This window comes from Mesocricetus auratus, unplaced genomic scaffold, assembly GCF_017639785.1.
Source record: "Mesocricetus auratus isolate SY011 unplaced genomic scaffold, BCM_Maur_2.0 Super-Scaffold_100014, whole genome shotgun sequence".
NCBI lineage: Eukaryota > Metazoa > Chordata > Mammalia > Rodentia > Cricetidae > Mesocricetus > Mesocricetus auratus.
In genome coordinates, this window is record NW_024429197.1 from 22801260 (window position 1) to 22873105 (window position 71846).

Genomic DNA, 71846 nt, shown 5'->3' on the forward strand with positions numbered 1-71846 from the left:
CACTGGAGAGCTAGCTGAGAGCTTTATATTCTGATCTGCAGGCAGAAGAGAGAGGGGACTAGGGAAGGAGAGAGATAGGGAGGGAGAGGGAGAAATAGAGGTAGAGAGGGAAGGAGAGGGATAGAGATATAGAGGGAGGGAATGAGGGAGATAGAGAGAGACTGGGTGTGACTTGGGCTTTTGAAAATCTCAAAGGCTACTCCTAGTGACACACCTCTTCCAATAACAAGGCTACATTTCCTAATCTTTCTCCAGTCAATGTCTTAGTTAGGGTTTCTATTGCTGTGAAGACACCATGACTATGGCAACTTCACCCCTGTCCCCGAGACAGAGTCCTGCAACTTGCAGTCAACAAGACAAAACAGCAGTCCACAGAATGGGAAAAGATATTCACCAACCCCACATCTGACAGAGGGCTGATCTCCAAAATATAAAAAGAATTCAAGAAGCAAGTCTCCAAAACCCCAAAGGATCCAATTAAAAAGTGGGGTACAGAACTAAATAGAGAATTCTCAATAAAGGAATCTAAAATTGTTTAAAGACACTTAAAGTGTTCAACATCTTTAGCCATCCAGGAAATGCAAATCAAAACAACTCTGCGATACCATCTCACTCCTGTCAGAATGGCTAAAATCAAAAACACCAACGACAATTTATGCTGGAGAGGATGTGGTAAAAGGGGGACACTCCTCCATTGCTGGTGGGAGTGCCAACTGGTTCAGCCACTTTGGAAATCAGTATGGAGATTCCTCAGAAAAATGGGAATAAACCTACCACAAGACCCAGCAACTCCACTCTTAGGCATATATCCAAAAGATGCCCATTCATACAACAAAGATGTCTGTTCCACTATGTTCATAGCAGCATTATTTATAATAGCCAGAACTTGGAAGCAACCTAGATGTCCCTCAACCTAAGAGTGGATAGAGAAAATGTGGTACATTTACCCAATGGAGTACTATTCAGCAGAAAAAAACAACGGAATCCTGAGATTCGCAGGCAAATGGATGACACTAGAAGAAACCATCCTGAGTGAGGTAACCCAGTCACAAAAAGAGAAACATGGCATGTACTCTCTCATATATGGATTTTAGACATAGATCTGGGGAGTGCCAGCCTACAATCCCATGGCCAGAGAGTCTGGTAAACAGAAACTTCATTTAGTGGCTGATCGAAGAAGAGGCAGACTTCCTCGGTTAAGTACTGAGCTGAACTCAAGAAAGCCAGTAACAGAGAGGGAGGACTGATGACCAAAGGGATTAAGACTGGGCTGGTTTAACCCCCAGAAACAGCTGACCTGACAAAGGTTAACTCTTGAATCCCAGGCATCAGCCTGGGAATCCAGCATGGGAGTGATCAAGACCCCCTGAATGTGGGTGTCAGTGAGGAGGCCTAGGTAATCTATTGAGCCTTGGGCAGCAGATCAGTACCCATCCCGAGTATACACACGGACTTTGGACTCCCACCCAACAATGTGAGGTGCACTTTCACCCTGAACTCTTGGGGAAAGGTCTAGGCCCTGCCCTGGATGAAATGACAGACTATGGACACCCCCATGGAGGGCCTCACCCTCCCTGGGGAAATGAGGGGATAATGGGGGGGTTTGGGGGGAGGGCACGGGAGGAGGGGAGGGAAAGGGAGAGGGCCCTGGAACTGACTTGTGAAGCAACCTTGTTTCTTATCTAAATTTAAACTGAATAATAAATAAATAAATAAATAAAGAAAGAAACAAGCAAGGCCAACAGCTTCATAATTAATATAGCCTCCTGTGTGTTATTTGGGACTGATGCGGCTCTGGAACCAGGCTGGCGGGAAGGCTTTCTCTCAAGGAAAAGGCTTCCCTTTACATAATGGTTGTTATCGATGTCTAAATCTCTCTATTTTGTTATTATAATGTCTACTTCTTCCACTTCTTAATATGCCTGAGTCCCAATTTATCTAATTAATGCTGGCTTTGGAGTTGGATTGGCTCTCCTGCTTTAAACCCAAGCATATTGTTAAAATGCAATTCAATTCAGACTTTCTGTATTATATCAAAGAGCCATTGATATAAAACAGAAACAACAACAACAACAAAGATATATATATATGTGTATATATATATATGGGGACTGTCATCTGTATATATTTGATTCTTTTCTAAAACTCGAATCTCCTTCATGTGTATTATCTTCCTTAGGGTCGCCTTTCCCAGTATTCATACACATAAAAGTTAAGAATTTCTGTGCTAACATTAATATTTCAGTTTTCCAGAGACAAAGGGATTTCTTGACAGCGATCTTCAACTGCTTCGGAAAGAGAATGTGGATTCACTTCCCCCGACTTCGCCTGATTCGACTGGATACATCTAAACTGCTCCACATCATCGACCCCACCTGACAGGCACCATCCTGAAACCAGCTTGGAACTGCATCACTCGACACATCGTCAGGCCAAGGAACTGATACAGTGCATCTTCTACAATCTGATCAGAGCTTCAGACAAGAGCTTCAATCAAAATCAGAAATCTAATCCGGAACTTCAGTCGAGCCTCTCCTGCAAAACAGAGACTAACTGACCTACTTAAGACTCTTGTTACACCAACAATTTCTTCCCACAGGTCCCCATGATTGTCATCGTCCCACTTCAGCAGGAAGTAAATTTGAGAATTCCACGTCCCTTCTCCCTACTATTGACATTAGAGGATAGTTTACACCTGTTAGTGTTAATTTGCAATTATTTTAGGTTTGGGATTGGAAGGAGGTGTTCAGACTTAGGCATCCCTAGGTGGAATGGATATGTTTAGTTTAGGATAAGTAGATTATAACTTAATTATCACCCTCTACGTATATATGTTGTAGATGTTTGAGTTTGTATCGAATTTAAATCTTCTACTTAGACTAAAAGAGGAATTGTAGGAGTGAACCCCACAAAGCTATCCGCCCAACAGGGTGGGGTCAAAGTAGAGATAAAAGGAAGTGAAAGGAAAAGGGGCTTCCCTTTTTCTCCTGGAAGCCAGCCACGCTTCTAACTCCTGGTCTGTGCGACTCTCTCTCTCTGATAAATAAATATATTGTTTTCCCTATATAGTATCTAATATCGTTATACAGAAGGACATCCCACATCATGGTCCCTTGTCCAGGTTCCCATGTGACGGTAGGGAGAGACCTGGTCTCTCATCTGGACCTTCTAGCCTTTCACAGTCTGGCCCCTCAATGCATCCACAAGGACCCTTTTGCCATCCATCTTCTTCCCATCTGTGTGGCTGTAAGTGGAGTGTGCACAGGGAAGGCAAAATAGTTCCCAGGTCACACCCTCCCTTCGCTCATTCCAGTAGACAGCTGCACCAGGGGAGGGGGAGATGGTTCCTCCAGATGTGCGGGGGCTGGGGGGAAGAGGTAGTTTTTCCTACCTTGGGTTCCCTCTCCCCTCCTTACATGCACACACACAGAGTGGCTGTAGTTATGGGAGCTCTGGGAGGAACTTCCCTGGGCCAGAGGCAGTCCCCATTCACCGAAGGGAGTTGTCTCCCAAGGGCCCAAGACCTAGAGGTTAACCTCCATCCCCTCCATGGTTTATGTCTCCTTCTCAACCAGTGACCTATACAATTGGAATACACAGAACCCATCATTCTCTAAAAACTGTTATGCTGTCACCAGTCAGTTTAAGACAGTCTTTCACACCCACCAGGAAAACTGGGAAAATTGTCAAAAGCTCTTGGCTATCTCTTCATGGCCAAGGAGTGGGACAGAATCCAGCTTGAGAATAGGAAAGCTGTCCTGGGGCTGGGTAGGGGATTCTAGCCCAACAGTGCAGCCCAGATAGAGTGGATATTCCCCTTTGCCCAACCTGACTGGGACTCCCAACACTGACCAAGGTAAGGAGGCTCTGGATAGTTTTCATCAGGCCCTTTTAGGAGGATTGAAGGCAGCTGGTAGAAAGCCTACCAGTTATCTAAGATGAGTGAGATAATACAAGAATCTCAAGAATCACCTTCTGGTTGGCTCCTGGAGCACCTTTGTGAGGCTTACCCAGTGTCTATCCGTGCACACTCAGACACACCAAAAAAAAATCCTAAGAAGTAACTGACATTGCTTTCGTTATGCAGTCAGAACTAAATATTAGAAAGAAACTCCAGGGGGCTGGAGAAATGGCTCAGCTACTAAAAGAATTGACTGTTCTTCCAGAGGACCTGGGTTCAATTCCTAGCACCCACATGCTAGTTCACAACTGTCTGTAACTCCAGCTCCAGGGAACCCAACACCCCCACACAGATATAAATGCAGGCAAAATATCAATGCACATGAAATAAAAATAAAAAGAAAGAAACCTCAGAAGTTAGAAGGGGTTGAAGGTATGAATATATCCCAATTATCGGAGATTTCTCAGAAAGTTCACAATAATTGTGGCTCTGTAGGAGAAAAAACAAAAGATTGATCTGTGCAGCAATGGAAGCAGTCAGGGAGACAGTAAAAATGATCCCATAGGGGGAAGCCTGAAACACCGTGGAGGGAGAGGAGAACATGCCCTCTCCTATGTGAGTGATTGCAAAGGGGGTCCTTGCTCAGGTACTGGGACTATGGATGAGGCCAGTGGCCTACTTATCCAAAAGACTCCATCTTGTTTCTGCAGGTTGGTTGCTAGCACCATGCTAGTAAGATGCTGACAGATGGACTTTGGGTTAGGAACTGTTCCTAACCACCTTGTACTCTGTAGAGGCAGCACTCTTTTTTGTTTGTTTGTTTGTTTTTACGAGACAGGGTTTCTCTGTATTGTTTTGGAGGCTGTCGGTCCAGCCTGGCCTCGAACTCACAGAGATCCGCCTGCCTCTGCCTCCTGAGTGCTGGGATTAAAGGTGTGCGCCACCACCGCCCGGCTGTAGAGGCACTCTTGAGGGAGACCCTAGAGAGGTGGATGTCCAATGCCCAAATAACACATTATCAAGCACTTCTTGTAGACCAGCCTAGTATCCAATTCTTTAAAACTTCAGCCATCAACCCAGCCAGCCCACTGCCAGGTGATAACTCAGTACAGTCCCTTCATGATAGCATAGGGGCAGCTGATATGGTCCAATCCAGACCTGAACAAACAGATGCCCCTTGCAAAAGCCAAAGAGGTACTGTATACCAATGGGAACAGTTTTGTGCAAAATGGAATCATGTCCCGCGCTACCGTCTCGCCAGCAAGAACGACGCAGAACACTCGGATCCTTCTGCAGTAAAGCTTTAATGCATCTTGAGAGATAGATGATCAGCTTCTTAGAGGGAGACCCCAAGCTAAGAAACCCAGCCCCTTATATAAGCCTAGGAGCTCCGAGTGAGACGTGTAGAGCCGGGATTGGTGGTTTGCACATCACCCCAGATGACGCCACGGGAGAGGCACAGCTTAAACGGTTAACTCCAACTGACAGCAGATGTCAGCGCCATCTTCTAACGGCAATAGCGATAGCGAGGGCGGCTCCTCACATCTCCCCCTATTCATTTATTTTTGAAGCAATAGGACACCCACAACTTTGGAGTGGAGATAGAGGTCAAATCCCCATGTGCAAATTCGGAACATGTACAAAGCTCCTCTCCAGGGTCTTATCCCCAGAGGGAGCCCTGACCAGTCCGATGTCGTTTTTCTGGGGGAAGGAGATCATGACATAGAACCTTCATGCAAGATGACTTATCTCCCAGGAGAAAGTCGTTATACCGCAGACCTCTCCTGTGCAGTGCTTAGCCTTGCAACTCCTTGGGCTGCTGAAGCCTACCCACTCTATCCCGTGCAATGAGACTAGCCTCGTGGGGTGCAAGAGCTGGGAGGCCAGCGACCTATTGCTTTAACATGGTTAACCAAATGTCAGGGGAGGCTCCGTGTTCTAAGGCAGCAAGTGCTTGTGCCACCACCACTTTGTCTCTTTTGTTTGGGCTCTGAGCTTACACACCATCCAAAGCATCAACACTATTCCACAGCAGAGAACTAGGCTAAATGATCCTACCCCCACCCATTCCTTAAAATAAGAAAATGCAGATGAAATCCAGGAGGAGAGGCCTTCCATCAGAGAAAGATCCAGATGCGTCGAATTCACTTGCAGGATCGCCATTCTCAACTCACGGAGTGTCTGCTCAAACTCAAAAGTCCAATTCTGTAATAAATGTTGAGACAGAGCTTGTGACAGGTTAGCTGCTCTTGTAAAATTCTCATATTGTACTGAAGTGACACAAAGGCCAGGCAACTTTTGTTCACATCCCAATTGGGCCATCTGCCACAATATATCCAATTGTTCCTGAACCAAATTAATCTGTTGGTTTACCAACATCAGGCCTCCTTGTATCTGAGAATTGGCAGTGGCCTGTTTATCTAGGACCATGGTCACAGTGGCCTATAGTTCATTAATGGTTTGAGTTGTCTGCACAGTGGCAGAAAGTGCAAGGGCCGAGGCGGTAACCGAAGCAGTAACCGCGGCGGTGGCTATCAGGCCCACAATAATAGCAGAGATCCCAAAAATCTCGCTTTTCCCTAAACAAACTCAAATTACTTGGCGTCTCAACAGGAACTGGAACAAATCGAGGCATGCGCATTACCAAAGCAAAAGGGTGCTTAATAGCATCCCAGCATAATGCATAAAAACAATTCTAAGCAGAGCAATTTATTTCTTTCTGATTCTTACCTAAGGTATCATTACTCACAACCCAAATAAAGGGCAGCCAAACACAAATTGGAGCAGCTGAATAATTAGTTCTCTTAAAAGGGGTATACTTAACATTGGAGGAGGACCAATCAGATGATCCATAGCTCTGTCCCTCACTCAGACTGTTGCCTAATGCCCCTTTCCAATCAAAAGTAATCTGTCCCTTCTCACTATCATAGGAGAAAGATCAGTACAGCTTCCATTAATTCAAAAGGATTAGCATTAGATCTTTCTGGATCCATATGAATAAAATTATCCTTTAATGAAGAAATCACAGTAAAGCACAAGCTTCCTACTAATGACAAGGTTCTCTCATCCTGAAAACTCTGTATCTGAGGATCTAAAGGCAAAAAGGCAAGCCCCAACTCTCTATTAGTTGTGAAAAATCTAGGGAACACCTGGGCATTCTGCATCACTGGCATCGGTAGGGGAAGGTAGACATGATGGCCCACCGTAACTCTCCCATCATACTAGGAACCATCATCCCGAGTAGGAGAGTCTTCATCACCCACTTGGCCTCCATCCTTCTTATTCTGGAGTTGTGAAGGAGCTCTTCGAGTGAGTCTTTCAGGGATCCACAGGGGGTTTTCTTCCTCCTGTGGAAAAACACACACAGCTCCCCTGGATCTTATAAGAATAGGATCCGGGCCTTTCCAGAGATCAGTCAAGACATCTTTCCATTTTACCATTTCTTTTGGCCTATCAGGCTCTAAACTGTGGCGATCGGCCGCAGTGTGGCCTTGGGCATCAGAGTTCAAGAAATTAAGGGTAAAAAGTGCCATGGATACAGCAACTCTTGGTACCGAGGGTAGAACATCCTCAATACTCCCCTTTTGTTTAATCAGATATGATTTGAGTGTACGATGGGCACGTTCCACAATGCCCTGTCCTTGAGGGTTATAAGGTAGGCCAGTTAGATGGGTAACATCCATTTGCCGACAAAACTGTCGGAATTTTTGAGAGGTATATGCTGGTCCATTGTCTGTTTTTAAAATTCTGGGTTTTCCCCAAGCACTCCAGGCCTCAAGGCAATGTTGAATCACATATGAGGCCTTTTCCCCTGTTAGGGGTGTGGCGAACATTACGCCAGAACAGGTGTCAACAGAAACATGAACATATTGAAGCCTTCCAAAAGAGGGAATATGAGTAACATCCATCTGCCACATCTGCAATGGTCTAATGCCACGTGGGTTTATTCCCATGTGGGGAGTAGGTAAGAATTCGCAGCAATTCTGGCATTGAGTAACAATTTCCCTAGCCTCTTTCCTGGATAGAGCAAAACGACGGCGCAAGGTCTCAGCCGTCACATGAAAGCGCTTATGGAATTCTTTTGCTGCTTGTGCATGGGTAGACAAGGCAGCGGCCACCAGCTTTGTAGCCTTGTCCGCTAAGTCATTCCCTAAGGACATGGGACCTGGGAGTCCAGAATGTGCTCGGACATGGGTAATGAAAACAGGAAATCTCCTATTTAACAAGGCAGCTTGTATCTTTTGAAAGATGTTAGCAACTCTGCTGGAGGATCTTATTATTCCAGCTATCTCAAGGAGATTAACTGCATTAACCACATAAGAGGAATCTGATACAATATTGAGGGGTCCTGGAAAAGCCTCAAGAACCTCCAGTACTATCAGACATTCTACAACTTGAGGTGAAGTTTCATTATATTGTTTAGATATAACCCTATCCTTGACCACATAAGCTCCCATACCAGTTTTTGATCCATCAGTGTACACCACAGTCCCATCTGGGAGTGGGTCTTTAGCTGTCACTTGTGGAAACACTATAGCCTGGTTTAGGGCAAACTGTAAAATTGGATGCTTTGGAAAATGATTATCAATTTGTCCTGAAAAGGAAGTAACTAAAACTGCCCAATCACTAGATGTGGCTGCCAAGGTCTGAACTTGTGCAGCAGTATAAGGCACAATCAAGGAATCAGGATCCCTGCCAAAATGTGTAACAGCTGCTTTTATTCCGCGAAGCGCAGGCTGTGCAACAGCATCAGGGTACCAGTCAATAATCTTAGCAGGGGAAGCATTTGGATGAATCCAAAGTAATGGTCCATGTTGCCACAGGACTGCAGTTGGCAATTGAGCTGTCTTAAAAACACACAGATTAAAAGGTAGTGACTCCTCAATACGTTGTAATTGTGCTTCCTGTAAGGCCTCTTCCACCATCTGTAAGGCTCGGTGGGCGGCAGGGGTAAATTTTCTGGGTGAGGAGATATGAGGCTCACCCTCCAGGAGATCGAAGAGGGGTTTTAGATCAGCAGATGGAATTTTTAAAAAGGGCCTCAACCAATTTATATCTCCCAGAAGTTTCTGAAAATCATTTAATGTTTGTAAGTGGTCTTTGCGAATTTCTATTTTCTGAGGAACTATATTTTTGGGAGTAATCATTGAGCCCAAAAAGAGGCCTGTATCTGCAATTTGAACCTTTTCTGAGGCAATCTCTAATCCCCACTGTTTTAATTCAGCCACCAGCATGGGGAAAGCCTTTGTAAAACATCTAACTCTTTGTGACAAATAAGAATATCGTCCATATAATGGATAACGATTAAAGATGTAAATTGCTTCCTAATTGGCTCCAAAGCCTCCTGCACATACAGCTGACATATTGTTGGGCTATTGGCCATGCCTTGCGGCAGTACCTTCCACTGAAATCTCTTGTCTGGTTCCATATGATTAAGAGAAGGGATAGTGAAGGCAAACCTTGGTCTATCCCGTGGGTAAAGTGGAATAGAGAAGAAACAATCCTTAATATCTATAATAATAAGCTTCCAATCTTGAGGAAGTGCAGAAAGCAAAGGAAGGCCTCTTTGAACAGGGCCAAAAAGATGCATCTGATTGTTAATGGCCCGCAGGTCATGGAGTAATCTCCACTTCCCAGATTTCTTCTTAATAACAAAAATTGGTGTATTCCATGGGGAGGTAGAAGGCTCTAGATGCCCCAGCCGTTCCTGTTCTTGCACTAATCTTGTGACAGCCTCTAATTTTTCAGAGGATAGAGGCCATTGAGAGACCCATAACGGCTCCTCTGTTTTCCATGGTATGGGTCGTGAAGCCTCAACGGCCCCTAAATAAAACCCAGTCCTTTTCTACCCCGATTTCCGTGTTGCGTAATGGGTGTTATTCTGCCTTGTTCTTGCCTACCCAAGCCTCTACCGTTTGTATACCCCATCTTTGCCATAATGGCTGATGCCTGGGGGAGTATTCATTAGTTAGGGTCATGCCCATGGCTTGTAACACATCCCGTCCCCATAAATTTACAGGGAGTGGCAACACATAGGGGGTAAAACATCCCTGTTTGCCCTCAGCATTCCGCCAGGTTAAGGCTGAGGCACTGATGGCAGGAGAGGACTGGTATCCAAGACCTTGTAGAGAATGAGATGAAACAACAGTGGGCCAAGACTTCGGCCACCAATGGAGTGAAATAATGCTTTTGTCTGCTCCCGTATCCATTATCCCTTCAAATTCTTTTCCATTAATTAACAATTTTATTGTAGGTCTCTCATTTAGGGGTATAGCCAGATAGGCTGAATCACTTCCAGAAGATCCCATAGCCCTTTTTTGTAAAGTGTAGGTTTCTCCATCCCCGAGGGAGGGCAGCAACACCAGTTGTGCAATTCTATCTCCCTGCTTTATAGAAAATACACCCCGAGGGCTAGAACAGAGAACTTGAATCTCCTCTTTATGATACGGGTCAACAATTCCAGGATATATAATGAGTCCCTGTAAAGTTAAGGAGCCACGGCCCAGAATAAGCCCAATGGTGGCAGGGGGCAAAGGTCCAGGGCAATGGACTGGGACCGGTTGAACATTCATTTGGGGCATGAGTAAGAAGTCGGAGGCGGCACGCAAGTCCATTCCGGGGGTTCCTCGGAAGCCTCTACTTCCTCTTGATTGCTTTTCTGAAATTGGTTCCCATATTTCTGAGGGCCCTGGGACCATGGGCCCCGTGACCCGTTTTTTGATTGGGGTACCTTGGGTTCTTCAATAGGGGGCAGAAGCCTCCCTTTTACATCCCGGACTGACCTGCATTCGCTAGCCCTATGATAACCTTTACCACAACGATGGCAAAGCTTCAGTTCTCTTGTTCTTTCAGGGGCTTGACAATCTTTCTTAAGGTGCCCCATTCTCCCACAATTAAAACAAGCTTTTCGACTAGATAAATCTCTATACCTGTGCGTTTGTAAAATGGCGGCAGCTAGTCCTGCATTGGTTAGGGGTCCCCCAGCTCCCTGCACACTCTGAGCCAATCTTGTAAACCTTTGCTTTTGCGAGGGCGATAGCCGCTCGACATTCCTGGGTTGCTTGTTCATAGACAAGTTGCTCAATCAGGGGCATAGCTTGTTCTGAATCACCAAAGATGCGACTGGCGGCCTCTGTCATTCTGGCCACAAAGTCTGAAAATGGCTCTTGGGGTCCTTGGACAATCTTTGTAAGGTGTCCACTGGACTCTCCCCTTTTTGTGAGGGCCTTCCATGCTTTAATAGCGGCGGCCGACACCTGACCATAGACACCCCAGATGTAGTTGGTTTGATTAAGGGCATGTTGACCCTGACCTGTCAGCATTTCAAATGTCCACTGCCTCTGATTCTCATCTTCAGCCGTGGCATTAACTCTAGCTTGTGCCTGGGCTGCATCATACCAGAGAGCCTTCCATTCCATGTATTGTCCCATGTTGGGAAGCACTGCTTTCACTGTCGTCTGCCAGTCAGTGGGAGTCATGGCAAAATTAGCAAGCCTTTCCACCTGTAATGTGGTAAAGTTAGCATTGACCCCATAATTACGAACGGATTCGGCCAATTCTTTGATTTGATTGTAATCTACGGGAGTATGTACTCTTCCGCCTTCCACATTCTCGAATACTGGAAAAGCTACTTGTATTTTTCTCCGTTCCTCTAAAGGTAAAAAGGAGTCAGTACCAGTATTCAGCCGAAGCTCATACTGCGGAGGCGCTGAGGGGCGTGAGCCCGCCGGATTTATAGGCGGTGGCCTCACATTCATTTTTGTTTTCAGTGGCCGGTGTCTATCAGGGTGATATCTTTCTTCCTCATACCGTGCCACCTCCTCCTCTAGACCACCTTCTTCGCTAGAATACAGAGTGTCAGAATCAGAATTATCTAGCTCCAAGGCTTCTAGCTCTACTGTAGGGTATAGACTAGATTCTGGCCTTTTCTTTTTCTTAGATTTGTTAGGGGGTGAATGATCACTCCCTTCTTTCTCTCCCCCTTTCTTAACTTCTTGGGGAGGGCCTTTTTTCTTAGACATGTCTTTCCTTTTGCGAGCTCCCATTCTCTCACTCCGTTCAGTTTCTGACATGCTATCCTGAACTTCCTCTAAGGTTCCCTGACTTTCTATTATAGCAGGGTGACAGGCCTCATCCTCCAAGCAGTTTTTAACTAGCTTCCAAATGGCTTTGGTACCTAAGTGGAGATCTCCTTCTGCATGCTTCCTGTCTAGTTCTTTACCTAGCTTGTTCCATGAGGCCACAGTGAGGGACCCGGAACAAGCATACCATGGTGCCACTCTATCTACCTCCTTCACAAAATTTTGAAGTGTTCGTGGTGCAATTTTGAGATCTCTTTGTTTTAGCACAGTCTGTAGGGCAGTAACCACTGACTGTGACAACCCCATCGCGCTAGCGGCTTATCTAAAAACGGCGCTCAACTCCGTTACCAGACTGACAGCACCAGACTGACAGCACCAGACTGACAGCACCAGACTGACAGCACCAGACTGACAGCACCGTTCTGTCAGCACCAGCCACGATGAAGGAGAAGGACAAACAGGACTAGCACCAAAGCCTCCACTGACCCGTCCCACGGTGATGACAAACTAAGGCCAAAGTCGAGAAAGGGGGTATTCAGGATAAAGCATACCTCTCTGAACTTACGTCCCTGCAGTTCTGAATCCGCCCCGTCTTCCGAGGGGTCTCCCGCGGCGCCGGCGATGTTGAAGAGTTCCCGGGTTTCGGCACCAGATGTCCCGCGCTACCGTCTCGCCAGCAAGAACGACGCAGAACACTCGGATCCTTCTGCAGTAAAGCTTTAATGCATCTTGAGAGATAGATGATCAGCTTCTTAGAGGGAGACCCCAAGCTAAGAAACCCAGCCCCTTATATAAGCCTAGGAGCTCCGAGTGAGACGTGTAGAGCCGGGATTGGTGGTTTGCACATCACCCCAGATGACGCCACGGGAGAGGCACAGCTTAAACGGTTAACTCCAACTGACAGCAGATGTCAGCGCCATCTTCTAACGGCAATAGCGATAGCGAGGGCGGCTCCTCACAGAATCAGGTATGCTGGCTGCAGTTTTCACCTTAGACAGGACAGCATGGGCCCAGTCTCTCAGTTGAGGGACATCAGCACAAAGGGCCGGGCTCTAGGCATTAACCCAGGTGCTTCCCTGGGGGAAGGGCAAAGCCATCATGGGGCACATGATCTGTATGCATTTGCCATAGCTACCTGGGTACACGGTCTGAATGCATTTGCCATAGCCCATGTCTGTAGTTCCCTCTGTAGGGAGAGGGCACCCCTCACCTTTGTAGGGAAGGAAATTAAAAACAAAGAAGAAATGCTGACCCTATTAGAGGCCCCAAGCTGCCAAAAGAGGTCAATGCTGCCCATTGCCAAGGGCATCAAAATCGGGAAGCCAGGAGGCCAAGGAAACAGGGCAGCAAACTTAGTCACCTAGAAAGTGGCCCTAGAACCAGTTGGGCCTCTCCAGATCTTGATCACCCTGCCTGAACCTAATTGTTCCAATGCTGAAATTATACACAGGAAGAGACCAGATGTCAGAAAAGGAAGATGTCAAGCAGGACACAAATAAGTGGTGATTCTTACAGAATGGGAGGCCTCAACTCCCTGCTGTTTTCAGAAGACAAGTGGTCATTAAACTCTAACAGGCCACCCACCAGGAGCCATGAAAAACTGCTGAGTTACTCAGACCATATATTATATCCCTCAACTAGACAATCTTGTCAAAGACATGGTGTCTTGATGGACCATTTGTGTGCAAGTGAACCTCAAAGAAGGAAAAAAAAGGCCCTGGAAGGAATCCATTCCCAGAGAACACTAGGAAGTGGAATTTACCCATGGTTCTTAGGTATAAGTATTTCTTAGTTGTCATAGATACCTTCTCGGGATGGGTGGAAGCCTATCCCATCTGAATGGAAACATCGTCAGTGGTCACCAAGAAACTCCTCCAAGAGTTAATTTCTAGATTTTGATTGCCCTTCTCCCTGGGGTCCAGCAATGGCCTGGTCTTCATGACCAGTTTTCCCAAATCTGGCAAAGGTCCTAAATGTTGATTTGAAACTAAGCCCAGGGCAGGTACAAAGGATGACTAGAACCTTAAAAGAGACTTTAACTAAATGTGTCCTGGAGACCAGCTAAAATTGGGCCAATCTCCTGCCCTATACCCTTCTAAGGCCCCCCATCATCCTATTTGAAATCTTTTGGGTGATCACCCCTCCCTCCTTAATCTGTTTATAAGGCGGACATTATCATCACCTCTTCAAGTTCTTACATGTCCTGCAACATACCCAGAGGACTATTCATCAGACCGTTCAAAAGGTTGAACCTTTGCCGGAATCTGAGCCTGCCCACAAGTTCCAGCCTGGAGACCTTGTGTGAGTAGAGGATCCCAACCCAGAGCCTGGAGCCAGTGTAGAAAGACCTATGTCCTGTGGTCCTCATCACCCCCACAGTGGTGAAGGCCGCTGGTCACCCCATGGATACACCAGACCCAGCTAAAGGAGGCTACAGAAGATAACCACAGACGGGTCACTACATTCTCTGACCCCCTAATGATATGACTGACATGGAACCTATAATCATGGTTGTCCTATTTTTCTTCTTTGTTTTCCTGTGGGAAAGGCTCCACCTCCCCATAAGCCGGGACTGACCAGGACTGGGGAGCTCATAGCCAATCTATCCACCGAGACCCAACCCACCTTCCAGGTAGATTTCTGTAAACTATTCAACCAGAGGCTCCCGGGGGCTATGGTTCCACTGGTAAAGAGAAGGAGAGCCGATCTCTCCAGTACCATGCCTGCCTGGCTGATGCCCCACCCCCAGCTGCCAGAAGCCAGGAGAATAAATACTATTGTACTCAGTGAGGTTGCAAAACGGAGTCCTGTTCGGGCACGCTGATCCTTTCATAGATCAGTGAGAAAACCATCATCACCTATCTGTGGCCACAGGCAATGCAATCCTATATCCATATAGGTTAGGGCCTGGCAGGAAGCCCAATAATGGGAAACTAGTAGAACCTGCGGAGTCAGGTTATACCTGAATGGTTCAAACCAAGGTAGAACTTTTCTATTCAAAAGAAACCTCCTCCTAGGGTCATCTGGCCCATTGGGCTGAACGGGCCTATTGTCCTGAACTAGCCCATGTTGGCATTACTGAGATATGACCTCCTCCAAGGTGGTAAGTGTAAGCCCTAAACCTCCACTTTGCCCAGGAACTCCCTCAGTATCCTTAAGGATAAGTCAAGAGGCAGCTGAAGCCAGCTTCTTGGAGTTTGGTATCTGTTTCTTCACCATTCTCAGCCAGACACAGAGACTGCTAGCTATGCCTAGATCCAAATCCCCATATCATTTTGGGATTAGAACTAATCAAACAATACTTCCAACCCTAACAGCTGTAAAAGAGACCAGTTTAAGCTCTCCCTGGGGGACCTCCAAATGAAAGATGACTGCTTAATGTCACCAAGATACCCCCTAGATAGCTCCCTTGTGCAGATTACTACAGCCAGGTACAGCAGCTTAACTCCGGAATGGTGGTTGAGTGTATTTCCAGGATCCAGAAAATACCTGGTTTGCTTGCTGTAATGGCTTAACCAAGTGTGCATCTTCTGACTGTTTGCAATGGAGGAGAGCCCACTATTATGTGTCTTTGTATGTGTCATACCACAGGTGTTTGTCAGCAATGGAGAAGTGGGCAGGGCCACCTAGATCTAGACCCTGGGTCTTTAACACTATTTTTTCAGTCTGGAGTATAGTTGCTCTGATAAAAGCAGCTTCCTCCTGGACATGGGGCCCCGCCCCCGAAAGCCCCAGTTTGATTTCTATCACTTGGAACTAAAAATGCCCTGACTGTCATTGGATATCTGAGAAGAGATGTCTAGATTTAACAATGGGCCATGTTACAGTAGAAAATGGGCATTTTCTTTCCCTCCTCTTCCCTCCCATATCACATGCCAGTCTTCCACAAAACACCAACCTGTACTTCATCATGCTTGTGTTTGTCAAATGAGGAGTGCTTGTGACTCAGTTTACCTTTCTTTTTTACCAGGTCGAGCCCCCAAGACTCAGGAATAACTCTTGGCTTCTAAGAATTTGGAACAAAAATTGAGTCAGATTTGGGAACTGATCTTTGACCACATAGGGAGGCAGGTGAAGGGGGTTGATTCTCACTGTTTCATACTCTCTGTGTTTCTGCTTCTTAGCCAAGTGCCATATGATGACAGGCATATGGCATGTTTAGTAAGTCATGGCAGGCACGCGCGCGCGACACACACACACACACACACACACACACACACACACCATAAAATATGTGATCTTAGCCCTGAGGGGGGTCTCCTGGTCTGGTTGGGGGCATGATCTCAGTAAGGTCTTCAGTCAATTGCATTCTAGAGAGGGAAAATTGTGGCTCAGAGGAGAGAGGACCTTGGGTTGGGGAAGAGTCAAGGGAGGATTTGAGGAAGGATAATGTAGGCTGGTTTTGTAAAGACCGGAGGGTTTTAGTAAGGGAAAGAGTGGAGAAGGAGCATGGTGTCCCCTCAGGACTGTGTATAGACTATGGTAGCAATGGCTAGGGGTTTGGCTGGTGTGTGGGAGAGAGTCTTTCAGGGTAGCTGAGATCCCACTAATGCACCAAAGAAAAAAAGCAGCTAAGACCCCCCCTCCTTTTCCACCCACATTGGGCCAAGATGAGAGGCTCTTGGCTAAGGCACACAGCGATGGAGCTTGTGTGTATTGTGGGTGTGAGTGACTGTGTTAGTCTGCCGGTACCTTGGGGTTTGTCTGCTTGTTTTGGAACTTCTAGTTGTAAGTGACACTGACCAGGCTCAGAATCTTTTCTTTTTTTGTTTGTTATTGTTTTGCAGCAGGAGACATGCTAAAGGCTGATTCTAGGATTCTTCAGCCTTGACTCCCACCCATGCCTCCATGCACCCCAACTCTGTTGTTTCCTGTAGAGAGCTAGGCAGCGAGTGAGACAGGAAAGGCATGATGTCACTTGCCAGCTTCCCAGCTGGGTTCCTGCTTGAAGACCAAAGGACCGGTGGTAACCTCTCTCCTGGGGGGTCTTTGTCTCCTTTCATCTCCGGGCCTACTCTGCCAGATTCTCCTAGAGACTGTTCTTGGGAAAGAAACCACCCCAGTTGTTTGTAAAAGACCTCTAGAGAGGCCTCTGTCCCTGAGTAGCCTCCTTGTCCACCATGGCCTGAATGTTCTTGGCAGCCCGGATGCCAGACTTGATGGCAGTGTCTATCCAGCCATGGGGCAGGCTGGTATGCTCTCCAGCAAAGTGGATGCGGTCCTCTGGCTGGAAGAGCTTCTTTGAATAGTCCACAAATTGGTAGGGTGTGAATTCAGCAAAGGCGCCAATGGTGAGGGGGTCTAGGGACCAATGCTTGACCACTGATTTTGGGCACATGCGTTTTAGCTCTTCCTTGGGTATGTGGTGCACTGCAGCCAGGTCATCCAGGATAATATTCACCACCTGGTTGGGCTTCATGGCCGCAAAGAAGAAGGAATCATCGCCCACAGTGTAAGAGGCCAGCAGGACGCCCTTGCCACCTGGCAGTCTGTGGCTGGGATAGTAAATGTAGCGTGAGGGCCGGTCTGTGATGGAGTGGCCTCCCCGGATGCCATCCTGTTCCCAGAAGCGTTTGTTGCACACCAAAACCACCTTGGTGGCACTGGTATAATGCACAGAGCGCAGGGCGTGTGTTTTGTCTGAGGACAGGGGTGGCTGGAAGGTTATGAGCCGTGTGGCCTTGGCTGAGGCTGAGCTGATGACATAGTCAGCAGTGAGTTTGCGCAGTGGGGAGGTGGGGCCAGCGGTGTGGTACAAAACCTCAACCTTAGTCCCGTTTCTCACCACTGCTTCTACTCTGGACCTCAAATGGATGGTGCTAGGCTTCAGGCTGGCACTGATGCCATTGGGGAGTTGGTCAAAGCCACCGATGATCTCTGAAAATCTGCCGGGGTGGAGAGAGGAAGATGAGGCGGGAGATGCTACCAGACCTGTGTGTCCCAGTACTGGCCATTCCTCTGGTCTGAACAGGGAAGAACCTATCTCCCTGCACTCTTGTGTGAGACACTTAATAAGCATTACCTTCATGAATACACAGCCCCGTGTCAGGCAGGTATTGACTTGAGTGCCCCTTGTATAGTAAATACCCAATAAACCAGTGCTGGGGACCGGGTTCTTCCTGGCCCCACATCAGCCTTACTCATCATTTCTGGAGAAGATGCTAGCAATCCTCAGGGACTCCAGGAGGGACTTGTAGTATCCAGCGTTCTCGTTCATCACATCCCCGATCATCTCAATAGCTCCTTTGCTCAGCATTCCTTCCTTTGTCAGATAAGACTGTGGGAAGGAGGCACCATAGATGCAAGGATGGGCCACAGTGTCTAGTATACAGGAAAGCTTTAGCGGGGCCTCAGCCCAGCAAGGTTAGATCTGGGCTTGAGGGAGGCAAACGCTTTGGCAGTATGCAGAGGGCACTCTGTAGGCAGGACAATGACTCAGGGCCTTGGCCTAGCACGGAGTCCATCACTCCACCTCCATCCTGGGGCCTTTGGTTTCACTTACCTTGGTAGAGTAAGAGTCATAAATGGACATCAGTTGGCTGCAGTTGAATGCCTTCAAATGTTGTTTGATCTGCAGGAGGGGAGGAGCGATATTAACACACTGGGCCTCCAGGTGCCCAGGACACCTACACTGTCATAGACAAGGTCACCGGGCGAAAGGTGCCTCACATGCCTTTAGATTAGAGATTCTTTGGATGTCCCTTGGAGAGGCTGGAAAAATGCAGCAAAGGGCAGCTCCCAGAGCACCTTTAAAGACACTCTTTTGTTGACAGGGTCTCATGTAGCCTAGATTGGCTTCAAACTCACTGTGTAGCTGAGGCTGCTCTTCAATTCTGGATCCTCCTACCTCCACTTCCCAAGTACTGGGATTAAAAGCTCATAATACCACACATGACTTGTAACAAAAGATCCGTTCAAGACAAAAATTAAAGGTGAATATTCAGATGGTAGAACATTTGCTGTATAAGACTGAGGACTTGAGCTCTAACCCCAGCATCCATCTAAAAGTAGGGTATGTTGGAGCTGGAGAGGTGGCTCAGGGGTTAAGAGCACTGGCTGTTCTTCCAGAGGACCCGAGTTCAGTTCCCACATAGCACCCACACAGCAAGCAGTTCACAACTGTAACTCCAGTTCCAGGGGATCTGACACCTTTGCACAGACATACATGCAGGCAAAACACCAATGCACATCAAGTGTTTTTTTAAAAAAATCAGAGTATGATATTACATGACTTCAGTGGCAACATTGGGAAGGTAGAAACAGTAGGATTCCTGGGGTTTGTTGACCAGCCAGTCTAGTAGAATTAGTAAGCTTGGTTCAGTAAAAACCCTGCCAAAAATAAAATAAAAATAAAATAAAAAGTCGGAAGCAATTGAAGAAGATAGCTGATGTTGGCTTCTACACAGATATGCACATGCACCCACATTCACCTAAACACATATGCACACACGCACACATGTGCGTGCACACACACATGCACACACACGGACACGTTAAGGTAAAGATCTTCACGGTCATCTAGGATGACCAACTCACTTCCAAGGACTGCCTAATCTAGTTAATCCTTTCTTTACACTGCTGCTGACCAAATCATGTTCTCTAGATTGCAGGAAGACAGAAGAGAAGGGTTGAGGGTGGTGACATCATTAACAGGTGTTATAAGGCAGGTGGACCAATCATAACAATGTTGGGTGGGGTCAAGTGATCTGAATTCATGTACTGATTTGCTGTGTGACCTTAGGTACCACCCCTTTCCTACTTGATCCCAGCTGGGAAAGGCAGCAGGCACCTTAGTGATGGCTTGGTGGAAGAGGTCTTGGGCAGTTTTGCTCTTCTCTGTGGGGCTCACAGGGTAGCCCAAGATCCCTGGGTTAGCCTTGACTTCCCAGGCACGATAACGCCGCCCATTGAGTAGGTACCAGGTGTTGTTATCATACTGGATGAATTTATTCAGCTTCAGACCAAGCTTCTTGACATAGGTGTGGGTTAGCCTGGAGAGGAAGCAGGAAGAATAATATCCTTGTTCCTTCTCGTTCCATATTAGAAACTATTTCTGGTGAAACCAGAGTAACCTTGTGCCTAGGAAGCTCAAACTAACCACTTGTTCAGTTGTAGTCTCATTGAATGTTGTGGGCATTAGCTCCCCGCCTCCTATGGCTACAGAGGACTAGAAGTTCATTGAATTCAGGCCCTTTACAAAGTCCCAGCTAATAGGACACAAAAGTGTAGACAGATGTCCTTTGTTTCAGCAGCATTTGAGATCCCTTCATGCATTTCTAGTTACTTTGAGGCTGCATTTAATGACTCCACTTTGGGCCGGTGCAGTTGTTTATGTTTTTGGTAGTTTGGAGGGTGAGTGAGAGTTCAATTTATATTAAAGGCAAAAGAGAAAAAAGAAAAAAGAAACTTCTGTGGAGATAGGATCTAGAGCAAAGTTAGTGCTCAACAAATGGTAGACATTATTAATAATGATGTGCTATAATTTCTCAGCTTGTTTTGACGTAACTGGCAAACATGAAACTGCCCATATTTGCATTCCACAGTTTGATGAGTTGGCAACAACGACTGCAATTGTCAGTTTGGGATCTGTCACTTCCTGTGACATCAGCCTTCTCTCTGAAGTGGGAGTTGAGTATCAGCCCTGACTTACTGGGTTGGATCACATGACACAGTGAGTCTGAAAGATCTTAGAAACGATGGCACCGGGGTCCCTCCTGCCTTTTCCTCATCCCCACTATGTTCCTTTTGCTCTTTCTCTTGTACAGGACTCACTTGTGGCTTGCTGGGATTCGCATCGGTCCTAATTCAAAGTACCAGCCTTCCTTTTTGTTTCTGACTGTGAGTACCCGGCCTCCAATGTAGTCCCTGGCCTCCAAGATGGTTACCTGGAGTTCAGAGAATCTGCTGTCATTCTTAGGGACTGTCATTCTCCCCATCCCACTTCTCACCCCCCAGTAGCCATAGGCTCTGGCTTGGGGGCCATGAACATGTAGGGTGACTTCACTGGGGCTGTTTGCTCCAGAGGGTCCTGAGTTATTCGAGGCCCTTGCCTGGTAGCATGTGTCTCCATTCTTGTCTCCATAAGAACACAGATGGCGGTTAGCAATGATTAAGGGCCACAGGCTACAGAGACTGGTGGGAGCCTGCAGTTATGCACTGCTCCCTGTCAGGACACTCACTCCTTTTCCACGCAAACTGGGGACTGATGCTCGAGGCCTTTCAAGACCTTCTTACCTTGTGACCAGCATCCTGCAGGGTCTTAGCTGCCACTAGGCCTGCTATGCCAGCTCCCACTACCACCACTCTCTTGGGCAGTGGGGAGGTATGGAGCCCATTCTGGGCTGTGAGAAGGAAGCTGTTATAATCCGGGTCCTGGAAACACTTGACAAGGTCCTCATAGAAGGCAAGGCAGCTGGAGATGGATAGCAGGATCCCCAAAATAAAGATGCCTGGTGGCAAAGAAAGCAAGGGAGTGGCTTTCTGGAGCCGCTGGGACCTGTTTATCCAGGATGAGCTTGACTGTGGGAGCTGGCGCTGGGCAAGCAGGTGAGGGCAGTGTCTGACAAGCGTGTGGCTGTAGATACGAATATTTGGCATTATGTCTATATGAGGGCAATTGTGTTGTGCAGGCTATTGTGAACTGTAGTGCTGTTTGTGTGATTAACACAGCTTGCACCCTGGAAGCTCATGGATGGGGGCGGGGGATTCGTAGCTGAGTATACATGTGTCTGCTCCTCATGTGGAGTGTGCATGTGTGCTCACCTGTGAGTGTATAAAGGACTGTGGTTGTGTATAACTGTCAGTTTGTGGGTGGGACTGTGGTTGTAGTTTGCTCTTGCTTCGGATGACTGCGTAGTTCGTGACTGCATGTGAGGGATGCATCGTGGCTGTCTCAGTGTGCATGTGAGGGATGTATCCGTGGCGCAGTGTGGCTGTCTCAGTGTGTATGGATCTATGGGACAGACTTAGAACTGGATCTTACAGTGAGTGAGGGTGAGATGTATGAGAAGGTGGGTGCTTGTGGGGTTCTGTGGATGCTTCTGGGAAGTGAAGCTGTGTGGGGAAAAGAGTTGTCGAATGTGTGAGAGGGAGACAGGGGTGTGTGTACTTGTGGAAAGGTGAGTGTGCAAGTGAGGAAGGCTCAGTTCTCTGAGTGGAGTGAGAAGTGGCCTGTGGGAAACAGGCAGCCCCTGTGTTTTCTCCAGCCTCATCTATGGTTTCTCCAAGCTTCCCAGGTATTTAATGTGATGTCAGCATTGGAACTCATCACTCAGATAGTTAACAGCTACCATACAACAAGCCTTGGGTGACTTGATTCTCTTTTTCATAGTTAGCTAGTCTTGTCTGACATGAAGGGCTGTATGGTCTCCTCAGTGTCACCTCTCACAAGTGGACCAGGCAAGGACCAGAACTCTGAGCTTTGTCCAGAAGCTGAGTTTTTGGCTGGTGAGAACCCCCTTACTTTGATCTTTGTAATGTCAAGGCAACTGAAGCTCCTCTAAGAAGAGGACTTTTAGGGACCACCAGCTGAGGAGGTGCACCAGAACCTTCCTAATGCCAAAACAGCCTGCTGCTGGAACAGCTCACTAGAAAAGAGAAGAGACATCACGAGGCCCAAGGGAGAGAACCTCTAAGACTCCACCCCTCTCCTCACCCCACAGATCTACCTTAACCTTCTTATCCAGTCCCCAGCCCTTACGGTTTCCCCTAAGCTTTCAACATTTGTTTCTTGGTCCTTTTGTACTCTCCCCAGAATGTATCCAACCCCCTCCTCCAGATCCCTCTCCATTGACCTCACTTGCAACACCCTGACCTATCCCCAGGTCCTGGTGAAGCTAAGTCCCTGTCCCAGTTTTTATTCTCTTCACTCTTATATGACCCTCGGCCGAGACGTCCTCAGACCCATGCCTAACCTGTTTACGTATGTCCTTACCCATCCAGCACCTATGCCTAAATCAGTGTCTAGCACTCCCTTGCTCAGCCTTTTCCAGACCTGGAGGAGGACCCCACTTACCACTCCTCTTGGCCATGGCCCTGCAGCTCGTGCTGAACTCTGAGCAGCTCGTCCTCTCTTTATGAAGGAGCAGCACCACTCTGGCAATATTTGGCCCTTATCCCACCAATCCGCCTCTGGCCTGATTGACTCAGCCAAGCATAAGGCCTGACCTGCCAGGTGAGATGACAATGATAACTGACTCTACCCTCCCTCATCTTCATCTCACCTCCCCCCTAGAGAGTCTTCTGTCCTAGGAAAAGCCCCTGCTCCCAGCCTAGCCCTCCTTTTGCTAAGGAGCAGAAAGGGGCAATGGGAACAGGTAGGCCATTCTAAACTTGCTGTGATCACCCTGGGAAGGAGTGAGGTTAGACATCCAGACTTCGAACTTGCAGGGCAAGCCAGAGCTCCTGACTGCCCCACTACAGAATGCCTGCTTTTCCACTGCTATTTCCCTATGGTCCTTTGTTCTGATGTCTGTTTGGGTTAGGATCTGGCCATGAGCTCCTGTGCAAGGATCATGTTTTTCTTGATTCCTCCCTCTAAGGGTCCCTGGTAAACAGGCAGGTAGGCAGACGTCTCTGGCCTGACCCATTTGCAGAGGAGAGTATTTTCTGTCCCTTCCCTTGGGACCTCCAGGGCTTCCTTAGACACAGTGTGTTTCTCTGGCTATGGATTTCCTTCCCATAAGGAATGAAGCCAGGTAGCTGTTCTGCCAAGATTACCTTTTGTCCACAGACTGGCTGGCAAGGGAAATGAACAGAAAGTCTGAACCCAACCAGCAGCATGGGGCTTGGGAGAGGGCAGGAGTGGGGGTAGGTAGGGTACACAGTGTCCAGGGCCCAAGCCTGGGATCCTGGCATCAGGACTGGTATGGGGGAAGGGCAGTAGCAATAGAATTGACAGAACTGGGTTTGAGTCCTGATTTGTCCGGACAGAGTTGTGTATTTTGAGATATGGAACCGATACCTTTCTGACAGCCCGATAATACCTTTTCCTAGGAATTTAATTAGAAGGTATTGTTTTTGTTTTGTTTTTTTCAAGACATAATTTTTCTGTGTAGCCTTGTTTTTGTTTTTGTTTTGTTTTGTTTTTTCAAGACAGATTTTTTCTGTGTAGCCTTGGCTGTCCTGGAATTTGCTCTATAGACCAGACTAGCCTCAAACTCAGAGACCCACCTGTCTCTGCCTCCCGAGTGTTGGGATTAAAAGGTGTGTGCCACCACTGCCCAACATTTTTTAAAGAAGTGTTTTGTTGTATTGATTAGGATGACTTTGAACTCCAAGTCCTTCTGCCTCAGCTTTCTGATTGCTTGGATTACATCACCACATGCTTCCTACCGTCTCCAGGCTTACCTGAGGTGATAATGTGTAGTGTAGCTGTTTTCTTTAGGTTTGACATGAGCATTGCCATCTTGAAGCAGAACAGGTATGGTGACTCAGGAAGAAAGGCCTTGGCCACAGGCAAGACAATAGGATAAACAGACAGTGCTAATTCTAGGATAGCCTAAATACCCTATTACAGCCATATTATACTATTATTATCCTATTGTAACTATTATATAGTTATTAGCTGAGCCCACGATAATGAGGCTGTTAACACTCCCTGTGGAAAGAGGTGGGAGGTTCTCCAGTCACCACATCTGAGATTCCAGTCACCATTCCCTCCTGATCCAGCTGCCCAGGATCTTGAGAGTGACAGGATATATAAGAGGCAGAAGGTTGAGTTGGGGTGGGACTTTGGTGGTAGAACGTGAGTTACCCATTTTCCTGTAAGTAAACCAATAGTACATTATTTCATCAGTGCATGAAGAATCTAGCATAGTACCTTGGGAGTGTAAAATGGTATCTCTCTATGGTTTTGATTTCTGTTTCCCCAAAGGCTATTGATGAGGAATATTGTATTAGGGTTTCTACTGCTGTAAAGAGACACCATGACCACAGCAGCTCTTTTTTAAAAACTCATCATCATCATTTATTTTTATTATTTTAAAAATTATTTATTTTACAAACAGACGATAGCATCCCTTCCCACTCCCTCCCCCCACCTCCTCCAGTCCAGCCCTCTTCCATATACAGCTAGCCATTTCACCATTTCTGTGGGTTTTCCTCTGGTGTCCCTGACCCTGCTGGCTCCTACAATCACTCCTCCCTGTCCTCAGTAGGACTCCCTGAGCTCTGCCCAATGTTTGGCTGGACCATGGCAGCTCTTATAAAGAAAAACATTTAATTGGGGTGGCTTACAATTTCAGAGGGTTACTCCATTATCTTCAGGGCTAGGCATGGTGTGTGCAGGCAGGCATGGTGCTGGAGAAGGAGCTGAGATTTCTATATCTTGTTCCACAGGCAGCAGGAGCAACTATGTATCACACTTAGCATAGCTTGAGCAAAGGAGACCTCAAAGTCCACCCCCAAAGTGACACACTTCCTCCAACACCTCCAACAAGGCCACACCTGTTCCAACAAAATCAGACCTCCTAATAGTGTCACTCCCTATGGGGGCCATTTTCTTTCAAACCACCACAAATTTCTTTTACATGCTTTTGTTCAGTCACATATGCCCTTCAGAGAAATATTTATTCAAATCGTTTATTCATCTTACCAACGAGTTATCTATCGCTAAATTATTGAGTTTTAAGGTTTTATTTTTAACATTTATTTTATAATATGTGTATACCGATTTTGCCTGCATATATGTCTATGCACCACACGTGTGCAGTGCCATTGGAGGCCAGAAGAGGGTCTGATCCCTCAGAACCACAGTTACAGGTGTTTGTGAGTACCCGTGTAGATGCTGGGAACTGAACCTGTGTCCTCTGGGAGAGCAGCAAGTGCTCCTAATGACTGAACCATTTCTGCTGCTCTGAGCTTTAAGGCTGTGAAAGGTATATTATAGACACAAGTAGTTAATCAGATATTTAATGCGCAAATATTTTTATGTGCATTCGTATTATCTCTTTCTTTTCTCTTTTCTGATATTTTATTTTTGTAGTGACTCTCTTAATATTTCATACAATGTATTTTGATCATATTCACCCTCACCCTCTCCCCTTTTAGCTCTTCCTAGATCCATCCCAGTCTCTCTAGCTCCCTAACTTTACATCCTCTTTTAAACACTTTTATTTAATAACCCATTGACTCCACGGCATGCTGTTAGTATAGTTGGAGCTATCAGACTATTCACTGAAGCATGATCAAACTGCCAGGCCCAGGCTGACTTTGTAGATGAGGTTGGAACTGAACTCCTGATTTTCCTGTCTCCATTTCCCAGGTGCTGGAATTACAGGCTTGTGACACCACACCTGGTTGAATTTTCTTGGCGGCATTCTTTGTTTTTATGATAAAGTTCAATTAATTTTTTTCTCTTCATACTTTTGTAGTAGATTTAAGAAATGGTTACCTGATCCAAGAACATGAAAATTTACTCCTATGTTTTGTCTTAAAAGTGTCATTTAGGTCTTTGGTTCATTTTGAAGTAATTTTATGTATTATATATGGCAGGGCCCAATTTTATTCTTTGGCACATGGGTGTCCATTTGTCTCAGCACTAATTTTGAAAACTGTTCTTTACTCTTTGAACAATCTCTGTGATCTCGATGAAAATTAATTGACAATAAATTTTTTATTTTTATTTTTTTTATTTTTAAGTTTAAATTTAGATTAGAAACAAGGTTGCTTCACAAGTCAGTTCCAGGTCCCTCTCCCTTTCCCTCCCCTCCTCCCGCGCCCCTCCCCCAAGCTCCCCATTATCCCCTCATTTCCCCAGGGAGCATAACGCCCTCCATGGGGGTGTCCATAGTCTGTCATTTCATCCAGGGCAGGGCCTAGACCCTCCCCCAAGAGTTCAGGGTGAGAGTGCATCTCACATTGTTGGATGGGAGTCCAAAGTCCGTGTGTATACTTGGGATGGGTACTGATCTACTGCCCAAGGCTCAATTAATTACCTAGGCCTCCTCACTGACAACCACATTCAGGGGGTCTTGATCAGTCCCATGCTGGATTCCCAGGCTGATGCCTGGGATTCAAAGGTTAACCTTTGTCAGGTCAGCTGTTTCTGGGGGTTAAACCAGCCCAGTCTTAATCCCTTTGGTCATCAGTCCTCCCTCTCTGTTACTGGCTTTCTTGAGTTCAGCTCAGTGCTTAGCCATGGGAGTGTGCCTCTTCTTCCATCAGCCACTGTATGAAGTTTCTGTTTCCCAGACTCTCTGGCCATGGGATTGTAGGCTGGCACTCCCCAGATCTATGACTAAAATCCATATATGAGAGAGTACATGCCATGTTTCTCTTTTTGTGACTGGGTTACCTCACTCAGGATGGTTTCTTCTAGTGAATTGACAATAAATTTTAAGCCTATCTGGACTGTCAGTTATAATCTCTCATATTACATTTCAGGCCTTGTCCAGACCACACTGCTGTAGCTTAGCAGTAAGTTTTGAAATTGGGAAACAAGAGGCCTCCAGCTTTATTCTTATCTCTCAAGGTTGACTGACCATTCTGAGTTCCTTGACTACTTTGAAGAAAAGAAGCAGCTAAGATTATGATAGAAGTGCAATGATTGAGTCTGCTGATTAACCAGTTTAAGACATATTATCATCTTAACAATTTGAAGTCAGGGCTGGAGAGATGATTAGCCATTAAGAATATTTACTGGGCGGGAGGTGATGGTGCATGCCTTTAATTCCAGCACGTGGGAGGCATGTGAATCTCTGTGAGTTCGAGGCCAGCCTGATTTACAGAGCAGGTTCTGGGACAGCCAAGGCTACATAGAGAAACTCTGTCTCGAAAAACCAAAAAAAAAAAAAAAAAAAGAGTATGTACTGCTCTTGCCAAGTTCAGTTTGAAACAATCATGTTGGGTGGCTTACAACTGCTTGTAGTTCTAGCTCCAGGAGATCTGAAGCCCTTTTCTGGACTCTATGAGCACCAGGAGTCACAAATGCACATGCTATCTCCCATATACACATAATTAAAAATCAAATAAGCCTTTAGAAAATAATTTAGAGTCTGACACATGAACTTTAGAACTCCCAAAGTGACTACATACACATCAATAAACTCAGTGTTATCTGATTTTTCAGGTCACAGAGCTGGCATGTGCAGCAGGTACACACCACCAAATGTCAATTTGCCTTCAGGATGAACACAAGTAGTCTCTGAAAGCAAGAACAGGTTGCATGAGGAAGTGACCCAAGTGGCCTGCTGCTTTCCCCTCCACAGCCTGAACTTAAGCCTCCCTGATGAGCTCTTTGTGATTGACTAAATAGGAACAAGTGCATGCTGGCTATATATGGTTCTATGTGATGTGCCTATCCTACTTGAAAGTTGATTGCTGGAACACCATGTGTCTTTCTGGAACATGCCTGAGGACAAATGGTGAAGAGAAACCCTCCAGGTGACAGGACACCGAGCAGGGTTATTTATTTTTCCTTTGGTTTTGAAGAATAAATGACTTACAGGTAAAAGTCTATATTTACTAATGCACACTGGTCATGAGTTGGCTAGATGTGTAGCTAGATAGGCAGGGACTTGGAAAGAACTCGATTTGATAATTTGTGACCATGAGTATGGGAAGAGATCAGAACTAGAAAAAGTAAAAAAAATGTGTCTCATATGAATGCACACAAAAGGTCTAAAAAGAAAAAGAGTTGGTTAATTAGTTGAACAGGATGATATTCTCTGTGTATATCAGTTAGCCGCTTTCCCTTGACGCCACCCAATGGTATCATACACAAAGCAGCTAAGACATCAGGGATACAGGTAGTTCTTGGGCTCAGCAATATAAACTGTGACCTAATTTTATTCTCTTTACCTTCACTCTTTACAGAGAGAGTTAGTTATTAAGCAATTTACCACAGTATTACCACATGATAAATCCTAGACTGTCACTGAGTATGACTCAGTTTACCTACACCATATTTCATACCTATGTTTTAAATATTAAATGAGTTATTACAATTAGACACTTAAAAGAATATCAGGCATACAGGAAGAGACACACTATGAGATATTGCTGTTATCAGCATTATTATGGTATAATTTTGGTTGATATTTCTGTCATTATTGTCACTGAGATTGTGATTCTACCAGCTTAGAATTCTATGTTTCTCGTTGTCTCATACAAGTTTCATAGCCTTGGGAATGTAAAAATCCAGAACTCAAGATACTGAGGGCAAACAGGGTAAGATCCTCATGATTGGACAATGGTTGCTGGGTAGATGGAGAGATTGTGCTTGCTTCAGTCTTTTAGGAAACAAGGCGTCAGGGATAGTCAGGAGTGATGGATGGGGCACAGAGTTGAGAGGCAGGTCATCAAGGCTCTGGACTCCAACTTTAACACACCTGGCTATGGGCAATATTTTTTTGTGGGAGGGACTTCACTTTTCAAGAGTAGGGATGTACTGACCTTGAAGTCATTTGCTGACCCAGAGAGTAGCAAAATGACCAAACTCAGGACTGGTATCTTCTTCACTCTTTGTCTATGGTAAGTGATTAGTGTTGTTGTCACCATCATCATCATCATCATCGTCGTCGTCGTCGTCGTCGTCTTCATCACAGTGATGTGAAAGAGGAGAACCATAGCTCTTCTCTCCCAGCCTACTAGTAAGAAAACACATGTGAAAGTGCTTTGAGCTGTGACATCCAGTGTGATGTCCCAAGGGACCATTTCAATGCTCTCAAACTCTAGGATCCTCACAGCCTCCTGCTCTCCCCTTCATCTTTTCTCTCCAGACACTAACCCAGAAAACTTTCTGAAGTGCTCATTTTAACAAAATAAGCTGACTCTCACATTGGTCTCTCAATGGGGCGTTGTCAGCTTGGGTCAGGTAGGGAGTCTCTATTGTTAGGATTGTAGTTAGCTTTTAGCTTCACCTTTCTCAAGGCTTATGCTACCTCTATGGAGTCTGTGGGCTCATATTATTGAGAAAGGAACCTCTTGTGTCTCCCTTATTCCTCGTGCTGACCTCTGGGCTTGCAGCCCCATGCTCAAGATGGAGTGGGGATGGCTCTCAGCAGCAGGAGACATTTTCATGCACAGCCATTACCATAAACTCCCTTGAACTCATAGACAGCCTGCCTCTCTGCCTCTGGAGTGCTGGGAGTTTCGTGATTTTTTTTTGCATTATTTATTTTTTGTTTGTTTGTTGTTAGTTCTAGGAATCAAAGCTAAGGCTCAAGCATTCTAGTTGGGTGCTTTGTCTCTGAGCCACATTTCCAGGTACACAGCATTTCTTTTTAGTGTAGTTTATTGAAATATTGTGTAATTTCTAAACTGTTATCAGCTGTTCTGGTGGTCTGACTGGGAAGGCCTCATAGTTCAACCTCCTTGTAAATAGCTGGAAAACAGAGCAGACAGATCTAGGATGGCTATTCAAAGTTGTAGAACTGGGCCAACACGTGTTCCAGGGTGCTCAACTGTCACATGTAATTCTCCCAGCAACCACAGAGGGTAGAGGTTACTACCAGCATTTCAGAGAGGAAACAGCTGAGTCCGAGTTACAGGGAATGTAAGAGATCATGCAACAGAACTTTCTAGATCCAAATTCTGCCTTTTCACCTGTGAGATGTGAGTCATTGGGGGACTACATCATGGGGTGATACTGATAACCTCTACATGTTTCTTGCCAGAACCTGATTCAAGATCTGGCATGAGTTTGGCAGAGTAATTAGCACTCTAATTATTATGAGGCTGTTGGCTTCTCATCTTTAGACTGTGCAGGTATTTTATAGGTGGAGAATGAAGGACTTTTATTTGCTTAGGGCAGCTCAGGAAAGAATAGAAGTGTGACTCAAACATAATCTAATTGACACAATAGGGTTTAGGCATCAAAAGAGAAACAAAGATTTAATCCACCAGTGTAAACACCAGTGTTCATGTCCTATACCCTCTGCTCTGGGTTGCTCATATCCCTCAAGCATGCTGGAAAGCAGGCTCTCTCTGTGGCTTGATGGCTTGATTACTTCTCTGTCCCCAGAAGGTTTTTTTTTTTGTAGTGTTCTTGTTGACAATATTCGGAGAACTCCATCTTGGCTCAGGGCTGGGATGGGGTGGGTGGAGGCAGGGCTTGTAGAACCTTAGCACGTTGTCCTACTGGAGGAAGCTGCAGTGTCTGTCTCCCAGGACCCTTTGGGTGAGGCCTTCAGGGGCAGTTCTGGCTTGCTCTCTGGAAGAACTCTCAGAAACCTTGTGGCTGTTCTGTAGAGGTAGCTGCCTGGAATCCTGACTCCCAAGGGGCTTCCTGATCAGATCCTTGGTTGCCCATGGGGCTTCCTGATCTAATCCTTTCCTGTTAAGAGCCTTCCAGTAACAGTTCTAGGTATGAGGTAACTCCTCATCTTTAGGCTGTTGGCAAGATCTATGCATCTGTGAGGCTAGTGGCCAGCAGTAACTAGGACACACATCCAGGCTTTTGTGTGTACATGCTAACTACCTGCTCATTCTTTCCCAGCTGGCCACCACGTCAACCCTCTCTTATTTCTTCCTCCTTCCTTCCTCCAATAATTATATACTGAGAATTCCAGTATGGCACCAGATTGATCATAATTTTGCAACTCAATTTCCATTGATTTCCCCTGCCTTTTCAACCCGGTGTCGTGGCCTGGCACCTTCATGTTTGAGAGGAGATGGAGGACGTCTTATGATGAGATGGACTTTGTGCCTCTCATCCCACGCCTCTCGCCTAGGAAGGTTCTGGTTCAGTTTTGTGTAGTGACATTCCTTCTGATTCCAATTCTACACAGCACTCCATGGGACCTCAGTGATCTTAATGAGCTCAACTAGATGTGCAATGTGAAGACGTTGCCTTCTTCACCTCCCCACTTCAGAACCTGTGTGTCAGAGCAGAGAAGGTGACAGAGCCAGACTCGGGTGTCAGGACATGTCAACTCATCTGATTCTATTAACTAAAGTGCGCTATCTAGGACAAATTACTTTTCAATGAAAAAAATTTAAAATTTTATTTATTAATTTATTCTCTCTCTGTGCGTGCGTGCGTGTGTGTGTGTGTGTGTGTGTGTGTGTGTGTGTGTATGCAATATGTGTTATGTGACTTTGGATCTGGACACTGCACACACAAGGAGATCCTAGGACAACTTTTGGGATTTGGTTCTTTCTTTCCACTATGCATTCTGAGGACTGAACCCAGGTCATTAGGTACACACACAGCAAGTGCTTTTACCCACCAAGCAATTGTTTTCTTTGTTTCTACTCTATTGATTTCAGCTCTCAATTTGATTATTTCCTGGCATCTGTTACTCCTGGATGAGTTTCCTTCTTTGTGTTCTAGAGCTTTCAGGTGTTCTGTTAATTCTCTAGTGTGGCAATTCTCCAGTTCCTTTCTGTGGGCACTTAGTGCTATGAATTTCCCTCTTAGAACTGCTTTCAAAGTATCCCAAAGGTTTGAGTATATTGTGCCTTCATTTTCATTGAATTCTAGGAAATCTTTTATTTCTTTCTTTATTTCTTCCTTTACCCAGGGGTGATGCAATTGAGCATTGTTAAATTTCCATGAGTTTGTAAGTTTTCTGCAATTTGTGTTGACGCTGAATTCTAATTTTAAGCTGTGGTGATCTGACAAGATACAGGGGGTTATTCCAATTTTCTTGTATCTGTTGCTCAAGTATGTGGTTGATTTTAGAGAAGGTTCCATGTGGTGCTGAGAAGAAGGTATATTCTTTTTTGTTTGGGTGGAATGTTCTATAGATGTTTGTTAAACCCAATTGGGTAATAACTTCTGTTAGTTCCATTGTTTCTTTGTTAAGTTTCTGTCTGGTTGACCTGTCCAGAGGTGAGAGTGGGCTTTTGAAGTATCCCACTATAAGTGTGTGGGGTTTAATATGTGATTTGAGTTCTAGTAACATTTCTTTTATGAACATGGGCGCCTTTATACTTGGGGCATATATGTTCAGAATTGAGACTTCTTCCTGATGAATATGAAATGACCTTCATCTCTTTTGATTAATTTTAGTTTGAAGTCTATTTTGTTAGATATTAGGTTAGCTACATCCACTTGCTTCTTATGTCCATTTGATTGGAAAGTCTTTTCCCAACTCTTAACCCTAAGGTAGCGTTTGTCTTTGAGATTGAGGTGTGTTTCTTGCATGCAGCAGAAGGATGGATTCTGTCTTTGTATCCATTATGTTAGCCTGTGTCTTTTTATAGATGAATTAAGACCATTGATATTCAGGGATATCAATGACCATTGATTGTTGAATCTTGTTTGCTTTGGATCCATTTTTGGTGGTTTTTTTTTGTGTGAGTTTTTCCCCTATTTCTGATTTGTGGTAAAGAAAGATTATCTATTGCCCATGTTATTTTGAGTGTAGTTAACTTCCTTGGCTCAGAGTTTTCCTTCTAAAACTTTCTGTAGGGCTGGATTTGTGAATACATATTGCATAAATCTGGTTTTGTCACAGAATGTCTTGTTTTCTCCATCTATAGTGATTGAAAGTTTTGCTGGGAATAGTAGTCTGGGCTGGAATCTTTGGTCTCTTAGTGTTTGTAGAACATCTATCCAGGATCTTCTGGCTTTCATAGTTTCTATGGAGAAGTCGGGTGTAATTCTGATAAGTTTGCCTTTATATATTACTTGGTCTTTTTCCTCTGCTGCTTTTAATATTCATTCTTTATCCTGTATGTTTGGTGTTTTGCTTATTATGTGGCGAGGGGACTTTTTTTTGGTCCAGTCTATTTGGTGTTCAGTAAGCTTCTTGTGTTTTCATAGGCATATCCTTCTTCAGGTTGGGAAAGTTTTCTTCTATGATTTTGTTGAATATGTTTTCTGCACCACTGAGCTGAGCTTCTTCACATTCTTCTATACCTGTTATTCTTAGGTTTGGTTTTTTTCATGGTGTCCCATACTTCCTGGATATTTTGCGTTAAGGATTTGTTGGATTTAAGACTTTCTTTTGTTGATGAATCTATTTCCTCTAGTTTACCTTCAGTGCATGAGATTCTGTCTTCCATCTCTTGTATTCTGTTAGTTATGCTTGTATCTTGTAGTTCCTGATTGTTTATTCAGCCTTTTGATTTCCAGCATTACCTCAGTTTGTGTGTTGTTTTTTTTAATTGTCTCCATTTTGGTTTTCAGGTCTTGAACTGTTTGAATTGTTTCCTTCATCTGTTTGATTGTTTTTTGTTGGCTTTCCTTGCTTTCTTTAAGAGATTTGTTGATTTCTTGCATTTTTTGGTTTGTATTTTCTTCCATTTCTTTAATAGATTTTCTCATAACCTCTTTGAAGGCCTCTATCACTTTCAGGAGGTTGTTTTGAAGTTCATTCTTTTCTGTTTCATCTGTGTTGGTGTGTTCAGGTCTTGCTGGTGTAGAGTTTCTTCACTCTGGTGGTGTCATACTGGTTCTTCTGTTGTTGGCTGCGTTTTTATTATTATTATTATTATTATTAATTTTTAAATTTAAATTAGAAACAAGGTTGCTTCACAAGTCAGTTCCAGGTCCCTCTCCCTTTCCCTCCTCTCCTCCCATGCCCAACCCCCAATCCCCCCAATATCCCCTCATTTTCCCAGGGTGAGGCCCTCTATGGGGGGTGTCCATAGTCTGTCATTTCATCCAGGGCAGGGCCTAGACCCTCCCCCAAGAGTTCAGGGTGAGAGTGCATCTCACATTGTTGGATGGGAGTCCAAAGTCCATTTGTATACCAGGATAAATACTGATCTACTGCTCAAGGCTCAATAGATTACCTAGGCTTCCTCACTCACAACCACATTCAGGGAGCCTTCATCAGCCCCATGCTGGATTCCCAGGCATCAGCCTGGGATTCAAGAGCTAACCCTTGTCAGGTCAGCTGTTTCTGGGGGTTATACCAGCCCAGTCTTAATCCCTTTGGTCATCAGTCCTCCCTCTCTGTTACTGGCTTTCTTGAGTTCAGCTCAGTGCTTAGCTGTGGGAGTGTGCCTCTTCTTCCATCAGCCACTGAATGAAGGTTCTGTTTCCCAGACTTTGGCCATGGGGTTGGCTGTGTTTTTATATTGCCTTCTTCCCGTCCCTTCTTTCAGTGGGAGCTCCTGGGGGTTTTCCTCTCCTGGTGGGTTTGGGTCTAAGAATCCCTTCCAGTGCATTCAAGCAGGTCCAATAGTCTGATAGGTGGGTCTTAGACACTCTCAAGCACGGGGCCGAGACCAGAGGGGACTAAAGACTCAAGCCCAGGGCAGGGGCTCAAGAACAGGGCAGATAATGGAGGGCACTGAAGACTGAGGTGTGGCCAGGCTCAGGATGATCCTCCTCTCTAGGCAAAGGAAATGCCCAGGGAGACAGAAGCAGAGGGATGTAGGGAGTTAGGGCTCAAAGCAGGGCCCCCACTCACCTCAAGCACAGGGCAGGGACTGGAGGGCATTGAAGACTGAGGTGTCTAATTAATCTGTTTAATTCTTCATTAAAAGACTGCGAGATCTGTGGTATTTTTCCATTTTTCATTCTTGATGTTGGCAAGTTTCATTTACCTCTTTTTGGTATTTGTTGAATATTTCAAAGAAGCATTTTAAAGACATTTAATGAAGAATTGCTTAAAATTTTGAATTACAGGACATAAGAATGAATATGAAATTATATCAATAGGTAACAATATATGATTTTAGAAGACATGAATATAGGTATAGAAAAGAATACAGGAGACATGCCAAAGTCTAGAAGTGACTAAAGAGGCTAGCCAGGTGTAATGGTGTATGCTTGTGATACCAAACTTGGAAGCCTGAGGTGGGAGTATTCTGAACTTGAAGACAGCCTGGGCTACATAGTGGGACTCTTGTCTCAAAAATACAAGCAATATCTTAAGATACACAAGGCCTCTGGATACAACTTTGAATTCTACAGGAATCATTAGGCTGAGACTAGATTTCCTTTTAACTACATTAATAAACCACATTCTACTCTTTTAAAACAAAACACAGCAACAAAACACCTCATTAACTCTTCATACCTCAAGGATAGAAAACTTAGTTATAGTATTTTTAAAGAGTGTAGATCTAAGTTAGAGACCTTGACATAAAGACTTTGTAGTGAGGTGGTAAAAACAAACAAATAAAATACATGCCTTGATAATGGTGGTAGAATACAGGTGTTCAATTTCATTCTCTTTGTGGACATCTATTTGTCTCAAGACCATGTTTGAAAACACTATCTTTACTTCACGGATGAATGATCTGTGTGTTGGTGACTAAAATCAATTGGCTGTGTCTGCACACTCAGTTCTATTCTACTAACTTTATGTTAGTCTTTATAGCTAGTACCATAACTTCCTGGTTCCTATAGCTTTGTGGTCGGTTTGAAGTTGGCAGGCAGAATTCCTTCTACTTTGTTCTTCTTTTTCAAGACTGTTTGGCCTCTTCTGAGTCCCTTGCACTTTCCATTGAACTTCAGGATCCATTTGGCAATTTCAGTAAAGTGGGAACTAGGATTATGGTAGATGCACATTGAATCAGGTTAAGGTGTTGACATCTTAGCAAAAAAAAAAGCCTTCTGATAAAGGAACCAGAACTGTTATATAGCCTAAATGCCCACAGTGAACTAGGTGTTATCTGATATACTGGTCACAAAGCTGGCATGCCTAGCAGACATGCACCGTCAAATGTCATTGTGCACCCACAGAAATCTCTAGTAATCCATGAAGGCACAAATAGATTGTATGAGGAAGAGATCCAAGTGGTCTGCTCCTGCTACATCCCTTTCACAGCCTGAGCTTGTGGTCCCCATGGGCAGTTCCCTATGGTGTGTGGAAGAGGAGGAGCAAACTCATGCTGGTTACACATGGTTTTGAGTGACATGCCTCCTTCCCTTGAAAGTGGACAGCAGAGCATGGTGCCATGTTTCTGGGATGTGCCTGAAGACAGCAGTGAGGAAAAACCCTTTCAGGGGACAGAGAACTGTCCATGACATTGGTTGTTCCTTTGGTTTTGAAGGAGAAATGTCTTCCAGGTAAGAGTCTATATTGATGAGTGCATTGTGGTTGGTTACATGGTCATGAACAAAATGGAATATAATTGCAAAATTAGAGCAAGTGGGTGTGGAAGAGATCTGAGGATAACCTTCTTAGAAATGGAAAAGAATGTTAAGATGTTTCTGCCTTATGTGGATCCCCATCAAAGGTGTCCTTAACAGGAAAGGATATGAAGAGTTGAGTGGATAGGATGACATTCTCTGCAAACATCTGTCAGCCCTTCCTGTGGGTGTATCTTCTCACTGGTTTTGACGGTAGTCATCACTTCCTTCTCCAGATACAAAACAAGAAAACTTTTTGAAGTACTCATCTTACCAAATGAACTAATTCTCACATAGTCCATTAATGAGGCATTGTTATCTGGGGGCCAATTAAGGAGTCCCTGGTTGAGAGAGCTGGGGATGCTTCTTCTCCTTCCTCCAATCACATCATCTTCTCCTCAGACCTGTGGGTCCTCCTGGTGCAGAATGACCTCTAGAGTTTGAATTTCCTTCCTGCTGACCTCTGGGGTGGTCACATGACCACCATGGAGCAGACCAGGCTCTGAGCAACAGAAGTGTTTCTGTTAGACTCCAGGCATAGCCATTAGCTTTAACCCACACAATTAAGCATGTGATAATGTTCTTTCCAGGTCTGTGAAGAATTGTGCTGGAATTTTGATAGGGATTGCATTGAATCTGTAGACTGCTTTTGGCAAGATTGACATTTTTATTATGTTGATCCTACCAATCCAAGAGCATGGGAGATCTTTCCATTTTCTGAGATCTTCTTTGATTTCTGTCTTTAACTACTCAAAGTTCTTGATATACAGGTCTTTCACTTCCTTGGTTAACATTATCCCCAGATATTTGATGCTGTTTATGGCTATTGTAAAGGGGGATGTTTCTCTGATTTCTTTCTCAACCACTTCATCATCTGTATATAATAGGGCCACTGATTTTTTTGAGTTAACCTTGTATCCTGCCACTTTGCTGAAGGTGTTTATCAGCTCTAGGAGTTCCCTTGTGGAGTTTTTCTGGTCACTTATGTAAACTATCATATCATCTGCAAATAGTGAAAGCTTGACTTCTTCTTTTCCTATTTGTATCCCCTTGATCTCCTTTTGTTGTCTTATTGCTGTAGCTAGAACTTCAAGTACAATATTGAAGAGATATGGAGAGAATGGACAGCCTTGTCTTGTTCCTGATTTTAGAGGAATTGTGAGTTTCTCTCCATTTAGTTTGATGTTAGCTGTTGGTTTACTGTATAATGCTTTTATTATGTTCAGGTATGTTCCTGTTATCCCTGATCTCTCTAGGACCTTTATCATGAAGGTGTGCTGGATTTTGTCAAAGGCTTTCTCAGCATGTAGTGAGATAATCATGTGGTTTTTCTTTCGCAGTTTGTTTATATGGTGGATTACATTGATAGATTTTCTAATGTTGAATCATCCCTGCATTTCTGGGATGAAGCCTACTTGATCATGGTGGATGATTTTTTGATTTTTCTGATGTGTTCTTGAATCCGATTTGCTAGTATTTAATTGAGTATTTTTGCATCGATGTTCATGAGGGAAATAGGTCTATAGTTGTCTTTCTTAGTTGTGTCTTTGTGTGGCTTGGGTACCAAGTTTTGCAGTGAGCCTCCTGCTTCTATTGTGTGGAATACTCTTCTTTGAATTTCTGGTAGAATTCTGCACTGAAGCCATCTGGGCCTGGGCTTTTTTTATTTGGGAGACCTTTGATGACTACTTCTATTTCATTAAGGGTTATAGGTCTGTTTAGATTGTTTATCTGTTCTTGATTTAGTTTTGGCAAATGATAACTATCCAGAAAATTGTCCATTTCCTTTAAATTTTCGAATTTTGTGGAGTACAGATTTTCAAAGTATGACCTGATGATTCTCTGGATTTCCTCAGTGTCTGTTGTTATGTCCCCCTTTTCATTTCTGATTTTGTTAATTAGCATGCTGTCTGTCTTTTGGTTAGTTTGGACAGAGGTTTGTCTATTTTGTTGATTTTCTCAAAGAAACAACTCTTTGTTTCATTGATTCTTCTCAATGTTTTCCTGGCTTCTACTTGATTGATTTCAGCCCTCAATTTGATTATTTCCTGGTGTCTGCTCCTCCTGAGTGAGTTTGCTTCTTTTTTTTTTAATAGAACATTCAGCTGTGCTATTAATTCTCTAGTGTGACTGTTCTCCAGTTTTTTCATGTGGGCACTATGAACTTTCCTCTCAGCACTGCTTTCAGAGTGTCCCATAAATTTGGGTATGTTGTGTCTTCATTCTCATTGAATTCCAGGAAGTCTTTAATTTCTTTTTTATTTCTTCCTTTACCCAGGGATGATGCAATTGTGCATTGTTCAATTTCCATGAGTTTGTAGGGTTTCTGCGATTTGTGTTATTGTTGAATTCTAATTTTAATGCATGGTGGTCTGATAAGATACAGGGGGTTATTCCAATTTTTTGTATCTGTGGAGATTTTCTATGTTTCCTATTATGTGGTCAATTTTAGAGAAGGTTCCATGTGGCGCTGAGAAGAAGGTATATCCCTTTGTGTTTGGATGGAATGTTTGATAGATGTTTGTTAAACCCAGTTGGGTCATAACTTCTATTAGCTCTTTTGTTTCTTTGTTAAGTTTCTGTCTGGAGGTCCTGTTTACCAGTGAGAGCGGAGTGTTGAAGTCTCCTATTATTAGTGTTTGAGATTTTATGTGCAATTTGAGCTTTAGTAATGTTTCTTTCACGAATGTAGGTGCCTTTGTATTTGGGGCATAGATGTTCAAAATTGAGACTTCATCCTGACGGACTTTTCCTTTGATGAATATGAAATGTCCTTCTTCATCTCTTTTGATTGACTTTAATTTGAAGTCTAGTTTGTTAGCTATTAGGATTGCTATACCCACTTGTTTCTTGGGTCTGTTTGATTGGAAAATCTTTTCCCAACCCTTTACTCCGAGGTAATGTCTGTCTTTGATGTTGAGATGTGTTTCTTCTTTTTTTTTTTTTTTTGGTTTTACGAGACAGGGTTTCTCTGTATTGTTTTGGAGGCTGTCGGTCCAGCCTGGCCTCGAACTCACAGATATCCGCCTGCCTCTGCCTCCCGAGTGCTGGGATTAAAGGCGTGCGCCACCACCGCCCAGCGAGACGTGTTTCTTGTATGCAGAAGAAGGGTTCTGTCTTCGTATCCATTATGCTAGTCTGTGTTTTTTTATAGCCAAGTTGAGACCATTGACATTGAGGGATATTAATGACCATTGATTGATGATTCTTGTTTGTGCTTGATTTATTGGTAGTGGAGTTATTGTGTGTAGGTTCTCCTCCCTTTTTCTTTTGGTGTTTGGTAAAATGGGATTATCTGTTGCCTGTGTCTTTGTGAGTGTAATTATCTTCGTTGGGTCTAGGTTTTCCTTCTAGCACTTTCTGTAGAGCTGGATTCATGGATACGTATTGTTCGTATTGTTTAAATCTGGCTTTGTCATGGAATATTTTGTTTTCTCCATCTATGGTAATTGAAAGCTTTGCTGGATATAGTAGTCCAGGCTGGCATCCTTGTTCCCTTAGCATTTGTAGGACATATGTCCAGGATATTCTGGCTTTCATTGTTTCCATTGAGAAGTCAGGTGTAATTCAGATAGGTCTGCCTTTATGTGTTATTTGGTCTTTTTCTTTAGCTGCTCTTAATATTTTCTCTTTATTCTGTAGGTTTGATGTTTTGATTATTGTATGGTGAGGTGACTTCTTTTTCTGGTCCAGCCTATTTGTTGTTCTGTAAGTTTCTTGTATTTTCATAGGCATATCCTTCTTTAGGTTAGGGAAGTTTTCTTCTATGATTTTGTTGAATATGTTTTTTTGTACCTTTGAGCTGTATTTCTTCTCCTTCTTCTATACCTATTATTCTCAGGTTTGGCTTCTTCACGGTGTCCCATTTTTCTTGGATATTTTGTGTTAGGGATTTGTTGATTTTGAGATTTTCTTTGGTTGACGACTGTATATCCTCTAATGAGTATTCAACACCTGAGATTTTTCTTTTCTGTCTCTCGTATTCTATTGGTGATACTTGCATCTGTAGTTCCTGATCATTTACCCAGCTTTTCTATTTCCAGAATCCCCTCATTCTGTGTTTTCTTTATTGTTTCTTTTCAGCTTTCAATCCTTCAACTGTTTGAGTTGTTTCCTTCATTTGTTTGGTTGTTTTTTTCTTGGTACTCTTTAGATTCTTTGAGAGATTTGTTTATTTCTTGCATTTTTTGGTTCGCCTTTTCCTCCATTTCATGTATTTTTTGTTTTTTTCTTCTATTTCTTTAAGGGATTTCCTTGTTTCCTCTGTGAGGGTCTCTATCATCTTCATAAAATTATTTTTAAGGCCTGTCTCTTCTGATTCATCTATGTAGTGCTTTTCAGGTCTTGCTGGCATTGGGTCTCTAGATTCTGGTGGAGTCATGTTGATCTTTCTATTGCTGAGTGAGATCTTATTCTGTCTTCTTCCCATCTCTTCTTCTAGTGGGTGCAGGTAGGGTCTTTCTGTCTCCAGTGGTCTCCTTTCCTGAAGCTGAAGCTGGAGATGCTGGTGGTGGGGTCTAAAGCTGGGGATGCCAGAGGGTGGTGTCTGGAAGGACTGATGCCTTTCCTGTGTGGGCAGGTCCTGTGGCTGCCAGGAGCATCCCCGGAAGATTGAGGGAGTGGGTGATGGATGGGGGAGTGGTCCTAGGGGGACCCAAGCTCACCTGAAGCTGGGGACACCAGAGGGTGGGGTCTGGAAGGACTGGTGTCTTTCTTGTGTAGGCAGGTCCTCTGGGTGTCAGGAGCAGGCCCCTGGAAGATTGAGGGAGTGGGTGATGGGCGGGGATGGGTTGGTCCCTGGGGGACCCAAGCTCACCTGAAGCTGGGGACTCAGGATATTGGGGTCTGGAAGGACTGATGCCTTTCCTATGTGGGCAGGTTCTCTGGATGCCAGGAGTGGGCCCCGGGAGGTTGAGGGGGTGGGTGATGGGCATGGGATGGGTTTAGCCTCAGGAGGACCCAAGCTCACTTGAAGCTGGGGTCGCTGGAGGTTGGGGTCTGGAAAGACTGATCTTTTCTCTTGTTTTCCATTTGCCAGATCCCAAATACTCTTTTTGTGGGACATTGGTCTAGTTCACTTCTTCCAAGTTCTGTTCCCACCATGTGACTGCTTTTCTGCCATGTTGCTGACATCCATGCCTAACTCAGAATGTGTGTGTTTGTGTGTCTGACTCCCTTTTGAGCTCCTTCTTATGAGTCTATAATAAAGTTCCATAGCTGTTTCTACATGACACTCAATATGTTCTGTCTGCTTCTCTGTTATCCTCTGTCTCCTCATCTATCCTGATGGAGAAGAATCTCTGCCTGCACGCCACTGCCTCTCCAGAGCTGATGAGGATTAATAACAGAGCGAGAAGAGTTGGGGTCAGAGTTGTGGAACAAGGCTTAGCAACTGCATTGCAGGGGCCAGGGCTATGCCCAGGTGCTTCTGATTAGTGCTGGTTGCCAATTGCTAAGGTGCAAATACACCCATCATGGCCAATGTCATGGTTGCAACACATGCCACTGCACAACAGTTGAGATTGCATAGCATTGTACAGTGTTTCAACCAGCAAATGCACCACACTACACAGATCATAAACACAGAGCACAGGAAAATGGAGTTGCTCATCAGGGTGTGCAGAGTTCAGAGCTTGTATTGCCTTCACTTTCTTTTTAATGCTATTATTTAAACTCTAGCCTCAAGTTTTCTATTTACTCTGGTGCTATGCAGCTGAGCCACATTCTTGGGCACTCTGCTTTTGTTTTCAATACAATATATTTAAGTTTTATTTTATAATTAACCTTTACTATTAACTGTGTTTAAGGAGCAGCTCACAGGAATTCTAACCCCTTATCAATCAATCATTCTAACCAGGAAGATTCTATAGCCCAGTTCTCTCCTCCTGACTCCGTAGGAAACCAAGACACAGACAGAGGCAGGGATGGAGATTCTAGGTCATGGAGCACTGGCCAGAACTTGTGCCAGGATGTTTATTCCTCCAGTCATCGTAGAAGGGAAGAGGTTACTATTGCAATTCTATAGAAGAGGCAGAATACCAGGAAGTTCAAGAGAACATGCTCCAGAGATCAATACATTTTGATCCAAATTCTAATTTGCATCCATGAGACAGGAGGCCCACGGAAAATTATTTTCTCACTCCACTGTCATGGGAAATGAGACCAAAACAGGAATAATATGTTTTACAGGTCAAGGGTTACTTGATGTAAATTAATGGATATTTTTGCAATTTAAGCTGATATATATATTTATTTATAAAAATATTTTTTAAAACAATTTGTTAACTACTCCCATACCAATGGTAGACAATATCACCATCCAGGAATTTAAAGACCTCTCTTTCTACTATGGAGAGAATTCTAGAAGAGGTATATGATCTACCTGGGATGTATACATTCTTAGCCATAGTTGCTATTAGTTTGGTAATTTATATCCTTAAATAAATAGTTTTATAACAGAGCCAAGAATGAGAAACTTATAGAAATGACACAAACTTTACAGACTAGTAATGAATTGGTAACAGAAAAAATTTTTTCCATGTCAAAGGGTTATGAAACTTTACAGACTGATAATGACAGCTTATCTAAATGGATTAATACCACTGAAAATGACAATCATAATTTGATAAACAAGATACATTTAATGGAACATGGAAATGGAATATTAACAGAAAACTTCTTTCTATAAGGCAAGCTGTGGACAGAATATTGCTTTTGGAAGCCAATCTCTATGCCTTCCAAATAATCTCTAAGGATGAGAAGATATCATTATTGGATACAATAAAAATTGGAATCATATGTGAATGATGAGAATAAGAGGCTGCTTGATTTAATGAAATAGAGATATTCATGTATCAAGAGGTTCAAACCTTCAAGAAACAATGGTAAATGGATTTCAAATCTTATAAGAACTGGTTACAGCTGATAAGCAAGGGGACGAGGCACAGATGAAAGAGAAGGCTTCTCATCACCAGTACCTTTAGTTTTAGCTACTTCCCCTGCTGTGATCTATCCCGTTACTGTTTCTGAAATGCCAGCAAATGTTAAATATCCACAAGGATATACAGAATGTAAATGGGAGCCTATACATATGAAAGATTCAAAAGACATTAAGGAAGCAATAGTGTCTTATGATATGCATTCACCATATGTGAGGCAGTTAGTAAAGACATAAGCTTCAAGAAATAAGATAATTCTAATTGACTGACTTCAATTAATCTCAGTAGTTCACAGCCTACAATCTACAACCTCAGAGAAGCTAGAAAACAAGGAGGACCCTAAGAGAAACATACATGGACCCCCCAGAGGAGGAAAGGGACAAGATCTCCTGAGTAAATTGGGAGTGTTGGGGGAGGGGAGAGGTAGGAGACGGAGGAGGGTGAAAGGGGAGAGGGGAGGAGAACATGAGAGATCAAGAAGGACGAGTTGGGGGGAAGGACAGAGAAGGAGAGCAAGGAAAGAGATATTTTGATAGAGGGAGTCATTATGGGGTTAACAAGAAACCTGGCCATTCTGATTCAAAACACTACAGGCATCTTCTGAATCCCTCACCCTTTTCATTGAACTTTAGGATCCATTTGGCAATTTCAAAAGACTGACTTCTATGAATATGATGGAGGAACATTAATCTGTGTATCTGTTTAGGATGTACTGACATCCTAAGAACATCAGGCTCTGATACATGATTCACAAGCCTTCAAAAAAACCATATGAACTTAGTTCCTCTATCTATTTATCTATCTATCTATCTATCTATCTATCTATCTATCTATCCATCCATCTGTCTATCTGCCTGTCTATCACTCTATCACTCTATCTATCCATCTATATCTATTTTATAGATATTCATATTTAAATACATATGCAAAATACATCTCAATGGATAAAAATGCTTTCGTCCCTTTTTATAATTCTTTTTTAATCAGTGCCCATAATAGGTCACAAAGCTGGCATCATCAAATGTGGCCCGAGTGGTCTACTACTACTGCTACATCCAGTCCATGGCCTGACCCTGTGGTCCCCCTGGCCAGCTCCCTATGCTAGATTGAGGAGGAGGAGAAAACTCATGCTGGTTACACACGGTTTTATATGACATGCCTGCCCCAACTGAAAGTGAACAGCAGAACACTGTGTCTTGTTTCTGGGCTGTACCTGAAAACAATGGTGAGAAGAAACCCTTTCAAGGGAAAGAACACTGTGTAGGAAATTTGGTTGTTTGTTTCATGGTCATGAACACCCATGGAATATAACTGTGAAATTGGATAGAGTGAGTATGGAGAGATCTTTCAGTAGTCTTATTAGAAATGGGGGAAGAATGGTAAGATGTTTCTGTATCACCTGAATCGTCATCATAGGTGTCCTCAATAGAAGGGATATAAAGAATTAAGGGAATGGGTTGGCATTTTCTGCAGATACCTCTCAGCCCCTTCCCTGGCCATCCTCTCACTGCTTGTCATGGTCATCTTCACTGTCAACTCTTCTGGGTTTAGAATCACCATGGAACACCCCTCGGGAATGTTTTGAGTATGTTTTCAGAAAGGTGTAACTGGTGTGTGGTGCTCCACCTTGATTGTGGTTGTCACCTTTCCAGGAGCTGGGGTCCTAGAATCTATAAAAGGAGAGAGTGGTCTGAGCAAGGGCATCCATCTGTCTGCTTCCTGACTGGGAACACAACGTGACCCTGAGTCTGCTCCTACTGCCATGACTTCCTTGCCATTGCTGACTGTGCCCCTAGACTCTCAGTCTAAAGAAGCCCTTCTTCGAGTGGCTTGAGTCAGGTGTTTTATCATAGCAACAAGGAACATAACTAATAACTTGTCCAGTGAACTGGTGACCACCAGGCTCAGGTGTCAGGGATGGAGGCTACGCATGCACTCAGCAGCATGGCTGCCAACTGGCTTACAAGCAGACCTGGCTTCACCATCATTTGCTTCTGTTCTTTGCTTGTTGAACATTTAGCATCCCACACCAAGTGTGACATCTTACTATGCAAAGATCTGTCTGTAGACCCTGGTGTGTTACCAGCTCTACAGTTCAGTTTCCTTACCTCGGAATCAAGATCAACACTATATTTCATATGAATGTTTTGACTGTGAAATGACTTATTTTAAGTAAACACTGACAACAGAAACATTCTTAGTTACGACCATTACTATGATCATCACTCTCATCCTGATATACTGTTTGCTGTTTTTTTATTGACATCATCAGCATTCTTCTTAGCATTATCCTCCTTGCCAGATCTGTGTGTCCATGTTATCTCACACAGGACTCAGAGCTTTGAAATCCCAAACACAGGACTCTGGATGCTGAGGACATATGCACGCTGGTCCTGTGAAAGGCTAATTATCACTGGACAGCAGGGAGCTCTTCTTTCAAATCACAAGATGACAAATGGGGTGGGGGATCCTGGGGTGATAGATAGGTCCCACAGTCAGAAGGGGGAATCCTGGGGTGATGGATAGGTCCCACAGCCAGGAGTGGGGATCCTGGGGTGATGGATAGGTCCCACAGCCAGGAGTGGGGATCCTGGGGTGATGGATAGGTCCCACAACCAGGAGGAGGAATCCTGGGGTGATGGATAGGTCCCACAGTTGGGAGGCCACACATGAAGGTTCCAGTCTCCCACAGATTATCCCACTTGCTTGGGAATCACTTTTGTCTGGAGGATTAGTTTTCATGGATCTAAAAGAGTAAGGAGCTGGCTATGCTGGTCTCACAGGCCCTTTCTGACTCAGAGGACACCAAAATGCCTTAAATCAGCTTCAGCAACTTTCCTATGCTTGGCCATGGCTAAGGTTCAGTGTCTGTTATGATCTTCATCACATCTGTGAAATGGGAACCCTAGGCCTAACTCCTAGGCCTGCTGGTGAGGAAACACATTGAAACTAGCTATGAGATTCAGTGTGATGTCCCAAGGGGCCATTTTAATATTCTCCCTGTTTAGTAACAGCACGACTTATTGCTATTCCCCTCAGGGTTCTTCTCCAGACATAAAGCCAGAAAACTTTTTGAAGTACTCATCTTACCAAATGAGCCAATTCTCACATGGCCCATTAATGAGGCACTGCCATCTGGGGACCAATTAAGGAGTTCCTGGTTGAGAGAGCTGGGGATGCTGTCTTTTCCTTTATCCAATCTCCTCATCTTCTCCTGTGGGTCCTCCTGGTGCAGAATGAAACCTCTAGAGTTTGACTTTCCTTCATGCTAGCCTCTGGGGTGGTTACATGACTACTAATGGAGTAGACCAAGCTCTGAGCAGCAGGAATGTTTTTGTTAGACCCCAGGTATAGCCGTTAACTTGAACTTACACATTAAGCCTGTGACAGACATGGCAGATTCAACCTCACTCCAGAGGCAAGTGGCCAGGCCATGGAGTTGGTTATATCATTCACTAGCTGGGTGACCTTTTCTAAATTGCTCATGTTTCCTGAGTCAATGTTCCTTTATCTGTGCAATGGGCATGCAGAACTATTCTTGGGAATCTCTAAGTGCTGCAGCCATTGAAAAATATAACACGTGCAGTTTCTTGGAGCAACTATGTGGCTTTGTTAAGTCTATCTACTTTTTTTTGGGTCATGATTTCCATCATGTCGCTGTTTTTCTGCCATGTCTAACTCAAATGGTATGTGTTTGTGTGTCTTTCTCTCACTCATGAGCCTCTCCCCATAAATCTGTAACAAAATCTCCATGACAAAACCCAACAGAACCAGGGTGACTGTATCATTCTCTATGTGATACTCAATCGGTTCTGTCTGCTTCTCTTTGAACCTGTTTCCTTATCATTCCTGGTGGAGAAGAATCTCTGCCTGGGCTTGACAGCCTCTGCAGAGCTGATGAGGATCAACAACAGGAGTGAGAAGAGTTGGGGTCAGAGCTGTGGAACAGGAAACAGCACTGCAGGGACCAAGATGGAGGCCCGGCTGATTCTGATTAGTGCTGATTACCAATTCCTAAGGTGTAAATACACCCATTATGGCCAATCATGGTTGCAAGGCATGCCTCTTACTAGCAGTTGAGCTTGCATGTCATTATACAGTGTTTCAACCTGCAAATGCACCACACTGTACAACTGCTAGGACACACACCATAGGAAAATGGAGTTGTTAATCAGGACGTGCAGAGTTCAGAGCTTTTGTTGCCTTCACTTGTTTTTAATGCTATGAAACAAATTCTAGGCCTCAAGAATTCTATTTACTCTGGTGCTATACAGCTCAGCCACATTCCTGTGTTTGTTTCCAATACAATTTATTTATTCAATTGTCATTTTATAATTAATTTTTACTATTTGCTGTGTTTAAGGATCAGCTCACAGGAATTCTAATACCTTATCAATTAGTCTCTGTAACCAAGAAGAATTTTTAGTTCAGTCTTCTCATTCTGAATCATTAGGAAACAAAGACACAGACAGAAAGATGGAATGGAGATTTGAGGCCATGAAACACTGGCCAGTATTTTGGCAGAGTGATGACATCACATTTATTTTCTATTCAACCTAGAAAGGAAATGGTTACTATTGAAACTGTATAGAAAAGACCACTGAGACAAAATAATAGCAAGTTGAAGAGAACGTGTTCCAGAGCTTGATATGTTTGACCTTGTTTGAATCTAAGAGAAATGAGCTGTGTGACTGTTTTCTTACTCCACTGGTATGGAGACGGCACTACTGACTTCCATTTTGGCTATGGTCAAGTTGAGGGATATTTGTACACTGTGAAGAAGTATTGATGTGATTTGTGTAATAAAAAGCTGAATGATCAATACATAGGCAGGAGAGGTAGGTGGGACTTCTGGGCACAGAGAGGGAGAAGGTAATTCATGTACTCAGAAGACAATAGAGACAAAGAGAATTGGACATACAGAATCAAAGAAAGGTAAAAAGTCACATGGAGAATGTAGATTAATAGAAGAAGGTTAATTAAAGTTACAAGAGCTAGTGGGACAAGCATAAGCTAAAACTGAGTGTCAGGGGCCTCCGGCCATCTGCTAGCTAGGCTGCATCATGTACTCATAGAGAAGTTGTGACACTAAGACCACCCTGCCACCTCTTCTGACATAAAGCAAATTCCAAGAAACAGGCCTGCGGTTTATCTGTCAGTTAAAGATTAGCTTAAGGAAAACTATGAAGTCCTCAGGAGATAGGCCTGAGCAATAGTAAATTGTAATAGATAGGATCGGACCCTGCTGTCAGGTCACCAAGTAACATAGGAGGTCCTACCCCTGACCTCTTGCCCTGTAGATTAGGTTGCCAGGCAACACAGCAGACTACCTCTTCCATTGACCTCTTGCCCTGTAGCTGCAAGTGCACCCTCATCCCTTCCCCTCCTCACTTCTATATAAATCCCTTTGTGATGAATAAAGATGTCGCCTTGATGTGAATCCTGCCTTGGATTCTTTTCTCGTATCTCCTGTCCCCCATCTTTCTCCTAGATGCCCTCCAGCCCCCCACGTTGACTGTCCTGTGGGTCGGGGCAGCTGAGCTCTCATAATTAATAGTAATTCTCCTTGTCATTATTTGTGAGCTGGCAGACCAAAGAAAAATCTGCCTACATATGGTGTCCAATGTGGGGGCACATATTTCCACACAGGACCTGAGAAAGGTGTTTTAAAAAGTTACAAACATGTAAGTACAGAGTCAAACCTGGCTTCCTAGTCCTGACCAATGTCTGTGGGCTTGAGCCAGCCAACACCATCTGAGTTGCTGTGTGATGGGTTTAAGAAGCAGCTCACATGGTGTGAGCAGGTTGCAGGCATGCAACAAAGTAGTTCAGACCAAGAAAACCTTTAAACAGATACAGTAAAAAGTGGGTATAGAAAGTCATAGAAAAAGCACATAGTTTACATATAATAAAGTCTTTAAAGAGAGAGTAAGGTAATATAGATAAAAGAGCCACATAAAGATGGAAACACACAGGGCATCTGGATCCTGTGTGGTGCTTTATTGATTTTGAACTTTTTGAATGTTGCAAGCTAACGGTAGCTGCTGAGAGACATTGGACTATGAAAGGGACTGCTGATTTAAACCAGACTACATACATTTGAGATGTCTTGACTTCAGAATGAAAGTCAGGAAAGGTGTTGTGTTGGGGGAAAGGTTATGTGTTTGTTTCCACAGGAAACAAAAGTTACAGTTCTCTTCAAAATTAATGTAGATCAAATTTGATTGGGGGAGATTTCCTGAAAATCTTGGCTACATATATAAAGAAAGAAAAAAGGAAGGCTATAGAACAGGTGACATATATGCTGATCACTCAACAGTGGGAACAGCTCTGAGACTGGATGAGACATGATAAATCTTGTTGGCTACAGAGTCCTCATTACTTATTATTACATGCCATCCTTTCATATGGCATGGATAGAGGTTACGTTAACAGTCCAGAAAAACTTATAAAGTTAACATATGTCTTTTACCTGCTCAAAATAAGACAAAAACATCTTTAGCTGACTTATGCACACGGCACATTCCATACTTGTGTTAATGCAGGTATGTATGTTACCTTTTAAAAGTTTATGTGTTTTCAGGAAAAAAGTACCAGACACCAATAAAGACAAGTAACTCAGGTGATCCACCCTCTCAGAGCGCCTCTGCTACAATTCCCTCAAAATTCTGCATCTAAAACAGCTTCAAAGCTGCTAGTTGAGATGGTCCAGCCTCACAGACTATCCAGTCAAGACTTCAGATAAGTTTTGCCCTTTCCCATCACACACACTCACACTCACACACACACGAAACAAAAATAATACAGCTAGCTCCCTCATGACTTGACCATTATCCCAATTTTTCCAGAGTCCCCTAAAGATGATTTCACTCCTAGACAACAGGAATCAGTCTAGAGAATACTTTTTCAAGAATTGGAGTGGGTGGTTTTTGGTCATTTGGTGGGTTATGAATGTTTGTCATCATTTAGAGGAGTTGGTTACAAGTTGTTATTGGTAGTCAGGAAAAATACTGAACAAAGGAGATTAGATTCAGGGATCTCTTTCTGAAGTGAAAAAGGAGGAATATAGTATAGAAATGATGGGATAAAAGGGCAAGTTGTTGGATCTACTTCTGAACAAACACTAGTCTTAAGTATTTTACATTGGAATGAATTTTTGTATATTGATACAAATTTAAGATTATTTTTGTTACAATATACTGTATATATGTTTCTACTCTTGTTATTTAAAAATGTTTTTGTAAAGTTCTAGTCCTTGAAAGTTACTTAGGATAATAAGGAATGCAGGTTAGCAGTTAGCCATCGATAATTGAATTTATAGCCATGTTAGATATGTTTTCAAGGTTAAACAGAGATAATTTTTAAATAGGTAGGCAGTATTCAAACTCTCCAGAGATCTACAGAATATGACATATAAGATGTTTTAATAACATATGGCTTTCCATGACAGTGAGGTACATCTTCTTATGGCAGCACCAATCTACTTCAAAAAAGGATGATGAGCATCAAAGAACCTCTACATGGAATTTGCTTTTCTTGTGGCAAAGTTAGTCACTGGGCAAGAAAATGACTTTGCCTTAACTGCATGAACTTGTCAAGACAAGGTAGGATAATCCTTAAAAATTCCTGCTTCACAGAAAAGTCTGTCAGATATCCTAAGCATGTAGACCAAATACGGATGCCTCAGTGTTGCAGAGGAATCTTGTGTGACTGCCCAGGCAGCTACCTACCTGTCTGTCATTTTAATAGTTTGGGAAGCTGTTTGCCCTCACTTCCTGTTTACTCAGGTAATATTATATACTTCTTGATTCTCTGGTGGAGTTGAAGATGAGATAGTTGTAGTTACAGTTTTGTTTATTACCAAATTCAGAAGAAAACTTTTATAAAAGATGTAAGTTTATAAGTTTGAGAAATTAAAAAAAGCTTTAATTATTTATCTAAGAAGATTTTTTCAGGCCTAAAAAGATTTTTTTAGGATGGTAATAGAAGTTTTGATAGAAGATGGTTTAGGTATAAAACTTGGAACTCACTATATAGGATAGATAATATACTTTCTCAGAATTTTCCAAATAGAAATGAACTGGCCATTGTAAATGTAAATTGTTCTTATTACTATATTTGAGTTTAAACCTTTCTTTTTATTTAGACAAAAGGGAAATATTATAGGATGTTTGTACACTGTGAAGAAATATTGTTGTGAATGGTGTAAGAAAAAGCTGAACAGCTAATAGCTAGGCAGGAGAAATGGACTAGACTTTTATGCACAGAGAGCAAAAGGATAATTGGGGAGCTCAGGAGATACTATGGAGACACAGGCAGTCAGACATGTAGAAAGAAATGTAAAAAGACACATGGTAAAACAGATTAATTTAAGCAGGTTAATTTAAGTTATAAGAGCTAGTGGGATAAACCTAAACTAAGGCCTAGCTTTTATAACTAATAATAAGTCTCATGTCATTATTTGTGAGCCCAAAGAAAAATCTGCTTACAATGTCATGGTTTACAATTTTTGTTTTTTACATGTATGAACATTTTACCTGCACCTATGTATATACTCCACATACATCCTCAGTTCTTGGGGGAGGTCAGAAGATGGTACTAGATACTCCAGAACTGGAGATGCAGATGGTTGTGATCTGCCATGTATGTGCTGGGAACCAAATTTAGTGTTCTACAAGTGCAGTAAATCATTTTTTGCTCATAGTGACACTCCTGTCCCCATTGTTGTTGGCTCTTTATTGTCATCAGAGTGGCTGGGTGACTTGCTCATATATTGCACACCATAGAAGGGGAAGAATTTGATTTGTTCCAAAGTTGTTAAGGAAAGAAGAGGAGTGTGACTCACAATGGTCTCATTGAGGATCAGGGCTCAGTGTTTGGGCAGTAAAAGAGGAATCAGAATGAGAACTTAAGTCCTTGACCTGTGTATCAGGTGACCAGGTCCCACCTCCTCTTCTCTGAGATGCTCTTACTCCCAATTAGTCTAGAAAAGGGAACAGGTCACCACTCCTCTTCCTGTGGGTTTTTCCTCCTGCTCTTCCCCCAAGGGTCTCACTTTAGTGCTCTTGTTCACAGCATCCAGGGATCATCTCAGCATCCCTACTGGGAACAGAAATGGCCCTTTCCCAGGTCTCCTGGAGAGTCTCAAAGAGGAGGCAGGGTCATAAAACCTCAGCATCTGGCTCCACTGGGAAGAGATGAAGATGTGTGAGCTTACCTTTGTTAAGCAGGATTGTATAGGGACCATCTTCAGAAGCTGGGGTTGGTTCACTTGCAGAGGAAGTGAGAGACTCAACCCTCCATGTCTACAGCACATTGGAATTTTTCTGGAGACTGAGCTACCTAGAATCCCTTCTCTCTGGACACAGTTGCTTTAGAAGGCCTCCCCTTTAGCCTCTTTCTCATTGGAGAAAGAAACAGCTAGTCAGTGACACAGTCCTTGGATTTACAAGTGGTAAGAAAGTCGCTGGTGCTTGGCTTGTGGGTGGAGTTCAGGCAAGTGTGTATAGAGATAATAATTAATGAAACCATTCATCTCTAGGTCCTCTGTGCAAACATTCCAAACTCCCCAGACCTCTTCCCTCATTGTCTGCTCTTCTTTCCTCTCTTCCCAGCCTCGTGTTCTTACTTCCTTCTTCCTTCCTCCCATTATTAACTTAATAAATGCCAAGTGTTTCAAATCATGTTGAGAAACAAAGAATATGGAGTCCTGAGCTCTAAGATCTCAAGTGAAGCAGAAAGCCATATTCATGAAAGTGTGGGGCAGACCGATGTCTTTACAGGAGACACCACACAGTAGAGTCACAGCTTGATATTTTGTGGTCAGAGCAATATTGATGGTTTTTTGGGGACGTGGGGGTTATGTGTTTGCTGTAGCCTAGCCTGGCCTCAAACTCACTATATAGTCAAGTATATCCTTGAACTCCCCAGTCTAAACTTTACAGATGCTGGCTTTGTGGGTTGACTCTAATATGTGTAGCCTTTTCCTGCCTAGAAATCAATCATAATGTCTTCATCTGTGAGTGTTGGGCTCATACAGCTGGGAAACTGTAATCCAAGTCAGAAGCCTCTAGGCTGTGAAACCACAAAAAGCTGTGGATCATTAAATGATGTCCCAATGCCATAGAAATCACACCTCAAATCCCCTTTCCTTGGATCCTTCTACTTTCGTACATTCCAGGGTCTCCCATATTCAGACAGGAGGGAAATCTCATCAGGAGAGCTGGTCTGTGTCTCCTTATCCAGCTCTATCCTAGGAGGGCTCTGGATGTGCTGAGTCTTCATAAGCTCAGCTACATGGACAATGTGAAGACCTTGTCTTCCTCACCTCCCCACTTCAGAGCCTGTGTGCCAGAAGCAGGGAAGGTGACTGAGAGCCAGGCTCTGATGTCACTCCACATAAAACCCCACTTCTCCTGTGCAGAGATTGTAATCTGGAGTATGCTGCCCTCTCCAGGCCTTTAGTGTTCATCTATAACAGGGATACACATACTTCTTTCAGAGAATTGTGATGGTGAGCTATATTTAGGGGAATAATGACCGGAATCTACAATTTACCCAATAATATTTATTTTTTATTGCAATAATTAGGAAATCACCCATACAGCCATACTCTATCAGAAATAATTCTTTCTTAGTTGTGTGGGGTTTCAGTTAACAAGAGAGTAACAAAGTGTTTGTTCAAGATTTTTGTTGCGAAAATTGATATCCGATCCCTCTAGGATTCTTCAGATTTTAACCAGCCAATCAACAGGAAATGCAGGCTGTATCCTTTCTTGGTTAGGTTTGGGAGGTGGTAGCATAACAGAGAAGACATCCTGCCCACGCAGGGTACTGTTGTGGCTATGGTGTGGGCAACATGGTGCAGGAGGTGGTCCCCCCTCCATGATGAGAACTCATGCCTTAAGGTGTGAGAGGGGCAGAGGCATGCAGGAGACAGGTAGTGCTTGCATGGAGATTTGTGCATGGAGATTTGTGCATGGAGATTTGTGCATGAAGAGATTGCAGACAGAGGAGACAGGTGTGCAGTGAGTCTGGGTCTTCTCAGGCAGGCAGGGTAAGAATGATCTGTGCATCTGACTCAAATGACCAGGCTTGGGGCTCTTTCTGAAAAGGATTTTAACTGCAGCCACGTAAGAGCAGTGTGATTTCCTTTAAAAACTGTTGCAGCAACCACATGCAGAACTTCTTTTTTTTTTTTGGTTTTACGAGACAGGGTTTCTCTGTATTGTTTTGGAGGCTGTCGGTCCAGCCTGGCCTCGAATTCACAGAGATCCGCCTGCCTCTGCCTCCCAAGTGCTGGGATTAAAGACGTGCGCCACCACTGCCCGGCCATGCAGAACTTCTTGATTCAAAGAAATGGTCAGTAGTGAGGAGGGAAAGTGGACTCAAAATCCTGCCCCTAAACAAGAAGCTATTTGTAGTCGATACCTACTAGGAAAGGTAAAATCTGTTTTTTTCCGATAGAGCATCAATGTGCATATAATTTATACTTCAGGGAAGGCCTTATGTCTGGGATTAGTTTCTTATTGGCCAATAGGAAACTGAATCCATAGTTTTGTTACTGTTTTGTTTTGATTTTATCTCCTTAATTAAAAATTCATTGTTTCGTTCTGAAATTGAGAGTAGGAAGAGAAAGAACATGAAGTTGAGTGGTGAGGATCTGGGATAAGTTGGAAGAGGGGAAGAATATGATAAAAGAGCATTGACTGAAAGTATTTTTAAAAATTAAAATAAAAAGGTTGTATTGAAGGAGGAAAATTAAGAGGCAAGGGGTACATGGAGACTCTGATTTAAGAAATGCCAGGAGAGATGATGGGTTCCTGACCTCGGTTGAAAGGAAGGGCAGCTGTGAGGGTTATGACCAGTAGAATGGTCAGAAGAAGAGATGGGGGCAGGGAAACTGAAGACCAGGGATGTCTAGAAGTCTCTTTCATATTCCCAGCAAAAGCAATTCCCGCCTTAACCATTTTCTTGCTTATTTAGCATTGAATAGTACCCTAGTGCAGACTATTTTAAGTAGTGTTTGGAAATTTCTTTTACATGCCTTTCCTTAAACACATGTATTGCCAGAATTACCATGTCCTGACTGCTAGCTCCACAATAACCAAACAGAGACTTAATAGTAATTATAAATGCTCAGCTGATAGCTCAGGCTTGTTACTAACTAGCTCTTACAGTTAACCCATTTCTATTAATTTATGCTTCTCCGAGGCTTGTTGCTTTTAACTCTGTCCCATTTTGTGTGTTCAACTTGTTCTGCATCTGGCTGACAACTACTCTGATTTGTGCCCTTCCTCTTCCCAGAGTTCTGTGTTTTGTTCTCCTGCCTAAAATTCCCACCTGGCTACTGACCACTCAGCTCTTTTTTAACCAATGAGAATAATATGTGTTTACAGAACACAGAAGGGGGTTACCCCACAGTGTTTCCCCATATTGTCTAATTAAAAAGGAAGGTTTTAATTTTAACATAGTAAAATCCATATAATAAAACAGTTACTAATTAAGAATTACAGTTACAATATCCAGTGCATTTGTATTTGGCAAAATTAGATAAAATAATCTATTATCTATTTTATTTTTGAGAGTCCAAAGTTCAAAGTATCTTTTATACTTTCTGTTATAATTATGGAAAACTATAACTATATAGTCTTCAACTCCATCAAAGACCTGAAAAGGATATAATATTGCCTGAGTAATCAGGAAGTACAGAGCAAACAACTTCCAAAGGTAAGAAATCACAGAGACAGCTGACTGTCTGGATAATCACCCAAGGCTCCTTTGTAATGCTGGGGCCTATAGGCACAGAATATCTGATAGATTTTCTGTGAAGCAGAAAATTTGAAAGATTGTCTTACTTTGTCTTGGCAAAATTTGTCAGTCACTTTCTTTTGTGTCTTGCTTATCCAATTTGGACACTATAGTGTCAGCAGTTGAAGCAAAGGCAGTTTCTTGTCCAGTGGATGGCTTTTGCCACAAATAAATTAAACTCCATATGGAGTTTCTTCAATGACCATCATTTTCTCTGAAGTAGATTGGTGCTGCCAGGAGCAGACATGTCTCATTGTCATAATAATCCTTATATTATTAAAACATCTAAAATGTCATATTCTGTAGATCTCTGAAGTGTTTGAAGACAATCTGTCTATACTATATCTCTATTTAACTTTTAAAACTACCTTACATGATTACAAGTTTGATTTTAATAAGTGACTAACTGCTAACTTGCATTTATTTTCCTGAATAATTTATAATAATAGTAACTTTCAAGGACTAGAAATTTACATCACTTTGTTAAATGAACTGTATAGGTACAGTACCTTAAACAAGAGTAGAAATGTATGTACAGTATGTTCTAACAAAAATAACCTTAAATTTGTATCAATATACAAAAGTATCTTTACTAAAAAGTAGAAACATATATACAGTATAACAAAAATTATCTCAAATTGTATCAATATACAAAAATCCATACCAATGAAAATTATTAAGGCTAGTAGTTGCCTTTTTGGTTTCAAAGCAGACTCAATAATCTGTCCTTTTATCCTATCTTTTCTATATCCCCCCTTTTCTTTCCAGAACAAGATCCCTGACTGTAATCTCCTTTGTTTAGCTTTTTTCCTGACCATAGCCAATGTCAACTTGCAACCAACCCCTCTTAAATGAAAATAATACATATTCATAACCCATCTTTTGGAAATGTGGGCATTGTTTTATCTAGACTGCTTCCTGTTGTCTGGGGGTGCTAGAATCTTTAGAGGAACCTTGAGAAAATCAGGATAATTGTTATGTCTTTCCTTCAGTGTTCTGTGAGGCTCCATCATCTCAGTTGGCATTCTTGAAGCTGTTCTGGATGCTGGATCATTTGGATGATCTAGTTGCTCTGAAAATGCATAAACTCTTCAAGGCAACATGCATATCTGCAATAACACAAGCATAGACTGTGCATTGTACATAAGTCAGCCAAAGATGATTCTTTTGGTATGTGTTTGAGCAGGTAAAATATATAACATATTTCTTGTAATTCTTCTAGATTATTTTATGTCTGTATCCAGGACCTTAGGGGGTCTTCCCTGATATATATATATATATATATATATATGTATATGTATACTCTTTTTCTTTTCTTTCCCAAACCTTTGTACATTTTAAAACATAGTATAACCTGTTTAGAGGTTTTCTTCTATCTGGATCTGACTTTACTGCATATCTGTAACCTTTTCTGTATGTATGAGCAAATCCCCAAACCCACCATGCAGCACGTTGTGTAGGCTCATGCCGGCAGCTCAAGCTTGCAGGCGGTTTCCAGTGTCTCTGTATCTATATTGTGGCTGGCATCAGAGATGCGAGTGTAGGAAGCTGCATTTGGCTCTGTCCCTGCACATTTTTAGAACGTCCCCTCAAGCCTTGGCAGACTCCATGTGGCAACTCTGGTACTTCATTGGGTGTCATTTGTTGGGGAAGTTTTCCTGTCCTGAACACCAGCTCCAAAATAACCACAAAGAGGCTCAGCTGATAGCTCAGGCTTGTTACTAACTAGCTCTTACAACTTAACTCATTTCTATTACTCTTTGTGCTGCCCTGAGGTTTGTGGCTTTTACCTCTATCCCATTCTGTGTCTGACTCATTCTGCATCTGGCTGGTGACTTCTCCAACTCTGCCTTTCTTCCTAGAGTTCACTGCTTGGCTCTCCTACCTATACTCCCTGCTTGACTACTGGCAAGTCATCTCTTTAATTAAGAAACGAGAGTAATAATATTTACAGTGTACCAAAGATTATTTCACAGCTTGCATGTGCCTTTGTGTTTACACATTCCTTCATAAATATAGTTAACATTGTATCGCTGGGCAATGGAATAAATGTGCTCAACTTTAGGGAACACAGCTAAGCACACAGTAAGGTGATCATTTCAATTTAGTCTCCCATTGGATCCAGTTACTCTTGTCAGTACTAGATATCTGTTATTATAGCCATGCTGGTATGTGAGTGATGATGTGAGATTGAGAGGCAGAGGGTGGTGTTCTGCAATTTCCAGATGACTGGTGGCATTGAGACCCCATTAGTCTCATCAGCGCTCACTTAGACAGCTGCCTTGTGTAATGACTTTTAAATGTGGTTCAATAGTCCATTGGCATCTGTTTTTATGATATAGTTTCTAATTCTTTGTATAAATATTTTGATTATTTCTTTTTCACTTATTCTATATTACCATTATTTTTTCCCTCCATGGGAAGTGCTCTTTAAAGGAAATTTTACCTTTGCTTCCCCTAAAATGATAGACATATTGATCAGGTTTGATTCCAAAAAGTTGGTTGCTTTAGATTTACCACTCAAATCTACAGTATATTTGGAATAGATTTTTTTGTTTTATTGGAGATAGGAAAAAAGTAAGACAGAATTTTCCTGCTCCCATATGCACATGATCCGTCAGTATCATGGAAGGCTACAGTGTCTCCAGTGCATTGCACACATGAACCTCTGTCATTACTCATGTGTGATGGCCTGTGTCTGACTTTTGTCTTCTTCATCTACTGTTTACATTTTGCATATGTCTGTGGTGTGTGTGTGTGTGCGTGTGCATGTGTGTGTGTGTGTGTGTGTGTGTGTGTGATCAGAGACTGACATGGGTTCCTTCCTCAATTGTTCTCACCGTATTTCTTGAGGCAGGGTTTCTCAGTTGAACCCATTCATCTAGTGCAGTTAGCCCTCGTATTCTGGAGAACCTCTGTCTTTGCCTTCCCAGAGTTGGAATGAGGATGTGAAAATTCATACAGCAAGTCATCTGTTATATGATTTCCAGGAGTTATACGAGACACTTTAGATATTCATCATAATCCTGAGACCTGAGTGTCATCAGCCTCATTTTGTAGATGAAGAAACTGTGCATTGGGAGATTCAGTGACTTCAGAAGAGTGCACAGAAACTGAACAGTGCACTCAGAACCACACCCAGTCTTTATTTTTTAATTAAAATGTACTGTTTTTATTTTATGTGTGTGTATTTTTGCCGACATACATGTCTGTTCACAATGTGTATGCCTGGTATGTGTATGAATAAGAGGGAGTCAGATTCCTGGAATTGAGGTCATAGACAGCTATGAGTTATCTAGTCCACTGGAACAGCAGTCAGTGCTCTTAAACTCTGAGCCATTTCTCCAGCATATGTCTTCTCTATTTGCTTCTATAGCTGGCAGTTATGAAGTGACATGTAGATGAATATGATTCTGTTACAGGACCCACAATGTGGATGATTCCAGGGCAGAACCAAAGTTGGGTTTCTGAGTTTATCCTGCTTGGCTTCTCCAGAGACCCCACAACCAACAGCATCCTCTTCACTGTGTTCCTTCTCATCTACCTGAGCTCAGTCATGGGCAATGGGCTCATCATCATGCTGATCTGCATGGACACCCAGCTGCACACGCCCATGTACTTCTTCCTTTGCATCCTCTCTCTGTTGGATATTGGCTATGTCACCACCACCATGCCCCAGATGTTGGTGCATCTTCTTGCTCACTCTCAGGCCATCTCCTTTGCTGGCTGCTGGCTGCAGATGTATATGTTTAGTGCCCTGGGAATAAATGAGAGCACCTTATTTGTTGTCATGGCTTATGACAGATATGTGGCCATTTGCCATCCACTTCGTTATACTGTCATCCTCAACTGGCGACTATGTATATGGTTGGCAGCTGGGACTTGGTTCTGTGGTTTCTTTTTCTCTTTGTTACATACTTTCTTTACCATGAATCTGCCATATTGTGGGCCTAACAGGGTTAACCACTACTTCTGTGAAGGACCTTCAGTGCGTAGCCTAGTTTGCATGGATACTCACATCATTGAGATGGTAGATCTGGTGTTGAGTGTTTTTGTGCTTGTTACTCCAATTTCCCTCATTGTGGCCTCCTATGTTCACATTGGCAAGACAATTCTGAAGATCAAGTCCACCCAAGCCCGCTGCAAGGCTTTCTCTACCTATGCCTCGCACCTGACTGTGGTCACACTCTTCTATGGTCCAGCCACTTACATCTACATGAGGCCCAACTCCAGCTACTCCCCTGAGAGAGACAAGCAGATCTCACTCTTTTACAATGTCTTCACAGCCTTGCTCAACCCTGTGGTCTACAGTCTGAGGAACAAAGACATCCAGAGGGCATTTCTCAAGGTGATGGGACATAGAAGGGTGGACTCCTGAATTAGGATTCAGGAGAGGCTGAGTCAGAGTATTCAATGCTTAAGAAAGGGACAGTGTCTTTATTAAATGTAACTGACCTGTGAGTTTCAACTAACACAGTAATTGGTAATTGGGACAAACTGCTGTGAAACCATGGTGGCTGTTTTGATTGACAGGCTACACTGAATTCTAAACACTTCACTAATCTTACTGAATTATACCTGCAAAGATTTATTCTTTTTAAACATTTTTATTGAGTCTTTGTGTATTTTACAGCATGCACCCCAATCCCACTCATTTCCTAGTCCTTCAGTATCTGCTCTGTACCCTTATAACTTTGTAGTGGAATAATAAAAACCCAGAGACAGATATTGGGGTTCAAGATGAAGATCAGAAAAGCAAAGCAGTCAGCCAGTATCTCTTACCTCTACCAAGGCTGAAATGGAGATCTTCCCTGTGACTGGAAACTGAATCTCACGGGAGACCCTTTGCTTCTTCCTTATATACCTCTCTAGTGCTGGGATTAAAGGTGTGAGCTCTGTTTCTCTTTTAGACTGATCCACTCTCAGGTGGCCCAGGGTGGCCTTGGATTCACAGAGATCCATCTGCCTCTGTCTCCGTGTCCTGGGATTAAAGCTGTGTGCCACCACTGCCCAGGTTCTATGGCTAACTAGTGTGGCTAGCTTTGCATTCTGATCCCCAGGCAAGGTTTATGAAATCATGAACAATGTATCACCACATAACTTCCTCCCAAAAGAAATTAAAAATTAAAATACAAAACCCAACACCTTCCTGATCCTTCTGTGTAACAACCAGTTTTCCTGTCAATTGCATGCTTCTCTCATACAACCGCCACAGCTGTTGCATCTCCCGTTCTTCAGTACTGTACCACTCTGCTCCCCTGTCTTTCCTGCACCTCCATCACATTCATTATTCACATTGGCATTAAAGATCTGCTGTGTCACACAGCACACCCTTTCCCCACACAGCCTTACTTGCAAATATTCATTACAAGTTGTTCTGGTTCAAGACCTCTGGCTTCTGATACAGCATTAATACTGGACCCTCACCAAGACTCCTCTCTGATATCCTATTGCTGCCCTATTGTCATCAAGATCCTGTGGCTATGGTTTTACAGGACAGGCTCCTTCACATTCTCCAGTAGCTCATAGATGGGGTAGAGACTGAAGTGGGCCAACTCAAGGTCCCAAATCTAGGCCTGGGTGGTAGCTGAGTTGGTCAACCTGGGTCTCCACTGGGCTTTCCCCCAACAAGGGGGTAGTGCCACCTCTCCCTAACTTCATGGTGGGTGAAGCCCCTGATTCTACACTCCACTGCCTAGCAAGCCCTATAGCTCTTGGAGCAAGGCTAGGCCAGATCTTTTGTGAGAAGCAGCCCGAAAGGAGCAGGGCCAGTTCTCCTGTGAATGGTGGCCTTTGAGTGGAGAGACCAGCTTTCCTAGGCCTATGCCAGAGGGGGTTGAGGCATCTCTCCCCTTGCCTACATCAGTCTTACACTACAGGTCAGTGAGGGATGGTCCCAGCTCCCCAAGTGTAGTAGCTGGAAAGGGGCAGGACCATCTTGCAGCCAGCTAGTGTGGGACAAACTTAGCATAGCACGCAGACATCAGCATATCTTCAGGTGGCAGCCCAGACTATGGACATCTACATGTCCTTTGTGGTAATCTGGGCCTCAGATATCAACACAGACTCTGACTGCTGTTGAACCTCAGATCCACACACAGCCACAGTGGCAGCATGGGCTGGGACATCAACATGGCTTTGGTTGGCAGTCCACCACAAACACCTGCATGGCCCTTGGAGGTAACTTGGATCACAGACAGCTACAGGAAGACCAGGGACCCTGACATGGCCCTCTGAAGCATCCCAGGACTAAACAACACCATGGCCTCAGGTAGCTTTGCAAGCCCCTCATATAGGCCAGTTCTACCTATCTCCACAGCAACTGCTCGTCTTCTCTTCCATGTCTCCACCACATAGTCTTATTTTACCATATTTCCATCACATATTTGAGCATCATAGTGTTGCCCTCTGCCCTGAGCCTAGGGGCCAGAGATTCAGTTTTTGCCCATTTCTGTAGCTATAGGTTGGGAGTGACCTTCTGTTGTCTCACATCCATTCTGAAGGAAGAACCTTATGTCCAACATGTCATCCTATAGCAGAAAGAAAGGAACAGTGGAAAAACTCAGCAGAGCATGACCTGCTTCTCTTCCACCCATTCTTTTGGCCAAAGCAAGTAGTGTGGTATATCTTGAGAGCTGGAGGTGGGAAGTTTTTTGTCAATAGAGAAGTAATAGGTGTTCTGTGGTCATGGTCTGAAATGTTGGCTCCTCTACCTAGAAGACAGCAATTAATATACATTATGTAACCTGGTGTAGTTCCCAGACAACAACATTGTGCATATAAACCAAGATAAAACATGCTAAGTGTGGATAACGTGATAGGAGAGGCCGCAGAAGACTGAGACACTATATGCTAAGTAGCACAGCATGTGTTGTCAGGACAGAAGTAAGCTGATAGAAAGTATAAAAGGAGAGAGTGGTCTGAGCCAGGGCATCCATCTGTCTGCTTCCTGACTGGGAACACAACGTGACCCTGAGTCTGCTCCTACTGCCATGACTTCCTTGCCATTGCTGACTGTGCCCCTAGACTCTCAGTCTAAAGAAGCCCTTCTTCGAGTGGCTTGAGTCAGGTGTTTTATCATAGCAACAAGGAACATAACTAATAACTTGTCCAGTGAACTGGTGACCACCAGGCTCAGGTGTCAGGGATGGAGGCTACGCATGCACTCAGCAGCATGGCTGCCAACTGGCTTACAAGCAGACCTGGCTTCACCATCATTTGCTTCTGTTCTTTGCTTGTTGAACATTTAGCATCCCACACCAAGTGTGACATCTTACTATGCAAAGATCTGTCTGTAGACCCTGGTGTGTTACCAGCTCTACAGTTCAGTTTCCTTACCTCGGAATCAAGATCAACACTATATTTCATATGAATGTTTTGACTGTGAAATGACTTATTTTAAGTAAACACTGACAACAGAAACATTCTTAGTTACGGCCATTACTATGATCATCACTCTCATCCTGATATACTGTTTGCTGTTTTTTATTGACATCATCAGCATTCTGCTTAGCATTATCCTCCTTGCCAGATCTGTGTGTCCATATGTTATCTCACACAGGACTCAGAGCTTTGAAATCCCAAACACAGGACTCTGGATGTTGAGGACATATGCAGGCTGGTCCTGTGACAGGCTAATTATCACTGGACAGCAGGGAGCTCTTCTTTCAAATTGCAAGACAACAAATGGGGTGGGGGATCCTGGGGTGATAGATAGGTTCCACAGCCAGAAGTGGGGATCCTGGGGTGATGGAGAGGTCCCACAACTAGGAGGGGGAATCCTGGGGTGATGGATAGGGCCCACAGCTGGGAGGCCACACATGAAAGTTCCAGTCTCCCACAGATTATCCCACTTGCTTGGGAATCACTTTTATCTGGAAGATTTAGTTTTTTTTTAAATAATTTAAAAAATTTATTTATTTATTATGAGTACAGCATCCTGCCTCCATGTATGCCTGCATGCCAGAAGAGGGCACCAGAACTCATTATGGATGGTTGTAAGCCACCATGTGGTTGTTGGGAATTGAACTCAGGACTTCTGGAAGAGCAGTTGGTGCTCTTAACCTCTGAGCCATCTCTCCAGCCCCCATGGATTTAGTTTTTATGAATCTAAAAGAGTAAGGAGCTGGCTCTGCTGATCTCACAGGCCCTTCCTGACTCAGAGGACTTAAACCAGCATCGGCAACCTTCCTATGCTTGGCCAGTGGTTCAGTGTCTGTCGTCATATTCACCACATCTGTGAAATGGGAACCCTAGGCATAACTCCTAGGCCTGCTGGGGAGGAAACACATGTGAAACTAGCTATGAGATTCAATGTGATGTCCCAAGTAGCCATTTTAATGTCCTCATTGTGTAGTGACAGCACTATCTGCTGCTATTCCCCTCAGGGTCCTTCTCCAGACACAAAACCAGAAAACTTTTTGAAGTACTCATTTTACCAAATGAGCCAATTCTCAGGTGGTTCATTAATGAGGCACTGTCACATGGGAGCCAATTAAGCAGTCCCTGAGTCCCTGGTTGTGAGAGCTGTGGATTCTTCCTTCTCCCTTCTCCAATCTCACCTTCTTTTCCTTAGGCCTGTGGGTCCACTTGGTCTGCAATGAAATCGCTGGAGTTTGAGTTTTCCTTCATGCTGACCTCTGAGGTGGTCCCATGACCACTGTGGAATAGGCCTAATTCTGAACAGCAGGAGTGTTTTTGTTAGACCCCCAGGCACAGCCACTAGGTTGAACTTACACATTAAGCCTGTGACAGACATCACAGATTCAGTCTCACCCAAGAGGCAAGTGGCCAGGCCCTAGAGTTGGTTCTATCTTTCACTAGCTGGATGACCTTTCCCAAATTGCTCATGTTTCCTTGGTCACTGTTCCTTTATCTTTGTAGTGGGCTGGTAGAACTATTCTTGAGACTCTCCAAGTGCTGCAGTTATTTAAAATACAGCCTGTGCAGTCTCTTGGAGCAGCCACAAGGCTCTGTTAAGTATAGCTACCTTTTTGAGTCCTGATTTCCATCATGTCATTGTTTTTCTGTCATGTTGGTTACATCCATGTCTAATTCAGATGGTGTGTATTTGTGCATCTTTCTCTCCCTCTTGAACCCCTTCCTATAAATCTATAATAAAATCTCCATGACTAAAACCAACAGAATTCCAGTGGCTGTGTCATTCTATATGTGATACACAATGGGTTCTGTCTGCTTCTCCCTGATTCTCTGTTCCCTTATCCATCCCGGTGGAGAAGAATCTCTGCCTGGACCTGACTGCCTCTCCAGAGCTGATTAGGATCAGCAACAGGAGTGAGATGGTTGGGGTCAGTGGAACAAGGCTTAGAAACAACATTGTAGGGACCAGCATTGAGGCCTAGATGCTTCTGATTCATGCTAAGGTGTAAATACACCACCCATCATGGTCAATGTCATAGTTGCAACACATGTCATTTGATCAGCAGTTGAGATTACATGGCATTGTACAGTGTTTCAACCAGCAAAGTCACCACACTACACAACTGCTAGAACACAGAGCACAGGAAAATGGAGTTGTTCATCAGGGTGTGCAGAGTTTATAGGTTTTGTTACCTTCACTTTTTTTAATGCTACGATTCAAGTTCTAACCTCAAGTACTGTATTTACTCAGGTGCTATACAGTTGAGCCACATTTCTGGGCACTCTGTCTTTGTTTCCAATACAGTATATTTAATAATTATCTTTTAGCATTGGCTGTGTTTAAGGAGTAGCTCACAGGAATTCTAACCCCTTATCAATCAATTACTCTCAGCAGGAAGACTTTATAGTCCAGTCTTCTCCTTCTAAATCCTTAGGAAACCAAGACACAGACGGAAGGTTGCGATGGAGATATGAGGTCATGATGGAACACTGGCCAGGACTTGTGGCAGGGTGCTGACATCATCACATTTATTTTCTAGCCAGTCTAGAAGGGAAGAGGTTACTACTGGAATTCTGCAGAAGAGGCACGCTAGTCAGAATAACAGGAAGTTCAAGAGAACTTTTGAGGTTCCTGTGTTTGGACCCACATTCTTATCAGCATCCAAGAGATCTGAGCCATGGGAGTGTTTTCTTACTCCCTTGGTATGGAGATGTCACTGTTGACTAAATGATGGTATTTAATGTTGTGGGATATTTGTACAGTGTGAAGAGAAGTTCATATGATTGATATATTGAAAAGTTGAATGGTCAGTAGCTGGGCAGGAGCAATATATGCTCATCCAGGCAGAGAGAGGATGAGCATAATTGAGACACCCAGGAAACACCATAGACATGTAGAATGTCAAACATACAAAATGAAAGAAAGGTAAAATGACACATGGTAGAATGAAGATTAATAGAAGCAGGCTAATTTAAGTTAAAAGGGATAGCAAGATAAGCTTAAAGCTAAGGATGAACTTTCATAATTAATAATAAGTCCCTGTGTCATTATTTGTAGGCTGGAAAGTCAAAGAAAAATCCATCTGTATTTGGTATCTGATGTGGAGTTATATATTTCCACATAGTGCCTGAGAAAGCTTTAAAAATATACAATGGAAAAAAGAAAGAATCTTCAACAAATGGTGCTGGAGTAACTGGATGCTGGCATGTAAAAGACAGCAGATAGATCCATGTCTATCACCATGCACAAAACTTAAGTCCAAGTGGATCAATGACCTCAACATCAATCCAGCCACACTGAACCTCTTGGAAGAGAAGGTGGGAAGTACCCTTAAATGAATTGGTACAGGAAACTGCTTCCTGAACATAACACCAGTAGCATAGACACTGAGATAGACAATTAATAAATGGGACCTCCTGAAACTGAGAAGCTTCTGCAAGGCAAAGGACACAGTCAACAAGACAAAAGGACAGCCCACAGAATAGGAAAAGATATTCATCAACCCCACATCTGACAGAGGGCTGATCTCTAAAATTTACAAAGAACTCAAGAAGCAAGTCTCCAAAACACCAAATGATCAATTTAAAAAGTGGGGTACAGAACTAATAGAGAACTCTCAAAAGAGGAGTCTAAAATGGCCAAGAGACACTTGAAAAAGTTCTCAACATCCTTAGCCATCAGGGAAATGGAAATCAAAACAACTCTGAGATACCATCTCACTCCTGTCAGAATGGCTAAAATCAAAACCACTAATGACAATTTATGCTGGAGAGGATGTGGAGAAAGGGAAACACTCCTCCACTGCTGTTGGGAATGCCAACTTGTGCAGCCACTGTGGAGATCGGTATGGAGATTCCTCAGGAAAATGGAAATCAGTCTACCAAAAGATCCAGCAATTCCACTCTTAGGCATATACCCAAATGATGTAAACTCATACAATAAGGACATCTCTCAACTATGTTCATAGCAGCATTATTTGTAATAGCCAGAACCTGGAAGCAACCTAGATGCCCCTCAACTGAAGAGTGGATAGGGAAAATGTGGTATATCTACACAATGGAGTACTACTCAGCAGGAAAAAAAAACAATGGAATCTTTAAATTTGCAGGATAGTGGATGGCATTAGAAGAAACCATCCTGAGTGAGGTAACCCAATCACAAATAGACAAACATGGTATGTACTCACTCATATATGGATTTTAGACATGGAATAGGGCATTGCCATCCTACAATCCTGCCACCAGGGAGTCTGGGAAGCAGGGAAGACCCTAAGAGAGATATGCACGGCAACCCGGAGAAGAGTTATGGGATGAGATCTCCTAATTGGATTGGGAGTGGGGGGACAGGAGATGGGAGAAAGAGAGGGGGGAAAAGAGGAGGGGAGGGGAGGACATGGAGGGCAGGAAGGTTGAGCCAGGGTAAGAACAGAGGAGAGAAGGATGAGAGATACCATAATAGAGTGAGCCATTATAAGTTGGAGGAGAGATCTGGCACTAGTGAGATCTTCACAGATCTACAAGAATGACATCAACTGGCATTAAGGTAACCTTAAATGCCCTCCCAGGATAATGAGATTGATGACTACCTTATATGCCATCCTAGAACCCTCATCCAGTGGCTGACGGAAGTAGAGGCAGACACCCACAGGAAAAAAAAAACCGAATTGAACTCCTGGAACCAGTTGCAAAGAGTCATGAGCAAAGGAATCAAGATCAGGCTGCTGAAAGCCACAGAGGCAGCTGACCTAAACAAGGGGGAATGTGTGAACCCCAGACTAATGACTGAGAGGCCAGCATGGAACTGATCCAGACACACCCCCTCCCCCGCAACCTGGGTGTCAGAGAAGAGGCCTCAGCAATCTATGGGACCTTGGAGAACGGAGCAGTATTTATTCCTGGCATACAAATAGATTCTGGGAGCCCATTCCACATGGAGGGATGCTCTCTCAGCCTGGACACATGGGGGAGGACCTAGGCCCTGCCCGGGATGATATGACAGACTCTGAAAATCCCTCATGGAAGCCCTTACCCTCCCTGGAGAGCGGAGCAAGGATGGAGTGGGGTGGGGGGTTGGGAGGATTGAGGGGCCGGGGTAGGAGGGGAGGGAGAGGGAACTGAGAGTAACATGTGTAAAAAGATAAATTAAAAAAAAAGGAGAAGAAAAAAGTTCCAAACACACAAACAATGAGGCAAACATAGCTTCCTACTCCCAGCCACAGCCTGTGGGCTTGAGTCAATCAGTACCACATGTGGAGCTGTGTGGGCATGGTTAAGGCTTGGCTCACAGAGTCAGAGAAGACTGTAGACATGTAGTAAAGCTGTTGAGACTGAGAAAATCTTTAAACGGATGCAGTTTAAAAAATGGGTACAGACAGCAATAGAAAAAATAAATACTTAAAAATAATAGTAAAGTCTTTAAAGAGAGAGAGTAAAATAATATAAAAGAAAAAAAGCCACATAAAGACGGCAAATACACAGGGTACTTGGATTCTGTATGGTGCTTTTTGACTTTGAATTGTTTGAATACTAGTGAGTGAATAGCAGCAGCTGAGAAACATTTGGATTATGGAATAGACTGTTGAATAAAACAAGCCTACATAATTAAGAAATATCTTGGCTTAAGATTGGAAGTGTTGAGCTGGGCAAGGGTTTATGCCTTTGTTTCCACAGGAAACAAAAGTTATGGCTCTCTTCAAAATTAATGAAGATCAGATTTGGCTGGGGGAGATCTCCTTAAAAGTAAAGCTATTGACAGAAAGGAAGAAACTAAGAAAGACTACAGAACTGGTGGCATATATGCTGACCTCTCAGCATGGGAACAGCTCTGAGACTGGGTGAGACACAGTCCTGGCTACACAGTCCTTACGAATTATTATTACATGACAGCCTTCCTTATGGCATGGGTAGAGGTTTGGTTATATATTCAAACAAATACCTTTTACCTGTTCAAACATAAGTCAAAAATCATCTTTGACTGGTATACAGGCACATTCCGTGTTAATGCAGATATGTATTTTATCTTTAAAAGTTTATGAGTTTTCAGGAAAAAAGTACCAGACACCAACAAAGACAAGTGGTCCAGGTGATCCAGCCCCTCAGAATGTCTCTGTTGCAGTTTCGTCAAATTATTCATTCAGAACAGCTTCAAAGCTGCTTGTGGAGATGTAGAACCTCACAGACTATCCAGCCAAGACTTCAGATTAGCTCTACACTTTTTCACCACACAAAAACTAAACAAAAAATAATACAGCTAGATCTACCAGACTTGACCATTATCTCAATTTTATGAGGGTCTTCTAAAGATGCTGTTGTTCCCAGACAACAGGAAGCAGTTTGAGAATATGATACCCATATTCCCAAGAGGTGGAATGGGTGGCATTTGGTCATTTAGTGGATTACGGATGTTTGTCATTATTTAGAGGGGTTGGTTACAAATTGTTGCTGGTAATGGTCAAGGAAAAGCCGAAGAAAGGAGATTAGATTCAGGCATCTTTTTCTGAAGGGAGAAGGACTGGGGGAACATAATACAGAAATGATGGGATAAAATGGTTGACTGTTGAGTCTACTTTTGAACAACCACTAGTCTAAAAAATTTTACATTGGTATGAATCTTTGTACATTCTTACAAATTTAAGGTTATTTTTGTTAGAACATACTGTATATATGTTCCTACTCTTTTTTAAAGTATTGTACCTTTAAATGCAGCTCATTTAAAAATGTAATGTAAAGTTCTAGTCCTTGTAAGTTACTTAGGATAATAAGAAATGCAGATTAACAGTTAGTCATCTATAACAATCAAATTAATGGCCATGTCAGAGATGTTTTCAAGGTCAGAGATATATTTTAGATAGATAGTCTTCAAAGACTTCAGAATTCTACACAATATAGCATTTAAGATATTTTAATAACATAAGATGTTTCATGACAGTAAGACACATCTACTCCTGGCAGAACCAATCTACTTCAAAAAGAATGATGGTCATCCAAGAACCCCCATATGACGCTTTGCTTTTTGTTGTGGCAAAGTTAGCTACTGGTCCAGAAACTGACCTTGCCTTGACAATTGATAGTATACTGTTCAAATTGAACAAACAGGACACAACAGAAGGCAACTACCAAACTTTGCCAAGACAAGGTAGGGCAGTCCTTAAAATTCTTGCTTCACAGCTGGGCATTGGTGGCACAAGCCTTTAATCCCAGGACTTGGAAGGCAGAGACAGGTGTATCTCTGTGAGTTCCAGGACAGCCTCCAAAATAATACAGAGAAACCCTGTCTCAAATAAACAAACAAACAAAAAAATCCTGCTTCACAGAAAAGTCTGTCAGATATTCTCGGCACGTAGGCCAAAGATAAATGCCCCAATGTTGTAGAGGAACATTGGGTGACTGTCCAGGCAGCCAGCTGCTCCTGTCATTTTTATAGTTTGGGAAGTTGTTTGCACTGCATTTCCTGCTTACTCAGACAATAGTATATCCTTCTTGGTCTCTGATGAAGTTGAAGATTATATAGTTATAGTTACAATTTCCTTGTTTGAAAAAATTACATAAAAGATGTACAGTTTGCAAGGTTGAGAACATAAAAGCTTATGTTGTTTATCTAAGATGTTTTAAGATCTAAAGGGCCATTTTTTAGGTCTGTAATAAAAGTTATGATAGAAAGTGGCTTAGGTATAAAACTTTGGACTCACTAAGATAGGATAGATAATATAGTACTTTCTCTAAAATTTCCAAACACGAATGAACTGGACATTGTTGCT

The 71846-nt window shown here is 43.3% G+C and overlaps 2 protein-coding genes and 1 long non-coding RNA gene across 7 annotated transcripts; 2 read left to right on the forward strand and 1 right to left on the reverse strand.

Moving 5' to 3' along the window:
* Window positions 1-12905: 12905 nt before the first annotated feature.
* On the forward strand, window positions 12906-28427 carry LOC121143964. Of its 5 annotated transcripts, none has more exons than XR_005881284.1 (9): window positions 12906-12949; window positions 14148-14283; window positions 15953-16053; window positions 16770-16948; window positions 20526-20653; window positions 20748-20820; window positions 22313-22428; window positions 23023-23155; window positions 28052-28427. It is a non-coding gene; the product is annotated as an uncharacterized LOC121143964 (long non-coding RNA). The 5 variants fall into 5 exon arrangements; XR_005881286.1 differs by having other exon boundaries at window positions 23064-23155; XR_005881287.1 differs by lacking the exons at window positions 12906-12949; window positions 14148-14283 and adding an exon at window positions 15000-15085.
* Window positions 16942-23133, reverse strand: LOC101840413 (L-amino-acid oxidase). The gene is made up of 7 exons (XM_021235151.2): window positions 22997-23133; window positions 21217-21431; window positions 20755-20867; window positions 19772-19973; window positions 18485-18553; window positions 18123-18259; window positions 16942-17867 (listed from the first exon to the last, which is right to left on the reverse strand). Exons 1-7 carry the CDS (start codon window positions 23010-23012, stop codon window positions 17063-17065), a joined length of 1557 nt encoding a protein of 518 aa, XP_021090810.2. The 5' UTR covers window positions 23013-23133; the 3' UTR covers window positions 16942-17062.
* A 31697-nt stretch (window positions 28428-60124) lies between the features above and the next one.
* LOC101824026 (olfactory receptor 2A12-like) lies at window positions 60125-61087 on the forward strand. Its single transcript, XM_005083860.4, has one exon. It carries the CDS (start codon window positions 60140-60142, stop codon window positions 61085-61087), a length of 948 nt encoding a protein of 315 aa, XP_005083917.1. The 5' UTR covers window positions 60125-60139.
* Window positions 61088-71846: the final 10759 nt, after the last annotated feature.

Excerpts from the sequence above, each read along its gene's own strand:
- LOC101824026 (XM_005083860.4), top strand. The coding sequence starts at position 60,140 with ATGTGGATGATTCCAGGGCAGAACCAAAGTTGGGTTTCTGAGTTTATC.
- LOC101840413 (XM_021235151.2), bottom strand. Across the intron at positions 20,868-21,216 it reads TGCAGGATGCTGGTCACAAG|GTAACCATCTTGGAGGCCAG; the intron begins GTAAGAAGGTCT and ends TCTGAACTCCAG. Across the intron at positions 19,974-20,754 it reads CGAATCCCAGCAAGCCACAA|GCTAACCCACACCTATGTCA; the intron begins GTGAGTCCTGTA and ends CTTCCTCTCCAG.